The 71,661-nt window shown below is 43.9% G+C and overlaps 15 non-coding genes across 15 annotated transcripts; 10 read left to right on the top strand and 5 right to left on the bottom strand.

The window, feature by feature from the left end:
- Nucleotides 1-24,712: 24,712 nt before the first annotated feature.
- Nucleotides 24,713-24,784, bottom strand: trnag-ucc (transfer RNA glycine (anticodon UCC)). The gene has a single exon. It is a non-coding gene; the product is annotated as a tRNA-Gly (tRNA).
- A 2,246-nt stretch (nt 24,785-27,030) lies between these two features.
- Nucleotides 27,031-27,172, top strand: LOC148632382 (U4 spliceosomal RNA). The gene has a single exon (XR_015934310.1). It is a non-coding gene; the product is annotated as a U4 spliceosomal RNA (small nuclear RNA).
- Nucleotides 27,173-31,768: 4,596 nt separating this feature from the next.
- Nucleotides 31,769-31,839, top strand: trnag-gcc (transfer RNA glycine (anticodon GCC)). The gene has a single exon. It is a non-coding gene; the product is annotated as a tRNA-Gly (tRNA).
- Nucleotides 31,840-32,400: 561 nt separating this feature from the next.
- On the top strand, nt 32,401-32,474 carry trnai-aau (transfer RNA isoleucine (anticodon AAU)). Its single transcript has one exon. It is a non-coding gene; the product is annotated as a tRNA-Ile (tRNA).
- A 4,544-nt stretch (nt 32,475-37,018) lies between these two features.
- Nucleotides 37,019-37,100, top strand: trnas-uga (transfer RNA serine (anticodon UGA)). The gene has a single exon. It is a non-coding gene; the product is annotated as a tRNA-Ser (tRNA).
- A 1,546-nt stretch (nt 37,101-38,646) lies between these two features.
- On the bottom strand, nt 38,647-38,719 carry trnar-ucg (transfer RNA arginine (anticodon UCG)). The gene has a single exon. It is a non-coding gene; the product is annotated as a tRNA-Arg (tRNA).
- Nucleotides 38,720-39,845: 1,126 nt separating this feature from the next.
- On the top strand, nt 39,846-39,919 carry trnan-guu (transfer RNA asparagine (anticodon GUU)). Its single transcript has one exon. It is a non-coding gene; the product is annotated as a tRNA-Asn (tRNA).
- Nucleotides 39,920-46,348: 6,429 nt separating this feature from the next.
- On the bottom strand, nt 46,349-46,490 carry LOC148632376 (U4 spliceosomal RNA). The gene has a single exon (XR_015934306.1). It is a non-coding gene; the product is annotated as a U4 spliceosomal RNA (small nuclear RNA).
- A 5,822-nt stretch (nt 46,491-52,312) lies between these two features.
- Nucleotides 52,313-52,385, bottom strand: trnak-cuu (transfer RNA lysine (anticodon CUU)). The gene has a single exon. It is a non-coding gene; the product is annotated as a tRNA-Lys (tRNA).
- A 2,356-nt stretch (nt 52,386-54,741) lies between these two features.
- Nucleotides 54,742-54,813, top strand: trnae-uuc (transfer RNA glutamic acid (anticodon UUC)). Its single transcript has one exon. It is a non-coding gene; the product is annotated as a tRNA-Glu (tRNA).
- Nucleotides 54,814-56,902: 2,089 nt separating this feature from the next.
- On the top strand, nt 56,903-56,976 carry trnat-agu (transfer RNA threonine (anticodon AGU)). The gene has a single exon. It is a non-coding gene; the product is annotated as a tRNA-Thr (tRNA).
- Nucleotides 56,977-68,541: 11,565 nt separating this feature from the next.
- Nucleotides 68,542-68,658, top strand: LOC148632372 (U5 spliceosomal RNA). The gene has a single exon (XR_015934336.1). It is a non-coding gene; the product is annotated as a U5 spliceosomal RNA (small nuclear RNA).
- Nucleotides 68,659-68,888: 230 nt separating this feature from the next.
- Nucleotides 68,889-69,030, top strand: LOC148632371 (U4 spliceosomal RNA). Its single transcript, XR_015934345.1, has one exon. It is a non-coding gene; the product is annotated as a U4 spliceosomal RNA (small nuclear RNA).
- Nucleotides 69,031-70,357: 1,327 nt separating this feature from the next.
- Nucleotides 70,358-70,499, top strand: LOC148632370 (U4 spliceosomal RNA). The gene has a single exon (XR_015934353.1). It is a non-coding gene; the product is annotated as a U4 spliceosomal RNA (small nuclear RNA).
- Nucleotides 70,500-71,519: 1,020 nt separating this feature from the next.
- Nucleotides 71,520-71,592, bottom strand: trnar-acg (transfer RNA arginine (anticodon ACG)). The gene has a single exon. It is a non-coding gene; the product is annotated as a tRNA-Arg (tRNA).
- Nucleotides 71,593-71,661: the final 69 nt, after the last annotated feature.

The raw sequence follows: 71,661 nt of genomic DNA, 5'->3' as shown, positions 1-71,661 counted from the left end.
CCGACCATGCAGCATGAAGAAGCGCAACCTAACGTTTGCATTCCTAGCACTGTTGCAACCTAGCACTGTTGCATTCCACGCATCAGTAGCTAAGAGAATATCATTTAAGGCTCTTGTTAATGCTGTTTCAGAAACCAGACTGAAATTTCTCAAGTATATTATTTGAATCCAGATACGATTGACGTTGGGCAACAACTATTCTCTCAAAACTTTTAGATTGAAATGGGACCTTTGAGACAGGCCTGTAGTTGTTAAGAACTTGTGGATCCAAATTTGACTTCTTAAGGAGCGGTCTAACAACCGCTACCTTAAATTGATCAGGTACAACGCCTGACGCAAGCGATGCATTCATCATACTAATTATAGGTCCTGCCAGTCCTTCGAGGGAATCTTTGACTAGCTGAGTGGGTATGGGATCTAGCGAACAGGTGGTTGACTTTGTCTTACGTCTGTGTCCATGAGTCCACCATAAGAAGAAATCTGAACAGAAATCTGAGTGGTGATCATGCGAGGTCACCACGGAGGAAACCACTGCTCTCCCCCCAAAAAAAACCACCACTGCCCCTCTCAAGTTTGCTAAAGACCACATGGATGTTCCACAGCAACTCCTGGAACAATGTTCTGTGGACAGACGTGACAAAAGTTGAACTTGTTGGTAAATGTGCACAGCGTTATGTTTGGAGATAACAAAACACTGCATACCAACTCCAAAACCTCATCCCACCTGGGAAGCATGGCGGAGGCTGTACGGCTTGCAATCATCGAGGGACCGATGAATTCCAAGATGTATCAGGAAATTCTACAGCAGAATGTCAGGGTGTCTGCCTGTGATCTAAAACTCGAAAGACGCTGGGTCATGCAGCATGACAAAAACAAAGGAGTACATCAACAACAGAGTGGCTGAAACAGAAGAAATTCCATATTTTGGGATGGCCAAGTAAGAGTCCTGACCCCAATCCCATTGAAGTGCTGTGGCGTGATCTGAAGCAGGCCGTTCAGCGCAAGACATCCCAAAAATATACATGAACTGAAACAGTTTTGCATAGAGGAATAGGCCAAAATACTTCCTAACCGCTGCTCAGGTCTGACCAGCCGCTACAGAAAGTGGGGATTGAGGTTTTTGTCATAAAGGAGGTTCCACTAGCTCCTTAATATAAGGGTTCACATACTTTTTCCATCAATGACCTTGATTGTTTAAACCATTTGGTCAATAAAGAAACAGCAATGTCAAATGTTGGGCGTGTGTTGTTTGTGAAATCAGACTCTCTTTATTAATTATTATGACTTAGATAAAGATAAGATCACATGTTAGGAGCCATTCATGCAGAAATCCACATCATTCCGAAGGGCTGTTTACAAAAGTTTTTCTCCCAACTGTATGTGAGAGAAAAGCAGAGACGCTCACTGAGTAAGGTGGGGTTGTAGCTTTGCAAATCACAAGGCCATTTGTACGCTCAAAATGGGACAGGAGCACCCCAGATGGGACTCAAACCCACAATCGCTGTTTTAGGAGGCCAGTGTCTTAGCCATTAGGCCACTGGGGCACACTGGGGAGGGTCAATCACGCTGATGAGAGACAGTTTTTTTTTCCTTTGCTTTTTCAAAGGGATCCCCAAAATTAGGGAAGTTAGGCAGCAGAAGGTTTACTGTGACCTGAGAAGGACCGGCATCCAATCACGGTGGTACACACACACACGCTCTCACTCATCTGAGCTACACGGCTACCAAGATGATCTCAGGTGCGCCGAGCTGGTACGGAACATATTGAACTGATCGACGACGAATTGTCTCTCAGACAGGCTTTTCACCTCTGAGCTCCCTGACTGACAGTGATCAGCTAGGTAGTGAAACAGTCAGCTGCTTCTAAGCCTTAAACAGCTGCATCTCGGCGCTTCCACGGAGAGATGATTTGAAAGCCGAACATCGCCTATTGGGAACACCTTTCTATCACTAGTTTAAGAGACTCTTAAGGTCTTGCAGAGGTGCCTGTCTAATAGCATGTGCTTTGCAAGCTATAGGTGTTTAGGCTGAGGCAGAATGCCTGTTAACAAAATGTTTTTCTAAAGGGGCCTCGCACTCTTTTCCAAGCAATGGTCACCATCCCCACCGAGTGTCACAATGTAGTCATGTCCTAGGACATCACCTGTTAGTCTCCATTTGTCTGCCACCAACACTTTAGGTTACGGAGTCACAACCGCACCCCGGAGACCAGAGGAGCCATTGGCGTTCTGGCGGCGCAGATTGGGCTGAAGGTGGGACGCTTGAATCTCGCTGTTGGAGGCCGTCTGAAACTGACCCAAGCCTTTCCCTTGAATTAAATGTAAATAAGAAATGAACCCCAGATGCACATGGAATCAATCACGTGTTTCCTTTGAGCCGTTTCAGAGACTGCTCCAGAGTTTACCTTGCACAGATGCGCAAAGATTAATGATGGGGGTGCACGCTTCCAGGCGTCTTACAACTGTAGGGACTGTTTAGAGACAATTCGTAGATTGTTCTCATTTCCCTCTATTCCCCGTGTTGCAGTGGTAGGATGACGTAAATTCCTGCTTCGACACGTAACGGCATTATAATCAAGTGCAGGAGCTGAGGGCTTTAGTTTTGTTTCGTTTTCCATGGCGTTCGTAAGCGCGCAAATCAAAGGCAATTCCTGCGTCTAACACGAATGTAAATGCTTTGGAAAGTGCAGTGTGGTGCAGCTTGTAAAATCCTTTTCCACATTTGTGGTTTGTTGATGTTTTTTCTGTCTGCCAAAGTTGCATTTTGACATCCGGACTGGGGGACTTCATCATTTGAACGTGAAGCCAGCCTTAAACCCTCTGAGGCATGTCTGTCTGCCGGCACGAATCTTGTGAAAGGTATTTTTTTTTTTAACGGAGAGCGACTTTAAAAGGGTTTCCGCAGCGACTTCGCACTCCGTGTTAGATTATAGGAGGAATGCGGCGGCAGCGAGCTCGCTTTTGTCATGGCCGAGTGGTTAAGGCGATGGACTCGAAATGCGTTGGGGCTTCCCCGCGCAGGTTCGGAACTTGCCGACTCCGGCGTCTGCCGCACGTCGCCTTGTGCCTGCGCGGCAAAGGCAAAGTGCCGCTTCTCCTTTCCCGGTACTATAAAAATGCTAAATCGCTTGGACCCGCTGCCATGGAAAGCAGTTCTTCAGATTACCACACATTCTGCGTTCGCACCTCTGGTGCTCTACTTATGCCTTTGAAAACCTAATGAATAAAGCTGAAAGAACCGACACGATATGTAGGTGCTCGTAAAGCACGCATTAAAGATCTGTTAACAGCAAGGGTTTCAGTGGGTTAACTGAGGAGAAGGCGTGATCGCTAATTGTTGACTTTTTATTTGGTGTTAGAAACACTCTTACTGTGCATGATGTGCAACAAATGTAGCCACAGAAATTGCATCACGCTTTCATGTATGCTATTGCAGACACCAACGTTGCCTAGCTAGAAAACCGAAATAGCCGTGGGTTTGCTTGTTGGTCTGAAGGATCTCTCTTCGAATCTCTATCATTTGTCAATGGAAGTAAAAGGCGCTGCAATCTCATACGTTCAGAATCAAACCCGCAGCTGTTGTTCGACTTTATTTCTTGACTAATTACAACTGAGTGTCGCATGAGCAGTTACGTAAACTTGTCTGGTATATTTGAACACAAATGCCGTTCTTCAATTAAAACTAACAGTACATTGTCAGGGACATTCAGTTCTATACAAACAAGAGACAGACAAGAGAATATTTCTACCTTTCATGTGGACTACGTGTTGACTTACTGATCGGAATAATTGAAAAGTTCGGGTTCATAGCCGATGCAGTGCGTGCTAATTAGAACAACAGCAACGCTGAGCTCTCAGCACCGTACTGAGCCCAGGTGTTTTTCTAAAGCTGTCAGGTGCAGTTCATTTACATGAAGGAAATCTCTTACTGGGTACGATTACAATACAGTAAGTAGCACAGGCTACTTAGGGAGTAGCCTGATGCGTTTAAAAACGACCCGAGCCAGGCAGAAGTCGAACCTACAATCTCCTGATCCGTAGTCAGACGTGTTATCCATTGCACCACTGACCCTGGTGCAACACTCCAGGACTGCAACCCGGTGAGCTCAGCACTGCAACTAGTAAAATACCCCCGGTCCATTCTTTTCCAAAAGTGAGAAACACCTGTTTTCTACATTTTGTCTGTTTTAAAACCATATCTCTTTAAACCAAACCAAGAGTTTGTCTTTTGCTCTGATATTCTGATTCATTTCGATTTCAAAGAAAAAAAAAACTACCTTCCAAAGCATCATAAAATTGTCCCTTCTTCCAGACTCTACTTCTCTCTTGTAGTAGTACAGCAGACCTTTCCAGGTGAGCAGATCACAGAGTCCGAAATGAGCTTCCTCCATCAAGCAAAGTACCTGAACATGACTCTGTCATCATAAAAGCGCCCCTGTAATAAAGAAATTCAATCTGAAATCAAGAGGGCAGTTGCCTACTGAAATACAAGAAGTCATCAATTTTAACCTAGCAACACATTAAAGGCTGCATCTATACAAGTACGATTCTAGAAATGCTCACCAGATTACGTTTTAAGAAGGAACTGCGGTTCAGGTTCTGCCGAGATCTTAACTCGGATGGCAGGATTCAGAGTCCGGAGTGCGGACTGATTGCGCACGGAGGGTCCATATACTGTGGATCCCTCAGTGATCTTCCGCGTATTCAAACCGCCAGCGTGTGACTCCCCTGTCCCCGTGACCTCATTGCTCTGCTCTCTCCTCTGTGCAGCCGAGCCCGATTCACGGTAAAGTGAAAAAAAAATATGCCCTCAACGTGAGATTTACTCTGGAGCGAGGATAGATGTTACCTTTTTATCATTGAACAGGATGTATGTGATGTGGCGACTAGGTTCAATTTTGTATCCTCTTTAAAAGATTAAGGACTGGGGTGAGCGTGATTTACCACCCTTTCAGCTAAGAACCCGACGTGCGCATCGTTTAAGCTGCATAGACTCGGTCGTTTAACTCTTCTCCATTAGCAGGGTTAAGGTTAAAGAAAAAAAACATTGCTGACTTCTTTTTTTTTTGCCAGCTGCTAGCGCTGATTAGCAAGGTTTGTATTTCATGTTTTGCAAGTTGCATCCATTTTAAGAAAAACAAGTCGTGTTAAAGACAGGAAATGAATACTTGCATTTAATTAAGTCTAGCCATAGGCAGTTATCCACTGGGATTCAGACCCAGGGTCTCCTGTTTACTAGACAGGCACTTTAACCAACTAAGCCACAGCGCCCCGGGAGTGCTGTCCTTTTGCAGCCACTTGGACACACCACTCAGACACATCTGCATTCGGTGTGTGCTCCGCCTGCTCGCTGAGCAAGTTGCCACCTTTACATACAATAGCAACATCGACACCAAGAGAAAGGATGACAAATGGCTTTTATCTGGAACTTTTCATGTCCAAGGAGCTCAATGTGCTTTCTGTGTACAACAGGGCCACTGAACTCCACGCTGGCCACTGAACCACAGCAGTGGCTTGCTGGCTTGACATCTCCCAAGGAAAATGTTGAAATCGCATGTGGAACAGGAAAATGACCCTCGAGTACGAGGGAAAAAAAAGAAAAAGATCATCTGGAGCGCGCCAACCCAGTTGGGACAGCCCAGTTTTGTTGATGAGGTGGCCGAGTGGTTAAGGCGATGGATTGCTAGTCCATTGTGCTTTGCACGCATGGGTTCAAATCCCATCCTTGTTGGTTTCCATGTCTGTTTCCATTCTGTTTTTGATCCCTATTGCTCAATGCACAGTGAAAGCATTGCATACATGTGTCTGACAATGAGAAATGGGCCCCTGAGACAGTCATTTGCCTGTTTCACAAATGATCGTATTTTACTAGAGATTCTGTTTGGGATTCAGATGTGCATTCGGACAGCAATCCCTTTCAAGAAATGATACGTTCTGGATGAGGTCAAAGGTGCATCATTTGGACACTTTGTGGGCTTGAAATACAAAGAAAATCATGTTCTATGGTACAAGATAAATACAAAACTTAAGCTTTTATTATAATTAGATTTGTTTATAAAGCATAAGCAATCATTTATTACATTAATATATGTAAAAATAACATTTTAGCATCATACGTTTAGTATATTTAGTCCCTAATGCTGAAAGAAATGATCATAGAACATGACTTCTAACCTTACCTGCTGTGTTTTTGATCCCTATTGCTCAATGCACAGTGAAAGCATTGCATACATGTGTCTGACAATGAGAAATGGGCCCCTGAGACAGTCATTTGCCTGTTTCACAAATGATCGTATTTTACTAGAGATTCTGTTTGGGATTCAGATGTGCATTCGGACAGCAATCCCTTTCAAGAAATGATACGTTCTGGATGAGGTCAAAGGTGCTGGAACACTGTATTTAGGATGTGTTTGCAGTTATTCTGTGTTTCTAGCTTCAACCCAGTGATATATATATATATGCTCACTGATTTTTTGGTACATGCCCAGGGCAATAATCATTATGAGGATTTATTTCCATATGTGCTAGAGGTAGTGTTGTGAAATTCTTCAACACACTGGATCGCAGGTTTAAACCTGCACTCTTACTCCTTAAATACCAACAAATGCAGATATGTGGCAATCATATTGTAGCGGACACTCATTTGCCTGTTTCACAAATGATCATATTTTACTAGAGATTCTGTTTGGGATACGGATGTGCATTCTGACAACAATCTCTTTCAAAAAATGATTTTACCTTATCGCAGCTTTGCCCCTCTTGCCTCTTTGGAAAATATCTCCATCTTGTGGTCGTTGTTGGTAATGTTTAGACAATATCTCCATCTTGTGGTCGTTGTTGGTAATGTCTAGACAATATCTCCATCATGTGGTCGTTGTTGGTAATGTCTTCTTATGCCCTTTTTTATTTCAATTCTTTATTAGTTGATTCTAGAATCTCTACAATAGAGCTGAAAATATCAGTTTTGTAGCAGACAATATGACATTAGTTATAGTCCAAATAAGACTTTATTACCCTGTTTGTAACATAACAAATTAAAATTGATTAAAACTAAGTTTGGAACACCAGGGAACATAAAAAATGATTTTTAGGAAAACCATGAGGTTCTCTGTGTCCGATGCCTGCAAGGGGAGAAAGCTAGAATCCTTTGCTTTTTCAAAATTTGAAAATAAACATCATATAACAACAGCTTTCATTCCTAGGAGTGAAAAATAACCATTTTTGAAGACATATTAGTTTCTTAAACACTACAATAAAGTTAAAAACATCCGTTTTATATTACTTTTAGTATTTTTAGTGAAATTAGTCATTTATTGCACTATTTTTAATATAATCTCTAATTAAAAGTGAATAGAATTAAGTATGGAGCAACAAGGAACACAAAAAAAAAAGATTTTAAGGAAAAAAATGATGTCTTCTGTGCCAGGTGCCTGCAAGGGGAGAAAGCTAGAATCCTACCCAGGCTCCTGGAGTTCTGTCCTGGCTAAAGGAGGGTGAATCCATCCCCTTCAAAGCTCCATGAAAAAATGATCATTTAAAATTTGAAAAAAAAAACATCATATAACAACAGTTTTCATTCATAGGAGTGAAAAACAACCATTTTTGAAGACATATTAGTTTCTAAAACACTACAATAAAGTTGAAAACATCCGTTTTATATTACATTAATTTTTGTGAAATTAGTCATTTATTGCACTATTTTTAATAAAATCTCTAATTAAAAGTGATTAAAATTAAGTTTGGAACAACAAGGAACACACAAAAAAAAGATTTTAAGGAAAAAAATATTGTCTTCTGTGCCACGTGCCTGCAAGGGGAGAAAGCTAGAATCCTACCCAGGCTCCTGGAGCTCTGTCCTGGCTAAAGGAGGGTGAATCCATCCCATTCAAAGCTCCATGAAAAAATGATATTTTTAAATTTGAAAAAAAAAAAACATTATAGAACAACATCTCTTGGTCCACAGAGTGCAAAAATCCAACTTTGAAGAAAATCCATTGACTGATCCCCGAATCCTGAAGTTTCTTCGCATGATATCGGGCTTGCAACCACTTTCTGGAAAATTTTCAGCTCCATTGTAGAGATACTAGAATCAACTAATAGAGAATTAAAATAAAAAAGGGCATAAGAAGACATTACCAACAACGACCACAAGATGGAGATATTGTCTAGACATTACCAACAACGACCACAAGATGGAGATATTTTCCAAAGAGGCAAGAAGGGCAAAGCTGCGATAAGGTAAAATCATTTTTTGAAAGAGATTGTTGTCAGAATGCACATCCGTATCCCAAACAGAATCTCTAGTAAAATATGATCATTTGTGAAACAGGCAAATGAGTGTCCGCTACAATATGATTGCTACATATCTGCATTTGTTGGTATTTAAGGAGTAAGAGTGCAGGGGGTTTAAACCTGCGATCCAGTGTGTTGAAGAATTTCACAACACTACCTCTAGCACATATGGAAATAAATCCTCATAATGATTATTGCCCTGGGCATGTACCAAAAAATCAGTGAGCATATACATATATCGCTGTGTTGAAGCTAGAGACACAGAATAAGTGCAAACACATCCTAAATACAGTGTTCCCTCACCTTGACCTCATCCAGAATGTATCGTTTTTTGAAAGCGATTGCTGTCAGAATGCACAACTGAATCCCAAACAGAATCTCTAGTCAAATATGATCATTTGTGAAACAGGCAAATGAGTCTCTCAGGTGCCCATTGCTCATTTTCAGACACATTTATGCAATACTTTCACCATGCGTTGAGCAATAGGGATTAAAGATACCAGAGGTAAGGTTTAAAAGTGATTCTGAGGTGCAACACATCAGCGAAACAGCTAGGCATCTGAAATGCGGGGTTTGAGAGCCCTTCAGGGAACACCGTACCCTAAAGGTACCAGAAGTCCACTAGTATAAGCATTAAGTCACTGTCAGCCCTGTTGCAATGTAATTGCTACATATCTTCATTTCTTTGGTTTTTAAGGAGTAAGAGTGCAGGGGGTCTAAATCTGCGATCCAGTGTGTTGAAGTATTTCACAACACTACCTGTAGCCCGTCTGGAAATAAATCCTCATTCTGATTATTGACCTGGGCATGTACCAATAAATCACTGAGTATATATATATATCACTGTGTTGAAGCTAGAGACCTGTATGTAATAATATGATGCTAAAATGTTATTTTCACATGTAAGAAAACCGGCTCAGGGACGCCAAATATGTAATGTTGCCATAGCAAAATTAAATGTAGGGGGTCTCTGAAGGCACCAGTTCTGTAGGGTTTGGGCATTTACTGAGACAATTATTAATTGTAGCAGTAAATCACAAAGTTGATTCTTTTGATAGCTTTAGAATCCAACCATGTGACATAACTCAAACAACGCGCACACACAGGTACTAATACACGAGGATACATTTATTAATACATAAAATATGCATGTAAACCTAACAGATCTTATCAAGAGGGTTATCAGAATACAAAAGATATATATTCAGTCAGTTACGAAGTGTTACACATATCAAGAGGACATACGTTCAGTATATCATTCATTAAGACCGTTTCGTTAATGAACTTGGTTATAACTTCTACATTAGATACTCAAACAAGTACATAACTCTTAGGAATTAAATTGATATCAACTGGTTGGGATAACAATTGAATTCTCGAGCTGTAATGCATTGAAGTTGAATACTCATCCAATCTTTGGGGATTCAGATCTTCCTGCGGGCACAAAGAAACAGTTGCAGGCTGTTGCTGTCCAATCCGCGCTCTCTGGCTCCGTGCCAGGCTGTGCTGTGCGGCTTGCGACGCTGCACTGCTGATGCTCACTGTGGGCTTTAACTAGCAAAGTTTGTGCACAGGAGAAAAGATGACTGTGGGTCCCAGCAAGTCAGGAAGAGGACCGGTTCGTTTCTGATGAAGAGCTAGTTCTGAATAGTGATTCAGCTGTCCACAGTTCCGACCTGTTCACAAGGCCTGCTGCTGGTGCTAACCTCGGGTGGATCCTCTGGTTATTCTCTGGCAACCTCCGCTCTAGACTCTTAGAACAAAGGAAAGTTCTGGCACTCGTACACACTGGCCGTTCCGTGGTTGTCCGGGCTGAGTCTCAGGATGGTCAGGAGGCGCGCTGCGAGAATGTCCTGCCCTTGGGAGCCTTCTGCTCCTGGGCCGTCCTGCCCTGGAATTCTCCTTTGAATTCCCTTTAGAATTGTCCACAGAATCCTCTGAATCCTCCCTTCTGAATCTTACTGAATCTCACAGGCTCTCTGTGTTGCCTGTTTTTACCTGGAGGAACTTCAGCTCATTGATTGGCTGAAAGTTCCATGGGCATCAGAGTCCCACGTGGGTTACTCGGCCCTACCAGTCCCTGATTGATTGATCAAGGTGAGATATGAGTCACTTAGTCCTGACACTTAGTAATGCAGTCCAGATGTCCAACTGGCACTCCCTAGACAGATAGGCGCCAATGGATGACCATTGATCATGATAGCCAGGCTTAGCTAAGTGCATCCCCCTTTGGGAGCTGTCCTAGGACCTTAAATCACCCTGCAGAACAGTTTCTCTGTGGCTGCACCACAGAGATGAACAGAGAAATGGGGCCTCATTTGGGAAGGCTCAGAACACTTAATTCTGCCTTATTAATAAGCCTCGCCGCTACATATCCCCCCTTTTTGAAGGTCATGAGGTCCTGAGGCGTTGTTGCCTTCAAAACAAAACAGAGTTAAGTGATGTCCCTTGCCATTAGAACATTAATCTTAAATGTCCACATTACTCCTCGAGAATTCATACCGGAACCAGCGTTGGATACAAACAGGATGAATAACATCTGGAGTATGTATAAACACGGTAGGAGACATTATCTAAGTCTAGGAATTACACATCAGGAAGTTCACTGTCAATATCTGATACCTCTGTAGTACATATTTGGGGAGAAATCACTTCCTTTCTTTTGACATGCTACCTTTGACTCATTCATGCTACCCAGATTACATTTTGATGCAAGAGTACAGCATTCAGAGTACACTGTCAGTCATGATCCAGCTTCCCAGCAGCAGTGTTACAATAACAACAGTTCCTGTTCCCAGCCCCGCGATAAACCACAACACCTGTGTTGGGTATCTGCTTGGGTGGTTTGGAGGTTTGTTCCATTAAAGCAAACTAACTACCTGTACCTCTTCAGGGCTTACTGTTTCTTGGATTTCTATCCAATTCAATAGTGTGGCACCTGAAGGCATCCATGACCTCAAGTTTGGTCTTATGTTGTCTGGTTCCAGACCGTACAGTGTTAAGTTACCATGCTGTACTATGGCCTCCTCGGGAACTTGCAGGAAAACTGTTTGATTAGGTAGCTGCATTGTGGTAGCTGTATCATGCCTGTCACAAGTCATAGTGTCAGTTAAATGTGGTGTGCTGACCAGCCATTTACTTCCTACCTGCTCTTCATGGGGTTCATTAACCTCCCTCTGCTCGTTAGTAGCTTTACACCCTTCATTGGTGAATCGTTTAGACACAGCCAATGGATAGCTTTGGTGGCCATACCCATCTCAAGATTTGGAACCAAATTCAATCTTGGATTGCCTTCTGGGTGAGCTATGAGCGATGGGGTTAATGTCACATACTCCTCTACTGAGAAGAGTGGAATCAAGTGGGTTGGGAATCGTGCCGTGGTTAGACTAGCTACAGTGGCACTAAGCTCCCTTAATAGGTCTTGTGTCAACATTCTGGCCTGTTGCACACAAGCATAAACCCACTGTATAACACCAACAATCATGTCCACTGGTTGGGGAATAAGGTTTAACCCTGTTGCATAGGAAATTGCCTGTAGGGTTTTCCCTAAGCTTTCCAACTTTTGCTGCTGTCGATACAGTCTGTCACTACCCTCCGGCATCTCTGACCCCTGCCTTCTTGGGGCAGTCAGGGTGAGAGTGCCAGTAGCACACAAACCTACCAGAAAAAAGCAAACGTGCAACAGTGGCGGCAGCAATCAGTCCTCCCAAAAGTCTTTTCGGGTGGCTGATCCCAGTCATCTCCTTCTGAGTGACTGTCGCCTTTCTAAGCTGGCGCAGCGTGTACATGGTGTCTTTCTCAGTATGCCCTGTGGCATCTTGGGCACCAACATCCTGGAAATATGGGGAGATCTGACGCAGCTGCTGATGCTGCTCCTCCTTTTCCAGGGCATCTGCTTTTTCGATTTGTTCATGCCTGTGCTCTAGGAACCCTGCAGGGGGTGGTGCAGCGGTAGAGCATGCCTGACCCTCGGCTGAGTGGTCATCTGGAGCACCTGAGTGATCTGGGATTGTTACCCCATTCTCACTGTTCAGGTCCACCCTGCACACTTCCTGATTGAGGAATCCCTCTATCGGCATGTTTACAATCGTTCGCTGGGCGTGGGTGTAGGACACCTGCTCGCTCCCCCCTTCCCTTGCTAGGGGTTCAGGGAGCTGCCCCAGCACTGGGATAGCTAGTTCACTGTCTTTGAACTTACTATCACTCACCAGGCCCATGTCAGTGCAGGCGGGGATTCTGACACCCCTCTTTGCGATGTCCTGCACTGGCAGGCGGGTGACTTGACCATCCAGCTCCAGTCTGGCTGAACCACTGTTGGTCAGACTCAGACTGACAGACTGAGCTGGTGGCTGTAAGAAAACCGGCTCGGCTTTCATTCCCTGTCCCTTCTGGGGGACTGGGTGTGTTGGCAACCCTGCCGTTGAGGCAGGAACAATCAGGTCAGTCTCACTCACTACCTGGTAGTTGTGAGAAATAATGTTACCTGACTGCAGGTTCCCTGGGTCACAGCAGAGGGAATCGGCATCTGGGATCAGGTGTGTCCACAGCGCAGTAGTCTCAGCGTCCAGCTGGACCTCCTGTCTAACCTGTGAATGTTGCACCAGGGGCACCTGGCGGTGGCCCTGTGACAGCTGCTCAAGCAGATCCTTACTAATAGAGGACCTCTCAGGGCTAAGGGTGAGGGCTACATCACCAACCTGCTCTCCTGCCATCTGGATCCCTTCCACCACTGCAGGGTGGTGTTCCTGACCCCTCTTGGGTGCCAGGGTGCACAGGGAAAGCTCCTTTTCATCGCCAGGTGGGGAGATCTGCTCCTCTTTAGGGATGTAAAAGGTGTGTGCTTTACCTGGTGGATCAGGCGGCTGCTTGGAGCACCGCTCCTGTGGCATGGAGGCTGTTGGGACCTTGGCCGGGACACGACTTCCCTGTACAGTGCCTTGCGAAAGTATTCGGCCCCCTTGAACTTTTCAACCTTTTGCCACATTTCAGGCTTCAAACATAAAGATATAAATTTTTTATTTTATGTGAAGAATCACCAACAAGTGGGACACAATTGTGAAGTGGAACGAAATCTATTGGATTTTTGAAACTTTTTTAACTAATAAAAAAATGAAAAGTGGGGCGTGCAAAATTATTCGGCCCCCTTGCGTTAATACTTTGTAGAGCCACCTTTTGCTGCGATTACAGCTGCAAGTCGCTTGGGGTATGTCTCTATCAGTTTTGCACATCGAGAGACTGAAATTCTTGCCCATTCTTCCTTGCAAAACAGCTCGAGCTCAGTGAGGTTGGATGGAGAGCGTTTGTGAACAGCAGTTTTCAGCTCTTTCCACAGATTCTCGATTGGATTCAGGTCTGGACTTTGACTTGGCCATTCAAACACCTGGATACGTTTATTTGTGAACCATTCCTTTGTAGATTTTGCTGTATGTTTGGGATCATTGTCTTGTTGGAAGATAAATCTCCGTCCCAGTTTCAGGTCTTTTGCAGACTCCAACAGGTTTTCATCCAGAATGGTCCTGTATTTGGCTGCATCCATCTTCCCCTCAATTTTAACCATCTTCCCTGTCCCTGCTGAAGAAAAGCAGGCCCAAACCATGATGCTGCCACCACCATGTTTGACAGTGGGGATGGTGTGTTGAGGGTGATGAGCTGTGTTGCTTTTACGCCAAACATATCGTTTTGCATTGTGGGCAAAAAGTTCGATTTTGGTTTCATCTGACCAGAGCACCTTCTTCCACATGTTTGGGGTGTCTCCCAGGTGGCTTGTGGCAAACTTTAGACGAGACTTTTTATGGATATCTTTGAGAAATGGCTTTCTTCTTGCCACTCTTCCATAAAGGCCAGATTTGTGCAGTGTAAGACTGATTGTTGTCCTATGGACAGACTCTCCCACCTCAGCTGTAGTTCTCTGCAGTTCATCCAGAGTGATCATGGGCCTCTTGGCTGCATCTCTGATCAGTCTTCTCCTTGTCTGAGCTGAAAGTTTAGAGGGACGGCCAGGTCTTGGTAGATTTGCAGTGGTCTGATACTCCTTCCATTTCAAGATGATCGCTTGCACAGTGCTCCTTGGGATGTTTGAAGCTTGGGAAATCTTTTTGTATCCAAATCCGGCTTTAAACTTCTCCACAACAGTATTACGGACCTGCCTGGTGTGTTCCTTGGTCTTCATGATGCTCTCTGCGCTTTCAACAGAACCTTGAGACTATCACAGAGCAGGTGCATTTATACAGAGACTTGATTACACACAGGTGGATTCTATTTATCACCATCAGTCATTTAGGACAACATTGGATCATTCAGAGATCCTCGCTGAACTTCTGGAGTGAGTTTGCTGCACTGAAAGTAAAGGGGCCGAATAATTTTGCACGCCCCACTTTTCATTTTTTTATTAGTTAAAAAAGTTTCAAAAATCCAATAGATTTTGTTCCACTTCACAATTGTGTCCCACTTGTTGGTGATTCTTCACATAAAATAAAAAAATTATATCTTTATGTTTGAAGCCTGAAATGTGGCAAAAGGTTGAAAAGTTCAAGGGGGCCGAATACCTTCGCAAGGCACTGTATATCCGGGGAACAAGGAAATATTTTTATTTCTTGTCCAGAGGGAACAGAAGGAATCTCCACATAGGCTTCTGTGTTCGGTGGGCACTGTGTGAGCACAGTCTGCCTCTTGGCCCCCCTTTCCTTCTGTACAGAAGGCTTAGGAGCCTTGACCTGTTTCCACACTTTGCCTTTCTGGTGATCCACCAAAGGTTCCTCTCTGAGTCGCATGCCCTTTTCTTTTTCAACCCGTTTGAGCTTGCCGTGTGACATCAAACACCTTTCAACCTCAGTGTCAATCAGTGTCTCACAGTGTAAGACATCTCCCATGGCAGCCTTGAGGTAAAAGCTTCTTGCTTTTCCTCTGTGTTTTACTGCCTGCTCTGTGACTTCAGGGGTGGAGTCAGCACTCACTTGGGAGTGGCTGAATTCATCCAGGCAGGAACCCTTCTGCTCAATCAGATAGACTGAGGGAGGGAGAGGGGGCGGGTCTCCGCCTCCTCATGGAGAGTATCAGCTCATTCACGCTTCCGGCAGCCTTGGGGAGCGGTTGTCCCTGTCCTAATAAAGCTTGTTCAAGCCTGGCCAGGCGGGTGGCTACTGAATCCTTTTGTTCAGCTTTATCTAGCCCTTTCCCTCCCCCGGTGTTCTCATGGCACTTAGGACGCTGGGTGTGGTCCTGTGTGCATGCTTTGGAACGGGGCTTAGCCAGCTCAGGAGCCTGTGCTCCTTCGAGCAGGGGGGAATTAACCCTGCTGGCTCTGACGGCAAACACAGTCACTTTAACAGCTTTTTGCTCAGAGCGACTTTGGACATCATACTCCCAGGCTTTCTGCACGAATCTCTTAATATCAGTCATTTTCATGGTCTGTGCATCTGTATGCATTAAGATCATCTTTCTGACTGACGGGTGGAGATTCGCAATGAATAAACCCTTGAAATGTGTGTTCTCTTCGCAACCCTCATCATTTCGCCCTGCAAAATAAGTTCGTCTAAGTCTCTCGTAATATTCGCGAGGGGACTCTGCTCTCTTGTGCTTAATGTTAAGAGCGGCGGCTATCGCAGCAGTCGGGTCAATAAACGCACTGTTTTCTTCGATAAGTGCTTGACAAAGCTGCTCAAAATCATTACAGACTTCTTTCATCTGCCTAGCCATCCACTCATGTACAGCTCTGCTGGTAGTTTTCCTGACCAGAAACACTTTCTCCTGTTCTGTGGCGTTTGGCAGATACTGCAGGGTATACCTGAGGTCCTGAATATAACTCTCGATATTATTCTTTGACACTGCGGGGTCAAATCTCTCTATGTCCTTCGCTAGCTCTCTCAGAGAATGGAGATTTATCCTTCTAGCTTCTCCGCTGACGGAGATATGGAAGAGATCGTGGTCAGACCTGTCGCTGCTAGAGAGAGTGCTTAATAGCGACTCGAATTCAGACCTTTTAGCAACCATCGTTAAACTTAAAGAGTATTACTTTTAAGTACGAAATCACAGTTTTACCACAGAAAACCACAAGATCAAGTATGCAATCAACCCGGTAGATCGCAAAAGATCACAAAACAATCAAGCACTGCTTAAAGAGCAAGGGGAACTTTTTTTTCTTTCGGCTTTCAGCACACCGTATTGTTGTGTATGAAACCCGCGGCGTTTTATATTGAATTATTCCGCTTGGTTGACTCATTTCAGTCTTGCCACGCCCACCCAGGGACGCCAAATAATGTAAGAAAACCGGTTCAGGGACGCCAAATATGTAATGTTGCCATAGCAAAATTAAATGTAGGGGGTCTCTGAAGGCACCAGTTCTGTAGGGTTTGGGCATTTACTGAGACAATTATTAATTGTAGCAGTAAATCACAAAGTTGATTCTTTTGATAGCTTTAGAATCCAACCATGTGACATAACTCAAACAACGCGCACACACAGGTACTAATACACGAGGATACATTTATTAATACATAAAATATGCATGTAAACCTAACAGATCTTATCAAGAGGGTTATCAGAATACAAAAGATATATATTCAGTCAGTTACGAAGTGTTACACATATCAAGAGGACATACGTTCAGTATATCATTCATTAAGACCGTTTCGTTAATGAACTTGGTTATAACTTCTACATTAGATACTCAAACAAGTACATAACTCTTAGGAATTAAATTGATATCAACTGGTTGGGATAACAATTGAATTCTCGAGCTGTAATGCATTGAAGTTGAATACTCATCCAATCTTTGGGGATTCAGATCTTCCTGCGGGTACAAAGAAACAGTTGCAGGCTGTTGCTGTCCAATCCGCGCTCTCTGGCTCCGTGCCAGGCTGTGCTGTGCGGCTTGCGACGCTGCACTGCTGATGCTCACTGTGGGCTTTAACTAGCAAAGTTTGTGCACAGGAGAAAAGATGACTGTGGGTCCCAGCAAGTCAGGAAGAGGACCGGTTCGTTTCTGATGAAGAGCTAGTTCTGAATAGTGATTCAGCTGTCCACAGTTCCGACCTGTTCACAAGGCCTGCTGCTGGTGCTAACCTCGGGTGGATCCTCTGGTTATTCTCTGGCAACCTCCGCTCTAGACTCTTAGAACAAAGGAAAGTTCTGGCACTCGTACACACTGGCCGTTCCGTGGTTGTCCGGGCTGAGTCTCAGGATGGTCAGGAGGCGCGCTGCGAGAATGTCCTGCCCTTGGGAGCCTTCTGCTCCTGGGCCGTCCTGCCCTGGAATTCTCCTTTGAATTCCCTTTAGAATTGTCCACAGAATCCTCTGAATCCTCCCTTCTGAATCTTACTGAATCTCACAGGCTCTCTGTGTTGCCTGTTTTTACCTGGAGGAACTTCAGCTCATTGATTGGCTGAAAGTTCCATGGGCATCAGAGTCCCACGTGGGTTACTCGGCCCTACCAGTCCCTGATTGATTGATCAAGGTGAGATATGAGTCACTTAGTCCTGACACTTAGTAATGCAGTCCAGATGTCCAACTGGCACTCCCTAGACAGATAGGCGCCAATGGATGACCATTGATCATGATAGCCAGGCTTAGCTAAGTGCATCCCCCTTTGGGAGCTGTCCTAGGACCTTAAATCACCCTGCAGAACAGTTTCTCTGTGGCTGCACCACAGAGATGAACAGAGAAATGGGGCCTCATTTGGGAAGGCTCAGAACACTTAATTCTGCCTTATTAATAAGCCTCGCCGCTACACACATATATTAATGTAATAAATGATTGCTTATGCTTTATAAATAAATCTAATTAAAATAAAAGCTTAAGTTTTGTATTTATCTTGTACCGTAGAACATGATTTTCTTTGTATTTCAAGCCCACAAAGTGTCCAAATGTTCTATGATCATTTCTTTCATCATTAGGGACTAAATATACCAAACGTATGATGCTAAAATCCTGAAAAAAGGATAGGCTCCATTTCGTCAGTAGATTGGAGTCCAAAACTGATTTGGGTCAATATACATTACCTTTGAAGATAAGGTACAGTCTACTGTAGGGAACCATCAACTTAGAAAGCATTGGCCTTCCCTGGGGGTCAGGTAGGTGCAAAAGATAAACCTTTATCCTATCTTTATCTTAAGATAAGTGTCCAAGCAGTATTTTTCCAAGTTTCACCAAGCTCATCATGTTGCCATAGTAGACAAAGTTCTATAAAATGTTAAATAACTTTAGAAAAAAGCATCTTGGTCTTTCAGTACTGTACAAGGTGAATTAAACTGTCCCTGGTAATAAAAAGTAATTAGAAGCATCCCAGAAACATCCCAGCATCCCAGAAACATTCTAGAAACATTCTATCTCTAGAAACATTAGCTGTTTTATATCATGTAATTTAGTGTGATGTTGTCAGAATTCAAGGACATTATCACACACAGAAATTGGTTCAGTTAAATCTAAAAAACACAGCTAAACATGGGTTTAAATGTAAAATAGAAGTCTTACCTCTTGTCAAAAGATTTAATTCAAGAAGCGATGTAATAAATGATTGCTTATGCTTTATAAACAAATCTAATTAAAATAAAAGATTAAGTTTTGTATTTATCTTGTACCATATAACATGGTTTTCTTTGTATTTCAATCCCACAAAGTGTCCAAATGACGCACTACATGATATAAGGAAGATTATCACATGCATATCGGTATTATCTTTCTTATGAAAATGCATTCCTTTCATTACATTTTACTTTTTAAAATGAACTCAAATTGTGTATAATGTAATAATGTAAGTAGAATAGATTCTAATAATATAATGATCCAGTGTGTTGCACTACTTCACTGCTTCACCGCTCTATGCCGTCTGGAAATAAATCCTCAGACTGCTCACTGCCCTGGGCTTGTACCAATAAATTACAGGAGCACATCTATATATCACTGCGTTGAAGCAGGAGACACACAATCACTTCAAACACATCCTAAATACAGTGTTCCAGCACCTTTGACCTCATCCAGAGCGTATCATTTCTTGAAAGGGATTCCTGTCCGAATGCACATCTGAATCCCAAACAGAATCTCTAGTAAAATACGATCATTTGTGAAACAGGCAAATGACTGTCTCAGGGGCCCATTCCTCATTGTCAGACACATGTATGCAATGCTTTCACCGTGCATTGAGCAATAGGGATTAAAAACACCGCAGGTAAAGTTAGATGTCATGTTCTATGATCATTTCTTTCAGCATTAGGGACTAAATATACTAAACGTATGATGCTAAAATGTTATTTTCACATATATTAATGTAATAAATGATTGCTTATGCTTTATAAACAAATCTAATTAAAATAAAAGCTTAAGTTTTGTATTTATCTTGTACCATAGAACATGATTTTCTTTGTATTTCAAGCCCACAAAGTGTCCAAATGTTCTATGATCATTTCTTTCCAGCATTAGGGACTAAATATACCAAACGTATGATGCTAAAATCCTGAAAAAAGGATGTGCTCCATCTCGTCAGTAGACTGGATTCCAAAACTGATTTGGGTCAATATACATTACCTTTGAAATTAAAGTACAGTCTACTGTAGGGAACCATCAACTTAGAAAGCATTGGCCTTCCCTGGGGGTCAGGTAGGTGCAAAAGATAAACCTTTATCCTATCTTTATCTTAAGATAAGTGGCCAAGCAGTATTTTTCCAAGTTTCACCAAGCTCATCATGTTGCCATAGTAGACAAAGTTCTATAAAATGTTAAATAACTTTAAAAAAAAGCATCTTGGTCTTACAGTACTGTACAAGGTGAATTAAACTGTCCCTGGTAATAAAAAGTAATTAGAAGCATCTCAGAAACTTTATCTCTAGAAACATTAGTTGTTTTATATCATGTAATTTAGTGTGATGTTGTCAGAATTCAAGGACATTATCACACACAGAAATTGGTTCAGTTAAATCTAAAAAACACAGCTAAACATGGGTTTAAATGTAACAGAAGTCTTACCTCTTGTCAAAAGATTTAATTCAAGAAGCGATGTAATAAATGATTGCTTATGCTTTATAAAGAAATCGAATTAAAATAAAAGCTTAAGTTTTGTATTTATCTTGTACCATAGAACATGATTTTCTTTGTATTTCAAGCCCACAAAGTGTCCAAATGTTCTATGATCATTTCTTTCATCATTAGGGACTAAATATACCAAACGTATGATGCTAAAATCCTGAAAAAAGGATAGGCTCCATTTCGTCAGTAGATTGGAGTCCAAAACTGATTTGGGTCAATATACATTACCTTTGAAATTAAAGTACAGTCTACTGTAGGGAACCATCAACTTAGAAAGCATTGGCCTTCCCTGGGGGTCAGGTAGGTGCAAAAGATAAACCTTTATCCTATCTTTATCTTAAGATAAGTGTCCAAGCAGTATTTTTCCAAGTTTCACCAAGCTCATCATGTTGCCATAGTAGACAAAGTTCTATAAAATGTTAAATAACTTTAGAAAAAAGCATCTTGGTCTTTCAGTACTGTACAAGGTGAATTAAACTGTCCCTGGTAATAAAAAGTAATTAGAAGCATCCCAGAAACATCCCAGCATCCCAGAAACATTCTAGAAACATTCTATCTCTAGAAACATTAGCTGTTTTATATCATGTAATTTAGTGTGATGTTGTCAGAATTCAAGGACATTATCACACACAGAAATTGGTTCAGTTAAATCTAAAAAACACAGCTAAACATGGGTTTAAATGTAAAATAGAAGTCTTACCTCTTGTCAAAAGATTTAATTCAAGAAGCGATGTAATAAATGATTGCTTATGCTTTATAAACAAATCTAATTAAAATAAAAGCTTAAGTTTTGTATTTATCTTGTACCATATAACATGGTTTTCTTTGTATTTCAATCCCACAAAGTGTCCAAATGACACACTACATGATATAAGGAAGATTATCACATGCATATCGGTATTATCTTTCTTATGAAAATGCATTCCTTTCATTACATTTTACTTTTTAAAATGAACTCAAATTGTGTATAATGTAATAATGTAAGTAGAATAGATTCTAACAATATAATGATCCAGTGTGTTGCACTACTTCACTGCTTCACTGCTCTATGCCGTCTGGAAATAAATCCTCAGACTGCTCACTGCCCTGGGCTTGTACCAATAAATTACAGGAGCACGTCTATATATCACTGCGTTGAAGCAGAAGACACACAATCACTGCAAACACATCCTAAATACAGTGTTCCAACACCTTTGACCTCATCCAGAACGTATCATTTATTGAAAGGGATTGCTGTCAGAATGCACATCTGAATCCCAAACAGAATCTCTAGTAAAATACGATCATTTGTGAAACAGGCAAATGACTGTCTCAGGGGCCCATTCCTCATTGTCAGACATATGTATGCAATGCTTTCACCGTGCATTGAGCAATAGGGATTAAAAACACCGCAGGTAAGGTTAGATGTCATGTTCTATGATCATTTCTTTCAGCATTAGGAACTAAATATACTAAATGTATGATACTAAAATGTTATTTTCACATATATTAATGTAATAAATGATTGCTTATGCTTTATAAATAAATCTAATTAAAATAAAAGCTTAAGTTTTGTATTTATCTTGTACCATAGAACAAGATTTTCTTTGTATTTCAAGCCCACAAAGTGTCCTTTGATCTCTTATCTGTGGTAATCCACAATGACCCCGTTCTTCAGGTGATTCATCATGTCCTCCCTCGTCTGTTGAGAGGCCATCCCGATCTCTTCTGCCGTGGCATGCTTCATACACGCTCTCTTGAAGTGAGCAGGAAGCTGATCAAAAGTATTCAGGCACATCTTGCACACCAGGGGAATCCTCGCGGGTTTCCTTTGAAAATAAATAATACCATCTGTGTATAGAAACAAGCTAAGACTGATTTCTTAAATTATCCTTAAAATTCTCTCTCATAGTTTGAGCATAATGATTTTATTGCATTTATATAAGAATTGCTCATTGCTCCAAAATAAATAATGGTTTCATAAAAAAGTGAACACTTACTTGGTCTCAGTCACAGACTTTCCAATAGAAGCCATTGTGGAGTTCAGCAACTGCAGGTCCTAGAAGTGGGGAAGGAATTTTAAAAGAGAAATTGAATTACAATACAGAAGGAATGGCTGAGGGTTCACTGAAATATATAAATATACAAATTCCAAAGACTGAGTCCATATAGAAACAACTACTTTTCATTTTCAGTATAAGAAAAAAAAAACATTATCTTCCAAAGCATCATAAAATTGTCCCTTCTTCCAGACTCTACTTCTCTCTTGTAGTAGTACAGCAGACCTTTCCAGGTGAGCAGATCACAGAGTCCGAAATAAGCTTCCTCCATCAAACAAAGTACCTGAACATGACTCTGTCTTCATAAAAGCGCCCCTGTAATAAAGAGATTAAATCCAAAATCAAGAGGGCAGTTGCCTACTGAAATACAAGAAGTCATCAATTTTAACCTAGCAACACATTAAAGGCTGCATCTATACAAGTGCGATTCTAGAAATGCTCACCAGATTACGTTTTAAGAAGGAACTGCACCTCAGGTTCCGCTGAGATCTTAACTCGGATGGCAGGATTCAGAGTCCGGAGTGCGGACTGATGGCGAACGGAGGGTCCACATACTGTGGATCCCTCAGTGATCTTCCGCGTATTCAAACCGCCAGCGTGTGACTCCCCTGTCCCTGTGACCTCATTGGTCTGCTCTCTCCTCTGTGCAGCCGAGCCCGACTCACGGTAAAGTGAAAAAAAAGATGCCCTCAACGTGAGATTTACTCTGGAGCGAGGATAGATGTTACCTTTTTATCATTGAACAGGATGTATGTGATGTGGCGACTAGGTTCAATTTTGTATCCTCTTTAAAAGATTAAGGACTGGGGTGAGTGTGATTTACCACCCTTTCAGCTAAGAACCCGACTTGCGCATCGTTTAAGCTGCATTGACTCGGTCATTTAACTCTTCTCCATTAGCAGGGTTAAGGTTAAAGAAAAAAACATTGCTGACTTCTTTTTTTTTTGCCAGCCGCTAGCGCTGATTAGCAAGGCTTGTATTTCATGTTTTGCAAGTTGCATCCATTTTAAGAAAAACAAGTCGCGTTAAAGACAGGAAATGAATACTTGCATTTAATTAAGTCTAGCCGTAGGCGGTTGTCTGTAATGACCAGTTCTGTTCGAGAAGACACAACAAAGAAGGCACCGCTGGGATTCGAACCCAGGATATTCTGTTTACTAGGCAGGCGCTTTAACCAACTAAGCCACGGCGCCCCAGGAGTGCTGTTCTTTTGCAGCCACTTGGACACACCACTCAGACACATCTGCATTCGGTGTGTGCTCCGCCTGCTTGCTGAGCAAGTTGCCACCTTTACATACAATAGCAACATCGACACCAAGAGAAAGGATGACAAATGGCTCTTATCTGGAACTTTTCATGTCCAAGGAGCTCAATATGCTTTCTGTGTACAACAGGGCCACTGAACTCCACACTGGCCACTGAACCACAGCAGTGGCTTGCTGGCTTGACATCTCCCAAGGAAAATGTTGAAATCACATGTGGAACAGGAAAATGACCCTCGAGTACGAGGGAAAAAAAAGAAAAAGATCATCTGGAGCGCGCCAACCCATGTCCGGACAGCCCAGTTTCGTCGACAAGGTGGCTGAGTGGTTAAGGTGATGGACTGCTAATTCATTGTGCTCTGCAGTCATGGGTTCAAATCTCATTCTCGTCGCTCTCCATGTCTGACACATGTGCCTGTTTGACGTCGGCCCTCCTGTTGCTTGCTCCGGTGCTAGAGCCGTACATTTTCTAGCGGTGGCTGAACATGGTATAGTAGGCCAACGTCGGTATCGAGCAGTGACAGTAACAGTACTTACTGCGCCCCATAAGAAATCGTTTGTCCCTGTTCAAAAGAGATTGTGCGATGTCCTGCGGCGTTCGTAAAGCAAACCTTTGACAGTTTGAAAAGAGGAATTTATTCTGCTTCCTGTGCGTGCAGTAGTTACAAAGTTGAACGTCTTTACACGATCTGCTGCAGTTTTCAGTGGGCGGGCTTTGTCAGATGGCTTGAAAAAACGCACTGTGTTTCGGCTGAACTCCACACGCATGAGCAGTGTCCTGCATGTTTTCTGTGTATAGCTGTCTTTTAACGCATACAGAATTCATTTGAAATCATTGATTTCTCCAATTAACAAGGGTCCCTTTTTGAACCTGCGAGAAGCATTCTTTCAATGTAACAGATTTACTCCGGGGAAAGCCAGCATGACATTGAGAGTAGCTCAAGCTTTCAGCACCCATATTGGACTGCGTGTATGCAGACACCACTCAGAATCCCCTGTAAGATTCTCCCTCAATTCCGTTTTTCAGTGCTTTAGCTCTTTCAAAAGGCTTCGCTTTGCTAGTCACAATCCAAGGCTCATGATAGCATTTGAAAACATTCACCACTGCGTTGGCCGGGAATCGAACCCGGGTCAACTGCTTGGAAGGCAGCTATGCTCACCACTATACCACCAACGCATGCCCACAGGAAGTCTGCAGGACACCACCAGAGAATGCTTTTTTTAAAAAATTTTTTATTAAACATAGAATTTACAAATACAAATACAACAAGAGGATCAGAGTCATGTACAAGAGAAAAAAAATGCAGCAGAAAAAAGCATTTAACTACCAGAGGTAATTAAGTAATTATGTGATCAAATTGTATATTTTACATGTATCATATTTTCCTTGCTTTAATATTTCTCAATTATTTATAAACTTTAGTTTCAACATGCATGCGTTTCCTGTAAAAAATAAAACTCAGCACACAGTTTTTCTTTTAACAACATTTCGAGTACCTCTGGCATTCATGAAAAAGACATACACAAAAGCAAATAACTAACTCTAAGACTGTCTAAACTATTGAGTTTTTCAAAGAACCAGAACTATAACAGTCCTTAACACTTAACTACACCATTCCAAACTAACACTAAAGAAACACTAGTATATACTGGTATAACAAATAAAACCAAACATAATCATTAACTGAGCAGTCACTGGGAGCAAATCTCCTTCCCGTCCACAAAGGCCCTCGCTCCCACAAAGTAGGCTCTCCTCCCCTCTCTTCTGGCAGCTTCAACCTGGGGCCACAGCTGGTTCCTGGTACTCCTGTCCGCAGCAGACAGGTCCTCTGCAAACCTCAGTTTGTTCCCATTCAAATACTCATTCCCCCTCGCCGCTTGCCACAGCATGTCCCTCGCCGTCCTCTTGGTGAACTGTATTATAATCGATCTGGGGAGCACTTGCCCAGACATGTTCGCTCTCCCGAGCTTGTGAACAAAGTCAATGGCCGATATTACGTCCTCCTGGTCCGGCAGGGTCCTTTTACAGATACCCTTCACTGTTGCAACAAGGTCCTTATCACGTTCCTCTTTAACTCCAAATAATTTTAAATTCCATCATCGACGGTATCTATCTACATCGTTCACTTTCAATTCAAGTTCTTTAATATGCTTTTCTTGTTTGGTATTTACTTGTTTAAGAACTTTTACTTCACTCTTTAAGTCTTCAACCTCTTTAAACACACAGTCCATGGACTTTTTAAGACTTTCGATTGCGACTGTATTAGATCAAGTCATTTCCTTCAGCTCACCCATGCTCTGTGCCATCATGTTGAAGATGTTGGTCTGGAGCTCCTCCAGCGTCAGGTTGCCCCTTCCTCTCTTGGCTGCCGGGGTTTTCACAGGTGTGCTGGGCAGGGACTCCGGCTCTTCCTCTGGCAGCTGAGTCTCACTTGGGCTGCGAGCGCTCGCGTACGAGCGCATCTCCAGCACTCTTTCCACGTCCCCTCCAGCTGCTTCACTTTTCCCTTTAGTTGCCATCAATTTTCTTGTAGTGCTATACATATACGATTGAGGTATCTTAGAGTTCTCCTTCGAAGACCCAGCACTCTCTTTTCTTTTCCCAGTGTTACTCATATCGAAATTCTTAAACCTAAAAAAAATAGTTTTTTTTTCTTTCAATTATAACTGAAGTTTAAACAAGTAGTGTTAAGTCCTTATTTTTCTGTAGTCAAAAAAAGCAAAAATTAACATTCAGGTCATGAAAAACTCAAAAAAAATCCTCAACCACTAAACTTTACCTCCCACCTGAGCGCCATCTTGAACGCCCCTACCACCAGAGAATGCTCAAGATTTCGGAAGCTGTCTCCGGGACGTGCTGATTCCACACATCCTGAATAAATCATGATATTGTTAGTTGCTGTAGCTAGACGTTCAAATGAGTTTCATGGCCAGATGGACTGTTTCCTCCAGCGGTATAGTATTGCAGTGAGACAGCACGATGCCTGCAAGACTATGTCACGCTAAACGCCACAGATTGTGTTTGTCCGTTCGTGTCAGTCATCCTGCAGCCACGGGAAGTGGGACACAAACATGCCTCAATGCTTTCAAGACGTTAGGATTTGTTTGTGCAACATCCGAGAAGAGTACTTGTGGCTTGAATGTGAACTGTACGTGCCCACCCCCTTTCCTCTGTAGTGCATGAGTTCCTCCCGGCATGCCCTTCGTCATTGTTCTGTCATCTTGTATTTAAAGGGTTGTATTTCTGCTGCTGAAAAGAATCAACGGGTTTCTTTGTTCCCAACGGAGCCCTTGTCTGTCATGAAATTCTTCAAAACCTCAAGCTAGAAGAAGACGACAAATATGAAGCGTTACAGCAACGACATGCCATGAGACGATTGATAACGATTTCCATAGGATCCCCGCGGTTGCCTGGCAACCGTCAGCTTTGCGCAGTGGCAGTATCGTAGCCTGTGAGGTTTAGCCGAGGCGGGATTATTGCTAGTTGAAAACTTTTCCCAATACCCCGCTTCCGCCGGTTTGCAATACAATCAGCGAAAGCTATTTTTGACAGTCTCGTTAGAGACTGAGCAAGGTGTTTAAAGACAGATTTGGTCATGGTGACATCATGGTAGAAAGAAGCGAGCTTGTTCCCAGTGGGCATTGATTCGTCGAATATACGTATATTTACGGCGAAATTACGGCTATACGTATATATACGTCGCCTCGACGTATAATCAACGTCGAATTGCAACCGTAAAATTGACGACATTAACAAACGCATATATAACGTCGAAAACACATCTAACACAGTGCATGAGGCTTTTTACTGTATGTATCGTGTGTGCCGCAACTAGGAGTATACGGCACTCTGCACAGTGTACGAAGTAAATTATTTTCGCAGCAATTAATTTACATGTGTATAATAAATATAGTAAATATAATAAATTAATTACTGCGAAAATAATTTACTTCGTACACTGTGCAGAGTGCCGTATACTCCTAGTTGCGGCACACACGATACATACAGTAAAAAGCCTCAGGCACTGTGTTAGATGTGTTTTCGACGTTATATATGCGTTTATTCATGTCGTCGATTTTACGGTTGCAATTCGACGTTGATTATACGTCGAGGCGACGTATATATACGTATAGCCGTAATTTCGCCGTAAATATACGTATATTCGACGAATCAATGCCCACAGCTTAGCATACAAGGGTTTTGCTGAGGGGTCTTGCCACCTGCCTGAAAAAAAACAGTAAAATGTTTGAGTGCCTATAGAGTTTCTATTTTTATTTTCTTGACAAAAGTTGATACCATTTCCTGGACACCCCGTCCCCCATCAGTGTGCGGTGCCCGAGGAAAAATCTGTAGGGGGGCGTCTGAAATTCTGAGGGGGGAGTGATATTTCGGTTGAAACGGAGCTGTTCGGTGCAGCTACCCAAATGAAATCTCGCAGCTATGCCATTGATTAGTGCTTCATGATAGAAGATAACGACTAGCAATCTGGTATTTGCGATGAAGTTCAGTTTCACATTTTTCGTCACTCTCACGGTTTGTATTGCCTGGAGCAAAAAGTACCATAAGCGTTCATTTTTGCAGCTACATGGACGTTCTGAATCGTTAAGAAAAAAATGTTGTAAAACCAACAGAAAGCACAGACTGCTATAACTAGTCCTAGTTATATAACAATTTTAAGTATTAAATCGTTACTGCAAGGAACTACTGCAAGGAATCGGTCCACCTGAGCAAACAGGATCGTAATGTTGACACTCAATAATATGTGCAGTTCCTGGACGGATAGCCCTCCTGCCCATCAAACAGACTGAGTGACTGTTCGTGTCATTTAGTGTTGTCTGACCATTGACAAAGTACAACTATTTTTTTAGGGCGCAAATTAAGTTAGGTAAAACTTTTTGCCCAAAACTGAAGGGGCGACATTCCCCCCTCCCCCCGTGATGCCAGGCCTGTCCCCATCCTATTCCATAATGTAATTATATATAATACCATACAACAGTGACCGATCCTTACTAACTGCATGCGTTAAAATTGCACATCAGCTCATAGCAGGGGGCACATAGCCGCGATGTATTATCAATGTTAAATTTCAACCATAATATCGACAACATTAATAAACGCATACGTTGAGAAAATATCGAACCCAGCATATTTTCCGGTTATATACCACAATGCATTGCTAGTATTCGTTGGTCACCATTTTGGACACGTTTTTCAAACGTAGAAGTATATCCGCAAATATCTCAGCAATCCTCTTTTGACGAGTAAGTATGAACAATAATAATACTATCTGAATACATACAGATCTTTCTTAATATTATTTTGATTAAAATAGTATGTGAATAAGCAAAAAAATGGCACATAAAATAGTGTGAATGGGGAAGATGACACAAAATCGTTTTGCCATTTCTCTTATTCTTATTCTATGTTGTACTTTCAAACTTTGGGTACTCTTTAATTAGGATAGACTTTATTGCTCAACTGCTATGATGCAAGCCAAATTTTATACATTGATTTCAGCTTTGAGCTTAGTAAACCGTTCATTTTTTAGATTATACTAAAGAAGATATTAATCATCATTTATTTGGGAAGTAATATTATATAATTTTCTCCTAGCTGCGGTGCTGAAGTCCCACCCTACATCAACAGAAAAAGAAATAAAGGAGCACACAATGTGTTACTTGAAGAATGCATATGCAAGGCAGGGGGCCAGGAGATCTGGACTCTGAAAATAATAGGTTTTTGGTTCTAACAGGACAATTAGACAGGGTTTGCAAATAGTGGACAAAAATCGTCTTAACTTCCATTGTAATATTTTTTTTTCTTGGAAATATAGAAGTTGTACATTTTAAAATGTATATTTGAATCAAAATGTGGTTTTGAGTTAGTGTGTTAATGTAATTAGTTTTGTGTTTGTCATTACTATACTGTATATTGCCATGTTACCAGAATTTGTAGGTGAAGTTTAAGACTAGTTGTGTTTTTTATGATTATTGCCCATATGTTGATTGTTGATTGATTGTATACAATGTATAATTTGAAATACATATGTTTCAGGTGTGAATGTGTATTTTCAGAATAAATTTCTAAACCTAATCATTGGCTTGGTTTACTTGTTTCTACACCTATAAAATCTATCTTTGATGTATAATAGACCTCTACCCATATACGTATAATAGACCTCTAAAATTATCCGTATAAAAGACCTCTAACCATATACGTATAATAGACCTCTAAAGTTATGCGTATAATAGACCTCTAACCATATACGTATAATAGACCTCTAAAGTTATCCGTATAATAGACCTCTAACCATATACGTATAATAGACCTCTAAAGTTATACGTATAATAGACCTCTAACCATATACGTATAATAGACCTCTAAAGTTATACGTATAATAGACCTCTAACCATATACGTATAATAGTCCTCTAAAGTTATCCGTATAATAGACCTCTAAAGTTATCCGGAACTCCAACCATATATGTATAATAGTCCTCTAAATTTATCCGTATAATAGAACTCCAACCATTTATGTATAATGAACGTCTAAACATAGACGTATAACTTTAGACGTACATTAGAATTTCATTCTAGACGAATTGTAGACCACATTTAGACGTCTAAGGTATGCGTTTAATAGACGTATATTATACGTCTTTTGCCCACTGGGTTACGTCTCAACAGAAACGCTCTTTAGCTCTTTCAGCGTTATGCAGAGAACAGCGTCTGTCGAGATCACTTTTGAGTCAGCGCGAAACGTCGTGTGCTGTCAGTTTGATTTCATATTGCTCGTAGCGGCGCCCGGCTTTTGTCTGTCAAACGTTAGGTTGCGCTTCTTCATGCTGCATCGTCGGCATGAGTGGAGCTTTATAAACGTCTGTACTTACTGCGCCCCATAAGAAATCGTTTGTCCCCGTTCAAAAGAGATTGTGCGATGTCCTGCAGCAAACCTTTGACAGTTTGAAAAGAGGAATTGATTCTGCTTCCTGTGCGTGCAGTAGTTACAAAGTTGAACGCCTTTACACGATCTGCTGCAGTTTTCAGTGGGCGGGCTTTGTCAAATGGCTTGGAAAAACGCACTGTGTTTCGGCTCGGGAAACATCATGAGCAGTGTCCTGCATGTTTTCTGTGTATAGCTGTCTTTTAACGCATACAGAATTCATTCGAAATCATTGATTTCTCCAATTAACAAGGGTCCCTTAAAGGATGAGTCAAAGTAACGTCTAATCGGATTAGTTTCCTTAGAGCTGGTTCAGAGTTTGCGCAAGAGTTTACCTTTCACAGATGCGCAAAGAAGAACGTTGGGGGTGCACGCTTCAAGGCGCCTTACAGCTGTAGGGAGTGATTCGAGGCGATTCATGGCGTGTGCTCGTTCCCTTATACCGTACGCCCCGGGGTGCAGTGCTACGATGAAGTACAATACCGCTTGGGCACGTAACGGCGTTATATGCGAGTGCGGGACGTGAGGGTTTTCGTTTGTTCGTTTTGTTTTGCTCTGCTTTGCTTTGTTTTGCTTTCCATCGCGTTGGTAAGAGCGTAAATAAAAAGGCGATTCCTGCATCTACCACTAATGTAAGAGCTATTTCAAGTGCGACGTGGTGCGGCTTTCAAATGCTTGTGGGCATTTCTCTGTTGTTGATTCTTTTTTTGTGTGTAACAAAGTGGCATTTTCATGTCCGGACGGGGAGACTTTATCATTCCGACATGAAGCCACCCTTAAGTCCTCTGAGGCGTGTCTGTCTGCAAGGCTTGTATTGTGGAAATGTTTTTTTGAAACGGAGAACGACTTTGAAATAGGCTTCCGCCGGCGCCTCGCGATCCAGGTAAGATTGTAGCAAGAACGCAGCGGCAGCGGGGCTTGCTGTAGTCGTGGCCGAGTGGTTAAGGCGATGGACTAGAAATCCGTTGGGGTCTCCCCGCGCAAGCTCGAATCCTGCCGACTACGTTGTCCGCCTCCAGTTGGTGTGTTCCGGCGCAAGCAAAGAAGCGCGCCTCTTTGCTGTTTCTGGTGGTTTTAAAACACCCAATCGCTTGTACCCGCTGCCTTGGAAATAAATTCTTCAGCGTCCGTGAATGGCATTTTGCAGCTGGAAGCAGATGTCGACGCGTTTTGCACAGAGCAGCAAAAAAGCGTCTTTTTTGAAGTCCCAGGCACTAAGCATTGGTGGTTCAGTGGTAGAATTCTCGCCTGCCATGCGGGAGGCTCGGGTTCGATTCCCGGCCAATGCAGTGGCTTTTGCAGCAAGCGGCTCCATCACTTGCATCCCCTTGCAACTCGCAACTCAAAAAACCCACTGAAGCTAAGCAGGTGTGAGCCAGGTCAGTACCCGGATGAGGGTGAGCTACAGGAAAAAACAAAGCTTTCAGCTGGAAGCGGTGTTAATGGTGCCGGCGGGGGGGGGCGCTCACCCTGAGGTCTGTGCGGGTCCCAATGCCCCAGTATAGTGACGGAGATGCTGTGTTGTAAGAGGGCGCTGTCTTTTGGATGAGATGTAAAACCGAGATCACAGCGCTCTGTGGTCATTAAAAATGACCACCAAAACCTTTGACAAAAGCTTTTGGTAATTGATGGTCTTCAATAATGCTTCTCCTTTAGGTACATTTTAAATCAGCTGAAAAATGCTGTGAAATGGGGGGGCAATTCAGGCCAGTGTAGGATTTGGGTTACAAGAACCATGAAAATGCACGAGAAAGCCCGTACACTGAGTTACACGGCTTTCTATTCAAAGGAGGGCAAAAGAAATTCCCTGAGATCGATTTTTTGCAGCACAGAGAGGATTACTGTCGTGAGGCCGGTTAGCTCAGCTGGTTAGAGCGTGGTGCTAATAACGCCAAGGTCATGGGTTCGAGCCCCGTACGGGCCAGGTCCTTTTCTCCTCTCTTACCAAAGCTGTTAGGTTCCTTTCCGTGGTGAGATGGGTTGTCATGCAACGCTGCCACATAGTGCCGACAGACAAGAGTGTTGCGGGAGAAGAGAAAAGTGTTTGAAGATTTAAGAGTGTCTTAGGTGGAGCCAAAATCAAGTGTCACAAATGCAAGTGGTTGGATTTCCAATGTTTAATATGGTAAAAATAAGCAGAAGTTATCTGCCGGTCATGGCACAATCTGCCATGCTTTTGTCAGATACTGTAAAGTGGTGTCGAACTGGAGCCTCACCATTTGCATATGTGAGGCTCCAGTTATACATCGAGTGTCACATTAAATGACAAAAATGAAGAGAGTTAAAGCAGCTAGAGAGGTTTTCTTACAAATTTTGAGTTGACACAGTTTTGGAAAATGTTTCCTTCACGCTGCACTGTACAACATAGGCAGCCAAGAGTCTCCAAAACAAAACAGAATTGACAGATAGGAGAAAATTCCCACTCGTCCTGAAGTTCCCAAAATCCAGCAGGTGGATTTTGGGAATGGCATACAGACCCCTGGCACAAGTGGTCTGTGCCAGGGGTCTGTATGCCGTTAACCATGCCGCTTAACCCAGTAGCACCACCACAGTCTTAAAGGAAACCGGTGTAACAACATGTCCGGGTAACTTTTTCCATTCACCCGCAGCCCTTTGTGTAAGGATGTGCCACATATGTGGCGTTTTTATCATAGTTATCATAGTTTTCTGATTTTGACCATTTAGATTTAATTGATTGTTGTGTTGAAAAGTCTTTTATTTTTATCACAGTGTAGTTTTCTGATTTTGAGATATGGAGCATTGGCGTTATTCACACAGCAGCTGTATCGACGAGCGGTGAAAAAAGTGTGGTGGAAACGTCGGACCCTAAGGTGGTGACTGCATCGGAGACGGCTGTTAAGACGCTGATCAAAACCAAACGTGTCAAGCCTTCGGAGAGAAATAATAACACGCCTAAAGACTTGGTGTTTGGTGATGTGGGAGACTCAGTGCGGTATATTGCACAGTTAGTATCAAAGGTGGGCACTAATGAGGTGGATAAAAAGCGGGGTTTAGAGAATCTAAGAGCCGCTTTAGCAAGTGTACATTCAGTGTTTCCAAAACTGATCCAGGTTTACGCCGCTAGACTCTTAGACGTTTTTTTCTAAAGAAGATGCTGATCTAACCTCTGGATTTCGTTACCTGATAATGCTATTTCATGGTGCACTGGCGAAGACCCACCGGGATAAATGACTAAACATGTGCATGGTGCAGTCCAGAGAATATTGGATGAACTTTCTCCAAACATCGGGGCGAATGATTTTGTACAGCTGCGTTTGACTGCGGGTGGTTTTAACAAACCCTTGTTCTCACGCAGGAGACAACCCGGAGAATTAAATGCTGCTGATTTTTTAAGCCACATCTCAGACCTCTTACAGAGCCACACAGAAATTCTCACCGATGACAGCCTCCGATTAGTGGTGACGATAGTTAGGAATATGCAGGGGGGTGCCCGTCGAAGATTTAAATCCGTTCTGGGTAATTGCTCAGAAAAAAGCGCACCTTATCGACTTACATTACACGGGCGGTAATCTGTGTTTCACTGGGAGTGTGTACGGTTTGTTGAATGAAGGTTGTACCAATGGGGAAATGTTACAGGGCGCTAAACGAATGCACAAAGAGTTGGGTTTTTCAGAGAATCAGAAAATTAGTTTGTCAGACATTACTGCTTTTGAAAAACATTTAAAGGTGGTCATTAAAATTTTGTACCATGACCAGGGTGATTGGAAATATTTTACAACGGGGCCCACACCACCTAATTCTAAAATACTTTTTGTTCTACTGCATGAAGAGCATTTTTATGGGGTTTTAAATTTTAAAGCTTTTGTGGGGGCGGCATATTTTTGCACTAACTACCATGCGGCGTATAGCCACAAGAACGCACACGCCTGTGTTAAAACTTGTAAAACCTGTTTAGATCCCCAGTGTTGCGAAATTGATGCAGAAATTCAGAATTGTCCGGCCTGTAAGGTCTTTTGTCGTAGCTCTCAATGTTTGGCGAGACACTTTCGGAATGCAGCGACGGGTGTTAGTAAGTGTGAGCGCAGGGTCTTTTGTGAGAAATGTGAGGTTTATAACCTCTCTAGTCACAAATGTAAAGAGAAACTGTGCTCGCATTGTAACAACGTGATCGACACCCCTGACACACATTTGTGCTACATACTGCCTTTGGACAACCCCAAAATTTCAAACAAGTACATTTTTTTCGACTTTGAATGCATGCAAGAAACGGGGACACACATACCAAATTACATCCATGCCCTTCATATTAACAATAAACGAAGCTGGGAATTTTATGGTGAAACTTGTCTAAAGGATTTTGTGTGTAAATTTATCGATAGACGTTTCAAAAACCATACATTCATATCGCACAATGGCAAGGGATATGACAATTACCTAGTAATCAGACAGTTGTAAGATGAAAAGATGGACGTTGAGCTAATTAATCAGGGTGGTAAGATAATGTGTATGACCGTAAAAGCTCTGAACATCAGATTTATCGATTCTTTAAACTTTCTACCTATGAAATTAAGCAAACTGTCGGCCGCCATGGGGTTCCCCGGGGGTAAGGGTCATTTTCCACACTTGATGAACACTTCAGAAAACCAAAATTATGTCAGCCCGATGCCGCCGCCAGAACTTTACGGCGTTAACTACATGCTGCAGAGGGAGAAAGCCGAGTTTTTGGTTTGGTATGAAGAATGCAAGGGAAGTGTGTTTAACTTACAGAGAGAGTTGAAACGTTACTGCCAGTTGGATGTGGCAATTCTAAGAGAAGGCTGTGTCAGGTTTTGGGACAAGGTCATGAATATGACCAGACAGACACGCGTGACTGAGTCAGGGGCCGCCTGCGTTGTGTGCATCGACCCCTTTCAGTTTGTGACCATCGCTAGTGTCTGCATGGCCATGTTCAGACTTATGTTTTTACAGGAAGAGACGATAGCGTTGCTACCCCATGACAATTACCACCACCAGCAAAAACGATTTTCTACACCCAGCATTCAGTGGCTTATGTACATCGAACACACAGAGCCCGTTAAAATCCAACACGTGTTAACCACGGCCGGTGAGTTCAAGGTTGGACAAAGCTGAAAGCTCAAAGCTGAAATAAATGTATAAAATTTGGCTTGCATCATAGCAGTTGAGCAATAAAGTCTGTCCTAATTAAAGAGTACCTAAAGTTTGAAAGTACAACATAGAATAAGAATAGAGAAATGGCAAAACGATTTTGTGCCATCTTCCCCATTCACACTATTTTTATGTACCATTTTTTGCTTATTCACGTACTATTTTAATCAAAATAATATTAAGAAAGATCTGTGTGTATTCAGATAGTATTATTATTGTTCATACTTACTCGTCAAAAGAGGATTGCTGAGATATTTGCGGATATACTTCTACGTTTGAAAAACGTGTCCAAAATGGTGACCAACGAATACTAGCAATGCATTGTGGTATATAACCGGAAAATATGCTGGGTTCGATATTTTCTCAACGTATGCGTTTATTAATGTTGTCGATATTATGGTTGAAATTTAACATTGATAATACATCGCGGCTATGTGCCCCCTGCTATGTGCTGATGTGCAATTTTAACGCATGCAGTTAGTAAGGATCGTACTGTTGTATGGTATTATATATAATGACATTATGGAATAGGATAAACGAAGTAATACTAAGACATGTTCTTATGGATTTGTCTTACCTTGAGATATGTTATTGGATTTCAGGATTAACTTCCTCATTCAATGTAGTGGTGATTCTTTGCCTGGTCAGTACCTGGGTGGGAGACCTCCAGCGAACAATTAAGCTTGCTGCTGGAAGTGGTGTTAAGAGACTCTTAGGATCTTCCAGAGGTCTCTATCCAATAGCACTAGTTGCCTTAGAGCTGGCTCAAACATTGCTCAAGAGTCTACCTTTCACAGATGCGCAAAGATGAATGATGGGGGTGCACGCTTCAAGGAGCCTTCCAACTGTAGGGACCGATTAGAGACGATCCGTAGCATGTGTTCGTTTCCATATACGCCCCGTGTCTCAACGGTAGGACAGAGTCAAATACTGCCTCGACACGTAACAGCGTTATATTAAACCGCAGGACTTGAGGGCTGTTTTGTTTGAATGTTCAAGGCATTGGTAAGAGCGTAGGTCAAGGGCCATTGGTGCATCTCCTGTAACTGGAGCAAAAATGCTATTCAAAGTGCAGTGACTAAAATCGTCGTCCACATGTCTCCGTTGTTGATTGCTTTCTGTCTAAGAACGTTCTGTTTTCATGTCCGAACGGGGAGACTTTATCATTCCAACTTGAAGCCACCCTTAAGTCCTCTGAGGTGTGTGTGTGTGTGCTTGCACGTATGGCGTAAAAGGTTTCTTAAACGGAGAGCGAACTTGAAAAAAGTTGCCTCCGCTGCCGCCGCCGCCTCGCACTCCCTGTTCGATTGTAGCAAGAAGGCAGCGGCCACGGCGCTCGCTGTAGTCGTGGCCGAGTGGTTAAGGTGACGGACTTGAAATCTGTTGGGGTCTCCCCGCGCAGGTTCAAATCCTGCCGACTACAGCGTCCTTTGCATTTGGTTGCGTGCGTGCGTGTAAAAGGACCAGCGCCGTTTCGTTTTCGCTGGGACCTTTAACACTCTAAATCGCCTGGACCCGCAGCCTGTGAAATCGATTCTTCAGCACCCACGAAGGACGCTTTGCCGCTGGACACAGATACCGATGCTTTTCTGCAACGAGCTTTCCAGCTGAATTTTCTCGGCAGCTCCGTACTGAACCTGTTCTCCATTGCAACATAGCGGAGGCTCGTCACGTCTATAGCAAGGCTGTGTAGGACCGCATACGCCACAGTGACTTGTACACAGACCACATGAAAGGCAAGCAAAATACACTTTTAAAATTCCAAAGACTCACAAGGTCAGAGGAACAGCGATGACCTGAACAGATCTGTTACAGAAGTCTAGGTTGACCTTTTTAGAGCTGTAATTGCATTTTTGTTTAATAGAAGATCAAATCTACTCGCATGTACCAGCACCTTACAGTTTATTGATGTTAATTCTGTTTAAGTAATAAGATTGCTAACGATGTTGGACTTTAGCCGGTGTTTTTTAGAACAAATTGCTTACACTTCTGTAAGGAATACGCAGTACGTGCCTTTGTCAGTCATTGCTCACCATACCTGTAACTTTCTTATCTAACTCACTTCCTCAAATAGTGAAGGTCCACAAACATAAATGAAAAAAAACCCTTGTTGTAGATGAGGTGCACAAAAAAGCAGCCCCTGATAGTGTATAACACATTTGTACTATTGCAGAGACACATGTAACATATATATATACTGTATATATTTATATATGAAACAGAAATAGAAACAGAAACAGGAATCGCGTACTCACCTGGAGAATCTCTGTAGGAATATCTAGCATTTATCAATGGAAATAAAAGCTGCTTTAATACAGTGCATGTTCAAACTCAAACCCTCAGCTGCTGTTCTTGTTTGTTTTGGGACAAATTGCAACTGAGCATCGCATGAGCCGTTACGTACCCTTATCTGTTAGGGAATTTCAAGGGAGGAGTTAGGTCAGAATGGGTAGGCTGCAAAACAACAAGTAAAGATTTATTCCAAGATGAAACGTTGTGGCGGTTTTCTTATCTTTTTAGCATGGACTAAACTTTTACGTGTTCCTTATATGCTATATATGTATATATTAGCACCAATGTCGTTCTTAAAAACTAACATGAAATTGTCAGGGACATTCAGCTATATACAAAGACGAGACAGACAAAGTAATAATTCTGTATTAACGTGCCCTACATATTGACGCAATGATCGAACTAACTGACATGTTCTGATTCAGATCCCCTGCAGTTCATGCCAATTAGAACAATAGCAATGCTGAGTCCTCCCCACCCTACCGAGCACAAATTCAGCTGCTCTGCATGTTTTTTCATTGCAATTGAGCTCGGAGCTGGAGATGATCTCCATACAGTTCTGTGTTCACTAGCCCGCACTTGCGTGCTAATTTACGGGTTGTGGCAAATGCTTTTCTATAGTTCATATACATGACGGCAACCTGTTACCGAGGAACCTGAGAGGTTTAAAAGCCTCACGAGCCAGGCAGGACTCGAACCTACAATCTTCTGATCCGAAGTCAGACGCGTTATCCATTACGCCACTGGCCCATAGAACATGCGCTTGCACTCCACCACAGAGAGCTCTACACTGCTACTAGTAGTACACTTCCCCATCTAAATTTTCACAGCAAGAAACTTGTGTTTCCTACTATTTTTATCAGGTTTAAAATATCATCTCCTTAAAACAGAAAAAGTGTTGATGTGTCGTGCTGAAATTCCGATTGATTTTGAATTCAAAGAAAAAAGGTTTTCTTCCAAAACACCATGAAATTGTCACATCTTGCAGACAATAGGTGTATTCCATGTTGAAAAGAGAAGAAAGAAAACCATGGAGCCTTTTACAGGTGTGAGAAGACCTCACAGTCGAAACGCTGTTTCCGTTCTTCTCTTTTCAGCATGCAATAAACCCATTGCTTGTTCCTTTGCAGCCGAGGCATGCTGACGTAGCTACCCAGCTGAACATCTTGCAGACTCTACAGTACTTCTCTCCTGTAGAAGTAAAGCAGGGCTTGCTGGGTGAGCTTTTGCTCCGGTAAATTAGGTCACGTGTCATGTTAAATCACTTCTTCTAAACACAACATTTGCTGGTGCTAGCTTTCCCCATTAAAAAAAAGAGACATTTCCCTTACAGTACATGACATATCGTTTTTATTCTATCAATAAGTATAGAAATTAAACAAAAGAAAAAATGGTGTTGCCAAAGAATGCACAGCTTGGACATGAAAAGTGCCCGATAAATGCCATTTCTCATCATTTCTCTTGGCGTCAGTTCTGCTATTAAATGGGACGGAGGCAACGGGCTCAGAGAGCATGTTAAGTGCACACCGAACGCAGATGTGTCCAAGTGTCTGTAAAAGTGCGGTGCTCCCTAGTGGCTTAAAGTGCCCGCCTAGTAAGCAGGCGATCGTGGGTCTGAATACCAGTGGTGCCTCTCTCCGTGTCTTGTTGTGCCGAATGTCTCATTTCAGACAAACATGTACAGCTTGGTTCAGTTTAATGCAAGAATTCATTTCCTTTCTGGAATAACTTGTTTTTGAAGAAATCCATACAGCTTGTGAAAGATGAAATCCATTTCTTGGTTGTCAGTGGAAAAAGATTGCCGGCTGCAAGAAGCGCAAGTGATTGTTTTCTTTGACCATAAACCTGCAAATGTAGGGAGCACAAGCGGCCGTCAGTCTCTGTGGCGCAATCGGTTAGCGCGTTCGGCTGTTAACCGAAAGGTTGGTGGTTCAAGCCCACCCAGAGACGCATGTCTCAGTTTTTCCAATGTAAACATCATCACCGCTAAAGAAGATGGCGCAGAAGGCTCCACAGTCGAAACGTTGTGCTTCTTTTCTTCTCTTTTCAGCATGGAGTAAACCTTTGTTTGATCCTTTGCAGCCTAAGCATGCTGACGCAGCTACCTTTCTCTTAACGCGCCTCAATCATTATTCACCAAAACGATCAGCAGAATAAGTCACTTTGTGGTGATGTCACTCCTCTGCTTCACAAATGTCCTTAGTGACGGGCCATTTCTTTCTGCCATTTTTCCGGAGCGGTTATGGATTGCTCCATCATTTCCCTCTTACTTTCCATCACTAGATTGAAAAAAAAAACAGAAACAGGCTGACAGGACGACAATCAAATTGCAAAAACTCATCAAAGCACTCGATAAAGTATTTGAATCCACAAGTAGCTACAGATGTAGCCATTCAAAATGGGTGAGGTATTTCACGGCATACCGCGACACGCCCACCGGGGTATCACGCGGTATCACGTGTGTCACGTGACTAGCTATCCGGCGTCGCCTTGTAAAACCGCCAGGGGGAGCTTAACCTCTCATGTACAGCATTCGAGCCTTTAATTTTGAACTGTGTATCACAGCATGTTAATCATCAGTCATTCAAATGTTGGTATATTTTATGAAAGCAAGATTGCTCAGTTGGACAAAAGTACACAACCTACCTTTATCAGAAATATTTATGCATCAAAGCCTTTACTGAAGATATTACTAATAGTATTAATAATGGATGACTTTGGACAAGCTGTATACTCAAAGTATAATTTCTTTAGCACATTTGTACAAGCACTTGGAATCTGTCCAAGCCATACTTTGTCAGGCATTTTATTTTACTTCAACGGGGCATAAAAACTTCCTTGCTTTTAACAGGGCGTTTCATAATTTCTACTACGAGAATGATTTAAAATGCGACACCTATCATTCAACTAGAGCTTAAAATATCACAAGGAAAAATACACACCGGTATTCCATTTCTCCCTAAACATTGTAAGCTTCGAAGTCTTTAACTAACGTGATACCGGATACGTCAACAAGCATACTTTTAGAATTTGATTAAAAGGGAATATAATATGGAATCGCGTATCTCAAGAATTTAATAACGGTATGATTATATCCGTGTACTGCGGCAGAACTGTGTAGGGCTGTTTCGCCTGCCTGATCATGCGAGCTGTCTTGTAGCCTCCTGGTCTGGGTGCGTGACTACCAACTGGCAGGTTGTGTGTTCAAATCCAGCTGCTGCTGGACCTTCCAGTTTTATTTATTTATTTTTTAATCGCGTAACATAAACATATTACCGTATGCAAACTGTACTGTATACAATATGTATATGTATATTTAATGTCTTAACTGTGCCCGTTTAAGTATTGAATATTCATATCTAATTTTACCACTGAAGGGAAATCTTAACATAAACATACAGTATATGGCTGGTCTCGGTACTTTAAAGAAAAAAATACACACCAGTATTCCATTTCTCCCTAAACATTGTAAGCTTCGAATGAAACCACTAAATAAAGACATAAATATAGAAATCTTAAGATTTGTTTTATTTAATGTTGGTAGCAGGATGAACTGTCAGAGTGTATATTTTGTCGCAAAGTTGCTACAAGATGTTAACAGTGAAAAAGGTATTTAGAAATGAGTTATTTCAAGATGAAAAAGAAAACATACACGAAACATGGTTTCATTACGACCAGAATCGGTCTTGAGATATTTTTAACTTGATTTACAGTATTTGAGAGGTATGTCTTAACACCGATACTACAGTGCTTAAGTACTGCTCACGTATATGTTTCTAGGTTTATATTATGCATTTCATACGGTCAAATTACTTTTGAGCAACTAATAAGAAGCGCGAAACGGTATGCGTTTTAGTTTCGTTTTGTGCTGGAACCCGTGGATTGATTAGAGATATCAAGTACATACAAGTCATTTTTTAAATGTTGTAGTTCGTCTTGAAAAAATGTTATGAGTACATCATCTATCAACAATTACACAGGTTCTGTTTCCATATTGCGGATTTTGGTTAGGTACAGTATTATCAAATCCAGTGGCGCTGTGTGTTACTTTACTGAGTCCCAATCTGTGATTGAAACCTGTAAAACCGGTTTAATTCGTCACAGCCAGCACTCTTCAGGTGTAAGGGTCTTCTGCTCAGAATGAAACGCTAAAATGTTTGTGTATATTCTAATGGTAGTGGGGGCAGGGTGTGTGGGAACAGGTTTGTTCTTCACACCTGAAACATTTTCTCTGAAAGGATTTTCTTCGAAGTTTAACCGATCTTGTTACAGCATGTTACAGTTTACTATTATTAACCATATTAATTTTAAGTGCTTAATGTAAAATCTTGTAAAAATATATTTTCATTGTTCAAATATACATTAATATACATTAAGTCTGACTATCATATAATAAGTTAAATACAAAACTAAAGAAAAAATAGGGTTAAATATAATTCAAAATATTTTGCTAACAATGTTAACTGTTTATGAATAATAAAATGTATTAACTAAGGAGTAGGATGGCACAGTTGTTAGTATGTTTTTTGTTTTGTTTCTTTTTCATAAATACAACAGTAGTACCTGATGTCTCAGTGGCTTTCAAAATTAAATTATGCATGCAAACCTGTGAACTAGAAAGATAACTAAGATTTTAATACTAATTAAATGACCGCGGGCACTTCCCACCCCCTCTACATTCTCAGAGTAGAACAGACTAACCTTCTAATGAAAGACGGTCCACCCCCCACGGACAGGAAAAGTGCCCACAGGCACTTAAACTTAATATGGTCAGTAACGGTAAACAGTAACATGGTAAGAAGGAGCACGTACAAACGTTTTCGAAATAACCACATGTAAGACTCTGATCCTAAAAATGTTTAGGGAGAAAGTGGAATACTGGTGTGCTTCCAGAAGAATCAGTATGGCTCAGAGATTAAATAAAACTTCACAGACATTAACGAAGAGCATAACGCGTGTACTGTATACACTGCAAGTACTGTACAACCCAACTCTCTGCAGGAGTGCTGGCTGTGACGAATTGAACCGGTTTCACGGGTATTTTCAAAGTAAGAGGCGAGATTTCCAGCGAAAGACACCCCCTCAAAAACCCAGTAAATACAGTACTTACTAGTTAAAGGCTAGGCTCCCGACTACGGCGAAAGGAACCCTTCTTTCATTAGAAGACAATGAACATATTTTAGCCCTGAATGAATTAATAGCAAACATGGTTTACATAAAAGACATTTTTCCAAGAAAGTTTAGCCTTTGTCACTAATGAAACCACTAAATAAAGACATAAATAGAAAAATCTTAAGATTTTTAAAATACATGACTTTGCTAAAATTTATTTGAAAATAAAAACAATTACAACCGCCAGGGGAAAGAGAGAACAGGGGAGGGATGTTGGTTTTGCATAAGGGGCGGGGCTATGGAAAGTAGGTATGTTTGGGAATGTGTAGTTACATGTTCTGGCTGTTTGTGAATTATCGTTGTTGAGTATGGAGTGTTGAGGTATTGATTTTGTGTAATGTTTTATGTTGAAAATTGAGGTGGATTTTGTTTATGATAAACAGGATAAACTGGGATGGGAGGAAGGTTTGGTTTTGCATAAGGGGCGGGATTATGATAATTGGAGGACTTTGCGAGTGTAAAATGGTTTGATTATTTGATTTTGTATTGTGGTTGTTATCTATGTTTTTGGTTGGTATTATGTTTATATGGTTGTTTTTGTTGGTTGGTTGTTATTATGGTTATTAATAATACGATCTATAGTTGAAATCTGAGCCTAAATAAAAAGAAAAAGCAAGTGATTAGGTTTATGAGCAATCTAATTACTTATTCGTTTAAAAAGCTATATAAAATAAAGTTTATTATTAATTTGCTGGACAGAGCGGTGAACATTATTATGCATAAGACAAAGATAACGATCCTGATCAGTTTAGAAATCTGTGTACGCTGTAAGGTTTTTACTTCTTAAACTTTTAAAATACACGTTTTGAATAGAAAGAAATCCTCTTCCTGGTATAGCACACCAGCACGTCTTTTTTCTCCAATCAGAGGGGTCAGCCAATCACCATTCTGCGTTGGGTAGCAACGGGTGACTGTTCTCAGGCGGAAGATGTAAACAGCTTAATGTTCGTGTTAAATATTTTTTTTTAATTCAATTAAACGGGCACAGTTAAGACATTAAATATACATATACATACTGTATACAGTACAGTTTGCATACGGTAATATGTTTATGTTACGCGATTAAAAAATAAATAAATAAAAATGAAAAGTCCAGCAGCAGCTGGATTCGAACACACAACCTGCCAGTTGGTAGTCACGCACCTAGACCAGTAGGCTACAAGACAGCTCGCATGATCAGGCAGGCGAAACAGCCCTACATAGCTCTGCCGCAGTACACGGATATAATCATACCGTTATTAAATTCTTTAGATACGCGATTCCATATTATATTCCCTTTTAATCAAATTCTAAAAGTATGCTTGTTGACTCCGGTATCACGTTAGTTAAAGACTTCGAAGCTTACAATGTTTAGGGAGAAATGGAATACTGGTGTGTATTTTTTTCTTTAAAGTACCAAGACCAGCTATATACTGTATGTTTACGTTCCAAAATTAATATCGTTTATGGCCTTCACACGCGTTACAGTATGCTCCTATTCTTTTTATGCTCAGCTACTAAGATTTCCCTTCAGTGGTAAAATTCAATATCTACAACGGGCACAGTAAAGACGTTTACAGTAAGTCTTTCTACGACAGACCAACGGACCACGAGTGCCCCTGTCGGTCAACCAATCACGCACCCCGGTATCGCGTGTCATCTTACCTGCGGTACGTGTCTGTACCGCTTACTTTGAATGGCTGCATCTGTACGAGCAACTTTGTCCTGGCTTGCATGAAAGTTGGAAAATGTCAAAAAGAAAAAGATGGTGGCTTTTTCATATTCGTTCTTTTATTTTTAGTTCGTTGGCTCTTCTGTCCACTGTCCTCCTGCCTGGCTCTTGACCTGTGACTGTCTGAACGCACACAGTAAAATTTCATGTGGGGGATTTGTCCTGAGCCTCTGTGAAAGACCCACCCACCCCTATAAATAACTGCTCTAGAAACACATGAATGCAAAACTAAACCACAGCTTAAAGAGGAGCTTGTCATGACCGCCAGGCAGTTAAGACCAACTCATAAGCGATCTAATCAGCACCAGCAGTGGGTGATTATTAACAAACGCCGCCGCACGAGTTAACCCACCTGCACACACTCCACCGTGCGGTACGCAGTGCTATTTTTACCATCTTTACCTGCTTCCCGCTGCTCGGTATTGAGTCTACTCCTTGAGAGCTCTACCTGGCGTTTTTCCATTACCTCGTTTATTCTGGATATTGGACTCCCCTTCTGCCTTTTCGACTTTGGACCTCGCCTCTCACCTCGGACTGTTTGCCACCAGTGTTCTCCCTGGATTACGACTTACCTTACGCCTCTTGACCACGAAACAAAGCAAAGCAGAGCAAAACAAAACGAACAAACGAAAACCCTCACGTCCCGCACTTGCATATAACGCCGTTACGTGCCCAAGCGGTATTGTATGTCATCCTAGCACTGCACCCCGGGGCGTACGGTATATGGGAACGAGCACACGCCATGAATCGTCTCGAATCACTCCCTACAGCTGTAAGGCGCTTTGAAGCGTGCACCCCCAACATTCTTCTTTGCGCATCTGTGAAAGGTAAACTCTTGAGCAAACTCTGAACCAGCTCTAAGGAAACTAATCCGATTAGACGTTACTTTGACTCATCCTTTAAGGGACCCTTGTTAATTGGAGAAATCAATGATTTCGAATGAATTCTGTATGCGTTAAAAGACAGCTATACACAGAAAACATGCAGGACACTGCTCATGATGTTTCCCGAGCCGAAACACAGTGCGTTTTTCCAAGCCATTTGACAAAGCCCGCCCACTGAAAACTGCAGCAGATCGTGTAAAGGCGTTCAACTTTGTAACTACTGCACGCACAGGAAGCAGAATAAATTCCTCTTTTCAAACTGTCAAAGGTATGCTGCAGGACATCGCACAATCTCTTTTGAACGGGGACAAACGATTTCTTATGGGGCGCAGTAAGTACAGACGTTTATAAAGCTCCACTCATGCCGACGATGCAGCATGAAGAAGCGCAACCTAACGTTTGACAGACAAAAGCCGGGGGCCGCTACGAGCAATATGAAATCAAACTGACAGCACACGGCGTTTCGCGCTGACTCAAAAGTGATCTCGACAGACGCTGTTCTCTGCATAACGCTGAAAGAGCTAAAGAGCGTTTCTGTTGAAACGTAACAAGCTCGTTTCTTTCTATCATGATGTCACCATGACAAAATCTGTCTTTAAACACCTTGCTCAGTCTCTGACGAGACTGTCAAAAATTGCTTTCGCCGATTGTATTGCAAACCGGCGGAAGGGGGGTATTGGGAAAAGTTTTCAACTAGTAATAATCGCGCCTCGGCTAAACCTCACAGGCTACGATACTGCCACTGCGCAAAGCTGACGGTTGCCAGGAAACCGCGGGGATCCTACGGAAATCGTTATCAATCGTCTCATGGCATGTCGTTGCTGTAACGCTTCATATTTGTCGTCTTCTTCTTCTAGCTTGAGGTTTTGAAGAATTTCATGACAGACAAGGGCAACGTCGGAAACAAAGGCCGTTGTGAGAAAACCGTTGCTTATTTTCAGCAGCAGGAATACAACCCTTTAAATACAAGATGACAGAACAATGACGAAGGGCATGCCGGGAGGAACTCATGCACTACAGAGGAAAGGGGGCGGGCACGTACAGTTCACATTCAAGCCACAAGTACTCTTCTCGGATGTTGCATAAACAAATCCTAACGTCCTGAAAGCATTGCAGCATGTTTGTGTCCCACTTCCCGTGGTTGCACGACGACTGACACGAACGGACAAACACAATCTGTGGCGTTTAGAGTGACATAGTCTTGCAGGCATCGTGCTGTCTCACTGCAATACTATACCGCTGGAGGAAACAGCCCGGGTTCGATGAGCCTTGGAATGTGACTTGGAAAGTGAAGCCTTTTGAAAGAGGTAAAACACTGCTCAAAGGAACTGAGGGAGAATCTTACAGGGGATTCTGAGCAGTGTCTAAATAAATAAATTCTTCAGCGTCCGCGGATGGCATTTTGCAGCTGGAAACAGATGTCGACGCTTTTTGAACAGAGCACCAAAAAAGCGTCTTTTTTGAAGGTACAGGTATTGAGCATTGGTGGTTCAGTGGAAGAATTCTTGCCTGCCAAGTAAGAGGCTCGGGTTCGATTCCTGGCCAATGCAGTGGCTTTTGCATGCTCACCACTATACCACCAACACACGCCCACAGGATCCCAGCAGGACACCACCAGAGAATGATCACGATTTCGGAAGCTGTCTCCGGGACGTTCTGATTCCACACATCCTGAATAAATCATGATATTGTTAGTTGCTGTAGCTAGACGTTCAAATGAGTTTCATGGCCAGATGGACTGTTTCCTCCAGCGGTATAGTATTGCAGTGAGACAGCACGATGCCTGCAAGACTATGTCACGCTAAACGCCACAGATTGTGTTTGTCCGAATTTGAACTTTCACAAAATCATGCTAGCAGACAAATGCGCCTCAGAGGACTTAAGGCTGGCTTCAAGTTGGAATGATAAAGTCTCCCCGTCCGGTTAGGAAAAGGGAACTTTGTTAGACAGAAAGAAGGAAGTAACAATAACGGAGAATTGTGTGCAAGGATTTTAGAAGCTGCGCAGCCCTGCAGTTTCAATAGCCCTTTTATTCGTGTTAGATGCTGGAATTGCCTATTTTTGACGCTCTTACGAATGCGATGTCAACGAAAACAGAACAAAGCACAAAAAAACCCTCAAGCCCTGCAGTTGGATAGAATGCCGTTACACGTCCAAGCCGTATTTGACTTCATCCTACCATTGCAACACGGGGCGTATATGGAAACGAACACACGCTACGAATTGTCTCTAATCAGTCCCTACAGTTGTAAGGCGCCTGGAAGCATGCACCCCCATCATTAATCTTTGCGCATCTGTGCAAGGTAAACTCTGGAGCAGTCTTTGAAACGGCTCAAAGGAAACACGTGATTGATTCCATGTGCATCTGGTGTTCATTTCTTATTTACATTTAATTCAAGGGAAAGGCTTGGGTCAGTTTCAGACGGCCTCCAACAGCGAGATTCAAGCGCCCCACCTTCAGCCCAATCTGCGCCACCAGAACGCCAACGGCTCCTCTGCTCTCCGGGGTGCGGTTGTGACCCCGTAACCGAAAGTGTTGGTGGCAGACAAATGGAGACTAACAGGTGACGTCCTAGGACATGACTACATTGTGACACTCGGTGGGGATGGTGACCATTGCTTGGAAAAGAGTGCGAGGCCCCTTTAGAAAAACATTTTGTTAACAGGCATTCTGCCTCAGCCTAAACACCTATAGCTTGAAAAGCGCATGCTATTAGACAGGCACCTCTGCAAGACCTTAAGAGTCTCTTAAACTAGTGATAGTAAGGTGTTCCCAATGGGCGATGTTCGGCTTTCAAATCATCTCTCCTTGGAAGCGCCGAGATGCAGCTGTTTAAGGCTTAGAAGCAGCTGACTGTTTCACTACCTAGCTGATCACTGTCAGTCAGGGAGCTCAGAGGTGAAAAGCCTGTCTGAGAGACAATTCGCCGTCGATCAGTTCAATATGTTCCGTACCAGCTCGGCGCACCTGAGATCATCTTGGTAGCCGTGTAGCTCAGATGAGCGAGAGCGTGTGTGTGTGTACCACCGTGATTGGATGCCGGTCCTTCTCAGGTCACAGTAAACCTTCTGCTGCCTAACTTCCCTTATTTTTGGGGATCCCTTTGAAAAAGCAAAGGAAAAAAAAACTGGCTCTTCATCAGCGTGATCAACCTCACCCAGTGTGGCGCAGTGGCCTAATGGCTAAGGCACTGGCACTCTAAGCCAGGGATTGTGGGTTCGAGTCCCATCTGGGTTGCTCCTGTCCCCTTTTGAGAGTACAAATGTCCTTGCAATTTGCGAAGCTGCAACCCCACCTTACTCAGTGAGCGTCTCTGCTTTTCTCTCACATACAGTTGGGAGAAAAACTTTTGTAAACAGCCCTTCGGAATGATGTGGATTTCTGCATGAATGGCTCCTAACATGTGATCTTATCTTTATCTTAGTCATAATAATCAATAAAGAGAGTCTGATTTAACAAACAACACACGCCCAACATTTGACATTGCTGTTTTAACAAATGTTTTAAACAATCAAGGTCATTGATGGAAAAAGTACGTGAACCCTTATATTAAGGAGCTAGTGGAACCTCCTTTATTGACAAAAACCTCAACCCCCACTTTCTGTAGCGGCTGGTCAGACCTGAGCAGCGGTTAGGAGGTATTTTGGCCTATTCCTCTATGCAAAACTTTCAGTTCATGTATATTTTTGGGATGTCTTGCGCTGAACGGCCTGCTTCAGATCATGCCACAGCACTTCAATGGGATTGGGGTCAGGACTCTTACTTGGCCATCCCAAAATACGGAATTTCTTCTGTTTCAGCCACTCTGTTGTTGATGTACTCCTTTGTTTTTGTCATGCTGCATGACCCAGCGTCTTTCGAGTTTTAGATCACAGGCAGACACCCTGAAATTCTGCTGTAGAATTTCCTGATACATCTTGGAATTCATCGGTCCCTCGATGATTGCAAGCCCTACAGCCTCCGCCATGCTTCCCAGGTGGGATGAGGTTTTGGAGTTGGTATGCAGTGTTTTGTTATCTCCAAACATAACGCTGTGCACATTTACCAACAAGTTCAACTTTTGTCACGTCTGTCCACAGAACATTGTTCCAGGAGTTGCTGTGGAACATCCATGTGGTCTTTAGCAAACTTGAGAGGGGCAGTGGTGGTTTTTTTGTTGGGGAGATCAGTGGTTTCCTCCGTGGTGACCTCGGATGATCACCACTCCTGTTCAGATTTCTTCTTATGGTGGACTCATGAACACAGACGTAAGACAAAGTCAACCACCTGTTCGCTAGATCCCATCCCCACTCAGCTAGTCAAAGATTCCCTCGAAGGACTGGCAGGACCTATAATTAGTATGATGAATGCATCGCTTGCGTCAGGCGTTGTACCTGATCAATTTAAGGTAGCAGTTGTTAGACCGCTCCTTAAGAAGTCAAATTTGGATCCACAAGTTCTTAACAACTACAGGCCTGTCTCAAAGGTCCCATTTCAATCTAAAAGTCTTGAGAGAATAGTTGTTGCCCAACGTCAATCGTATCTGGATTCAAATAATATAATTGAGAAATTTCAGTCTGGTTTCTGAAACTGCATTAACGAGAGTCGTAAATGATATTCTCTTAGCTACTGATGCAGGGAATGCAACAGTGCTTGTGCTTCTAGATCTTAGAGCTGCCTTTGACACGGTTGACCCCTCTGTTTTGTTACACAGGCTTGAGTTTGAGGTTGGCTTATCTGGAACCGTCCTTCAGTGGTTTACTTCACATTTTACTCATCGTTTTCATTATGTTCAAATATCTAATAATTGTACTGCTTCATCAACGTCACCAGTTCAATTTGGGGTACCAGACGGATCAGTGCCGGGACCAATATTGCTCTCTCTCTCTACATGCTGCTGCTAGGTAGGATAATACGAAAAAATAATATGAACTTCCATTCATATGCTGATGACACTCAAATAAACATTTTGTTTACACCAAACGACAACTCTTAGACAACTCTATTATCACTTTAGTTAAATGCATTAATGAAGGAAAGACTTGGATGTGTGAAAACTTTTTGTTACTCAACTCTGAGAAAACTGAGGATCTGTTGATCGGAGGCAACAATACTGATAGGACTACTATAACTTCAGCACTTAACTCAGAGGATTTAAACATTTGCCTCAAAGAGACAGCACGTAACCTAGGCGGCATATTAGACACAAGGCTCTTAACAACTTGCATTGTTAAGTGCCTTGGGACAACCTTGTTGTGAAAGGCGCTATATAGAAATACATTGATTTGAACTGAATTGACAATGTAAAATGTTGTGTGTTGTTTGTTAAACAAGACTGTCTTTATTTATTATTATGCGTCAGATGAAGATCAGATCACATTTTAAGAGCCATTCATTTAGAAATCCAGATCATTCGTGTTTTAAAAGTCGCGGGAAAAGCGAAACGGGTGCTTTTCCTTTGTTGCGCAGACACACGACGACACCGTAGGCGGCAGGACTTGAAGCTTCGCGGGGAGACCCCGACGGCTTTCTAATCCATCGCCCTAACCACTCGGCCACGGCTGCAGCACGCGCTGCCTTCTTGATACAGTCTAACATAGAGTGCCGGGCGGCGGCGGAACCCTTTTTCAAAGTCGCTTTCGGTTTAACAACAACAAAAAAAAATTTCACAAAATGCATGCTAGCAGACAAATGCGCCTCGGAGAACTTAAGGCTGGCTTCAAGTTGGAATGATAGTCTCCCCGTCCGGTCAGGAAAAGGGAACTTTGTTAGACAGAAAGAAGGAAGTAACAATAACGGAGAATTGTGTGCAAGGATTTTAGAAGCTGCGCAGCCCTGCAGTTTCAATAGCCCTTTTATTCGTGTTAGATGCTGGAATTGCCTTTTTTTGACGCTCTTACGAATGCGATGTCAACGAAAACAGAACAAAGCACAAAAAACCCTCAAGTCCTGCAGTTGGATAGTTGGATAGAATGCCGTTACGCGTCCAAGCCGTATTTTCAAGACGTGATTCCCTGAGTCAAAAAAATTTGTAAGTTCTTTGGATGATCTGTGGACCGATCTTTCACGATGAAGAATTCCTTAAGAAGAATAGATCTCGGCCCACCATCCCAATGCCTCCATCTCAAAACAGCAACCTCCCACTGCCCTTAGTCTGCAAGGCAGTCCTTTCAAGTGCGATGATGACGCCGGGACCTTCGTTGCCTATTGTACGAGCTGAACTTTTGTGCTCATCAATTCAACGCTCTTTCCATCAACTCATCTTGTCTTTTGACGTTTCGTGTTTTGTGCTCCTTTGACTATCGGCATATCGGGTGACTGCAAACACTGAAGTTCTTGCTTACGGAGTGTGGAACAGTGTTTTCAAGTGATCGCTGTTCTGTCATGTTGACGCCGAGTGAATCTTTCTTTGGCAACATGGGCAGGCTGACAGCAAAAGTAATGGCAAATTTCTTGACTTATTTCTGAATGTGAATGTTCTTTAGAAAAGGGATGCGGCGTTGCTTCTCCCCCGTGTAAAGGTCACGCATTCCAGACGTGGTTATGAGCGAACAGTTGCCGCAAGTGTTTGAAAAGAGCAAGAGAGGAAGCAGCCCTGCCCCGTGTGAGGATCAAACTCAGGACCTTCAGATGAAGAGACTGACACGCTACCAACTACGCCAACGAGGCCAGCTGCAGTGCACAGCCGGAAAGTTTGCCTCATATGGATTTCAGTCGCCCGTTCCCTAATCTTTAGACGCCCTCTGCTGGATGTTGCATTTGCCTTTTGATCTCACCGATACTTTTTTGGTCTGTTTCTGTTGCGAGTCCGTTTTTCAGATCTCACCTAGCACAAGTCTCTCTGGCTGAAGTGGCCTCTCTGCTTCAGCATCGTGCCCTCACTCAGCCATTAAAAACGTCACTCGGACTTCTGACATGCTGACATGAAATGTCAAGAGAGAGTGGCGGAGACGCTTAAGGCAGAGAGAAGATGAAGAGGGGGCGTGGCTGCGAAATGATTGACAGCTGCATGACGCTCTCCATGCAAGGTGTGACCACAGGCTAAAGGACACCTTTCGGCACATCAAGCTCTAAGCACACACCTGGAGGACGTGGGAAACGATCCCGCTACCTCTCGCATGCAAAGCGAGCGCTGTACCATGCAAGCTAACCCCCCTTGCTGGGGCTCATGCCTCAGTGTCGCCTAGTGCCGCTTGTTCCCCTCTTACCGGGTGCAGTTCACTGCCCTTCGTCTGCAAGGCAGTCGTGTAATTGCGGCTTTCTTGACTTATTGATGAAGGTCTGACTGGACGAGCGAATGACGCCTCTCCCCCATCCTCAAGCTCGCTGACAGGATAAAATAGAAAGTGCTGCTGTGGCTCATTGGTTTAGGGGTATGATTCTCGCTTAGGGTGTGGGAGGTCCCGGGTTCAACTCCCGGCTGAGCCCTTGTGTGCTCTTTCTGTCCTCGTCCACAAGACTGGGAACTGATATCCACATCACCTTGCAGCATCTGCTTATGGCAAACAATGGAATGTGACTAATGACTGAACGAGCCTGGTGAATACTCATCACGTGGCACAATGAGAGCGTGCAGTCAGCTGTCCAAGGCAGCAACCTCATTGCTCGTTCAAAAGAACACGTACTGAAAACTCATCACCACTATGTCGTAAATGAGCACCGCGATCGCTTGTTGTCATGCGTCCTTACTTGGGAAATGCAGAAGCAAAAACTGCCCTCTCTCAGCCACCGAAACGTGTGCGGCTCGCCTTGCACTCTCTGCGCCTCGCATATTTATGGAGCTGTCTGCTCTTCTTTCTGTTGAAGTACGCAAGTTACGGGGCGTACTGCAGACTATGATGTGCTCAATGACAGCTTTCAAGATTTGAAAACTATGAGCTTGATGGCTCAAGTCGAACGAATGTGGTTGTTACGCAATTGATGATCAAACGCACATATTCTAACGATTCGTGAGAGTATGTTCTAAAGGTCCTTGGCTCGATCCCGGGTTTCGGCATTTTGTTTCATCGCTCCCTTTGTTCCTCTCTCCAGCGCCCCCTGCCTAAAATGACGCGTCCCTTTCTCAGCCCGAAACGCAAGCGATACACCAGCAACAAACCCTACAGGTTTCCGTAGTGTAGTGGTTATCACGTTTGCCTAACATGTGAAAGGTCCCAGGTTCGAGACCGGGTGCAAACAGCCTCTTCTTGCACGCTCCTGCACTTCACAGAGGTCTTGAACCACCAGTCATTTGTTCCCAATGTATTTCCGGTGCCTTCATGCACTCTTGTACCAAACGCACGTTTTTTCTGTACCTGGAGCCGATCATTTGCAATTGGGCTGTCCCGACAGACCAAGACGAGCTCTGTCGGCTCAAAAGCAGCGCAACACCTGCGAGAACAACAGAAAGATTAGTACCCAGCGGGGGCCTCTTAGTGAGCCCAAGATCTAATCAAGAATCGACTCCAGCAACAGGGCTGGGCGCATTGTTCCATACTCCGACCACTCTTGGTGTAAACAGGTCCCTCCTGGTCTCTGCATGAAATGCACTTTCCTGCGTTTGCTATGGTGTAACTGGCTTCCCCTGCATGGGCGAATGTGAAGAAGATCCTTAGTAAGTCATTGAAGAAACCCCGAGAAGAGGTCGGAGTGGCCTCTGTCGTTCATCAACGATCCAGTCAGGCAGTACTCCTCTGTAAAGCGCCGTTCGTTCACATCGATTGGCTTTTTTTTGCCTTCATTCATGCAAGTAGTAAAAGCAAACACCCCTATTCTGCCGTGACCCAGATTTGAACCAGGGTTGTTGCGGCCACAACGCAAAGTACTGACCACTATACGATCACGTCGAGTTACCGATACACACGTGGCAGGGCGGAAAAGGCTGTGCTCTCTTCGTGTGACATAAACGGAAAAGTCCTGACGTTGCATTTCAACTGAGTCCCAGTATACATCGACCCTTCGACACTCTGAGTGACAACTCTCTTGCGTGTTTTCTCATATTTATGTAGTTTGCTTGCATGATGCCGGGAACAGCAGGGTTGTTCGCTGCCATATGGTCTAGTGGTTAGGATTCCTGGTTTTCACCCAGGCGGCCCTGGTTCGACTCCTGGTATGGGAACGTGTCAGTTTTGCCTCCTGCTTTCCAAAAGATCAGCACCGTGTACGAAGGAGCCGCATTAAAACTACTCGAACGTGCAAAACGTGCGAGAAGAGGGGGCGCTTGTTTCCAGCCGAAACTTCTCGCGTGTGAGACCAGCTGACCATCGCTGCAGGAGGTGGGAGGGTTACTCTGGTAGACAGGGCTGACCTTCGGCAATAGGATTTATACTCTCCAAGATGATATTTGCACTTTCTGGAGAGGCGATTTTCTCCACGTCAGTAGCCCGATTTCGTCGATTGCGTGGAGAGGGCTGTAGAATGTGACGCCGCCTTTCCTGCTCCGTCCATGAGAGGCGTGCTGGTCTCTGGAGAGAGAGCACGGTCCATCAGCGCACTCCAATAAAGGCACTGGAAGCAGCTGAATCGCATTGGCGAAGCTCAGCACTGGGCCGCTGGGCATGTCTTACCACAGTTTCCGTAGTGTAGTGGTTATCACGTTCGCCTCACACGCGAAAGGTCCCCAGTTCGAAACCGGGCGAAAAACAAACAGATTTCTTTTGTCGCCACGCACAAAAGGGGATTGGGGATTCGCCTAGCGCTGTGATCGAACAGACCCACTCACCTCTTAGTGTGGCAGGATCTGCACAGTGCATGTCGCAGCGCATCCTGCTTTCACTTCAATGCGCGTCCTGATGTACCCCTTGCTCCCGCGTGACAGGTGGGGACAGGTGACAGGTCCTATACTAACGAGGAAGACATCGCTCTCTCCGACCCCCCGGCATCGTGTCCTGACCCACCGTGCTGGAAGCCGACGCGTGCTGTGATTCCTTTACGGAGCAGAAATGACAACCGAGGAGCCGAGAGATCATTTCAGCATTTCGCGTCTGAACGGAAAACACAAACGACCAACTCAGAATGACTTGCCTTTGACGCTTTTCAAAGCGTTCTTTGTGCACGACGACTGCGCCGCCTAGCAGATACAAATGGGTTGTACAACTTTGAAGTAGCAAATGGAAGAGGGCTAAGCCCCCTCTCTTTTAGCCCAGGTTCGATCTGTCTCCCAGAATCACCAGGGCGCACACACACACACCCGTGCCGTTGAAGTGCTTTGCTTCATTTCTAAGGGCAACTCAACATTCACTCCTACCCCGAGTGCAGAAAAGACAGCGTCCGCAGCAACAACAGCTCAGGTCTCTGCACAGGAGCTAAGCTGCCCCCATCTCCTCTGCTCTGCGGCTCCTGCAGAGCGGAGTCCTGCCTGGAGCCGTGTTTGCAGGCGGCAGCTCCCCACGCTCTGTCTGTGCGTCGTGAAATTAATTAATAACGTTAATAAATTTATAAAGTTAATAAAGTTATAAATTTGAAATTAATAACGATATAATTATATTCATGTACCACAACACAAGAATAGTACACGCTGTACATTGTCTGTCGATAATGTTTCTGTAGTGCTTTAGTGGGTTAGGTTCCTGACTTCCATGTCACACGGTCTATGATTGAATCCCATGGAACTATGACTTTATTTTTTAACAAACATTTCTTTGAAAAAATGAAACGTTTCCCTTGGTCAGAGATTAAATAAAACCTCACTTTTTTAGGTTTTACTGTGCAGAGTGAGGTTTTACCTCACTTTTTTTGAGCAGAAGGTTTACTGTGACCTGAGAAGGGCCGGCATCCAATCACGGTGGTAAATACACACAAGCTCTCACTCATCTGAGCTACACGGCTACCAAGATGATCTCGGGTGCGCCGAGCTGGTACGGAACATATTGAACTGATCGACGGCGAATTGTCTCTCAGACAGGCTTTTCACCTCTAAGCTCCCTGACTGACAGTGATCAGCTAGGTAGTGAAACAGTCAGCTGCTTCTAAGCCTTAAACAGCTGCATCTCGGCGCTTCCACGGAGAGATGATTTGAAAGCCGAACATCACCCATTGGGAACACCTTACTATCACTAGTTTAAGAGACTCTTAAGGTCTTGCAGAGGTGCCTGTCTAATAGCATGCGCTTTGCAAGCTATAGGTGTTTAGGCTGAGGCAGAATGCCTGTTAACAAAATGTTTTTCTAAAGGTGTGTCCAAGTGGCTGCAAAAGGACAACACTCCTGGGGTGCTGTGGCTTAGTTGGTTAAAGTGCCTGTCTAGTAAACAGGAGATCCTGGGTTCGAATCCCAGCGGTGCCTTCCTTGTTCTGTCTTCTTGAACAGTACTGGTCATTATGGACAACCGCCTACAGCTAGACTTAATTAAATGCAAGTATTCATTTCCTGTCTTTAACGCGACTTGTTTTTCTTAAAATGGATGCAACTTGCAAAACATGAAATACAAACCTTGCTAATCAGCGCTAGCGGCTGGCAAAAAAAAAAATAAGTCAGCAATGTTTTTTTCTTTAACCTTAACCCTACTAATGGAGAAGAGTTAAACGACCGAGTCTATGCAGCTTAAACGGTGCGCACGTCGGGTTCTTAGCTGGTAAATCACGCTCACCCCAGTCCTTAATCTTTTAAAGAGGATACAAAATTGAACCTAATCGCCACATCACATACATCCTGTTCAATGATAAAAAGGTAACATCTATCCTCGCTCCAGACTAAATCTCACGTTGAGGGCATATTTTTTTTCACTTTACCATGAGCCGGGCTCGGCTGCACAGAGGAGAGAGCAGAGCAATGAGGTCACGGGGACAGGGGAGTCACACGCTGGCGGTTTGAATACGCGGAAGATCACTGAGGGATCCACAGTATATGGACCCTCCGTGCGCCATCAGTCCGCACTCCGGACTCTGAATCCTGCCATCCGAGTTAAGATCTCGGCGGAACCTGAGGCACAGTTCCTTCTTAAAACGTAATCTGGTGAGCATTTCTAGAATCGTACTTGTATAGATGCAGCCTTTAATGTGTTGCTAGGTTAAAATTGATGACTTCTTGTATTTCAGTAGGCAACTGCCCTCTTGATTTCGGATTTAATTTCTTTATTACAGGGGCGCTTTTATGATGACAGAGTCATGTTCAGGTACTTTGCTTGATGGAGGAAGCTCATTTCGGACTCTGTGATCTGCTCACCTGGAAAGGTCTGCTGTACTACTACAAGAGAGAAGTAGAGTCTGGAAGAAGGGACAATTTTATGATGCTTTGGAAGGTAATGTTTTTTTTTTCTTTGAAATCGAAATGAATCAGAATAGCAGTGCAAAAGACAAACTCTTGGTTTGGTTTAAAGAGATATGGTTTTAAAACAGACAACATGTAGAAAACAGGTGTTTCTCACTTTTGGAAAAGAATGGACCGGGGGTAATATTTTACTAGTTGCAGGGCTGAGCTCACTGGGTTACAGTCCTGCAGTGTCACACCAGGTCCAGTGGTGCAATGGATAACGCGTCTGATTACGAATCAGGAGATTGTAGGTTCGACTCCTGTCTGGCTCAGGTCATTTTTAAACGCACCGGGCTGCTCCCTAAGTAGTCTGTGCTACTTACTGCATTGTAATTGCACCCAGTAAGAGATTTCCTTCATGTAAATGAACTGCACCTGACAGCTTTAGAAAAACACCTGGGCTCAGTACGGTGCTGAGAACTCAGCGTTGCTGTTCTAATTAGCACGCACTGCATCGGCTATGAACCCGAACTTTTCAATTATTCCGACCAGTAAGTCAACACGTAGTCCACATGAAAGGAAGAAATATTCTCTTGTCTGTCTCTTGTTTTTATAGAACTGAATGTCCCTGACAATGTACTGTTAGTTTTAATTGAAGAACGGCATTTGTTTTCAAATATACCAGACAAGTTTACGTAACTGCTCGTGCGACACTCAGTTGTAATTAGTCAAGAAATAAAGTCAAACAACAGCTGCGGGTTTGATTCTGAACGTACAGATGCAGCCATTCAAAATGGGTGAGGTATTTCGCGGCATACCGCGACACGCCCACCGGGGTATCACGCGGTTCACGTGTGTCACGTGACTAACTATCCGGCGTCGCCTTGTAAAACCGCCAGGGGGAGCTTAACCTCTCATGTACAGCATTTGAGCCTTTAATTTTGAACTGTGTATTACAGCATGTTAATCATCAGTCATTAAAATGTTGGTATATTTTATGAAAGCAAGATTGCTCAGTTGGACAAAACCAACTGAGCTGTGCATCACACAGCTGCCAGCGCACCTCACCGTACCAGGCCACCACTGCGTCATATAGCTGCAAGCGCACCTCACCGTGCCAGGCCACCACTGCATCATACAGCTGCCAGGGCACCTCACCGTGCCAGGCCACCACTGCGTCACAACACACAGCTGCCAGTGCACCTCTACATACCCGACCACCACTGCATCACACAGCTGCCAGCGCACCTCACCGTGCCAGGCCACCACTGTGTCACAACACACAGCTGCCAGTGCACCTCTACATACCCGACCACCACTGCATCACACAGCTGCCAGCGCACCTCACCGTGCCAGGCCACCACTGCGTCACAACACACAGCTGCCAGTGCACCTCTACATACCCGACCACCACTGCATCACACAGCTGCCAGCGCACCTCACCGTGCCAGGCCACCACTGTGTCACAACACACAGCTGCCAGTGCACCTCTACATACCCGACCACCACTGCATCACACAGCTGCCAGCGCACCTCACCGTGCCAGGCCACCACTGCGTCACAACACACAGCTGCCAGTGCACCTCTACATACCCGACCACCACTGCATCACACAGCTGCCAGCGCACCTCACCGTGCCAGGCCACCACTGCGTCACAACACACAGCTGCCAGTGCACCTCTACATACCCGACCACCACTGCATCACACAGCTCCAGCGCACCTCACCGTGCCAGGCCACCACTGCGTCACAACACACAGCTGCCAGTGCACCTCTACATACCCGACCACCACTGCATCACACAGCTCCAGCGCACCTCACCGTGCCAGGCCACCACTGCGTCACAACACACAGCTGCCAGTGCACCTCTACATACCCGACCACCACTGCATCACACAGCTCCAGCGCACCTCACCGTGCCAGGCCACCACTGCGTCACAACACACAGCTGCCAGTGCACCTCTACATACCCGACCACCACTGCATCACACAGCTCCAGCGCACCTCACCGTGCCAGGCCACCACTGCGTCACAACACACAGCTGCCAGTGCACCTCTACATACCCGACCACCACTGCATCACACAGCTGCCAGCGCACCTCACCGTGCCAGGCCACCACTGCGTCACAACACACAGCTGCCAGTGCACCTCTACATACCCGACCACCACTGCATCACACAGCTGCCAGCGCACCTCACCGTGCCAGGCCACCACTGCGTCACAACACACAGCTGCCAGTGCACCTCTACATACCCGACCACCACTGCATCACACAGCTGCCAGGGCACCTCACCGTGTCAGGCCACCACTGCGTCACACATATTTCAGCGCCATATATTTCATGGATATTATGGAATATAATGGATGGATATCTTAGTTATCTTTCAAGTTCACAGGTTTGCATGCATAATTTAATTTTGAAAGCCACTGAGACATCAGGTACTACTGTTGTATTTATGAAAAAGAAACAAAACAAAAAACATACTAACAACTGTGCCATCCTACTCCTTAGTTAATACATTTTATTATTCATAAACAGTTAACATTGTTAGCAAAATATTTTGAATTATATTTAACCCTATTTTATCTTTAGTTTTGTATTTAACTTATTATATGATAGTCAGACTTAATGTATATTTGAACAATGAAAATATATTTTTACAAGATTTTACATTCACTTTAATGCACTTAAAATTAATATGGTTAATAATAGTAAACTGTAACATGCTGTAACAAGATCGGTTAAACTGCGAAGAAAATGCTTTCAGAGAAAATGTTTCAGGTGTGAAGAACATAGATGTCCAATGCAATTTCAACCAAACCTGTTCCCACACACCCTGCCCCCACTACCATTAGAATAAACACAAACATTTTAGCGTTTCATTCTGAGCAGAAGACCCTCACACCTGAAGAGTGCTGGCTGTGACGAATTAAACCGGTTTTACAGGTTTCAATCACAGACCATGTGACATGGGACTCAGTAAACTAACACACAGCGCCACTGGATTTGATAATACCTAACCAAAATCCGCAATATGGAAACAGAACCTGTGTAATTGTTGATAGATGATGTACTCGTAACATTTTTTCAAGACGAACTACAACATTTAAAAAATGACTTGTATGTACTTGATATCTCTAATCAATCCACGGGTCCCAGCACAAAACGAAACTAAAACGCATACCGTTTCGCGCTTCTTATTAGTTGCTCAAAAGTAATTTGACCGTATGAAATGCATAATATAAACCTAGAAACATATACGTGAGCAGTACTTAAGCACTGTAGTATCGGTGTTAAGACATACCTCTCAAATACTGTAAATCAAGTTAAAAATATCTCAAGACCGATTCTGGTCGTTATGAAACCATGTTTCGTGTATGTTTTCTTTTTCATCTTGAAATAACTCATTTCTAAATACCTTTTTCACTGTTAACATCTTGCAGCAACTTTGTGACAAAATATACACTCTGACAGTTCATCCTGCTACCAACATTAAATAAAACAAATCTTAAGATTTCTATATTTATGTCTTTATTTAGTGGTTTCATTAGTGACAAAGGCTAAACTTTCTTGGAAAAATGTATTTTATGTGTTGCGGAAAAAACTGACTTGCTTTAACAAAATATGTTTACAAATCCTTTCACCTGGCATTTTCGTAGTTAGAAATTATGGAACACTCTGTTAAAAGCAAGGGAGTTTTTATGTCCGTTGCAGTTCTTTTGCAACATGAATATAATTATATCGTTATTAATTTCTTGAGATACGTGATTCCATATTATATTCCCTTTTAATCAAATTCTAAAAGTATGCTTGTTGACTCCGGTATCACGTTAGTTAAAGACTTCGAAGCTTACAATGGTTAGGGAGAAATGGAATACTGGTGTGTATTTTTTTCTTTAAAGTACCAAGACCAGCTATATACTGTATGTTTACGTTCCAAAATTAATATCGTTTATGGCCTTCACACGCGTTACAGTATGCTCCTATTCTTTTTATGCTCAGGTACTAAGATTTCCCTTCAGTGGCAAAATTCAATATCTACAACGGGCACAGTAAAGACGTTTACAGTAAGTCTTTCTACGACAGACCAATGGACCACGAGTGCCCCTGTCGGTCAACCAATCACGCACCGCCTACCGGTCAAAGGCCTTTTCTAGGTCTACACTTAAAATGCACAGAGGGAGGGAGCGATCCTCTGAGTACAGACAGACATCCCTCAACAAGGCCAGGTTGTCGCTCATCAGGCGTCCTGCTATCCCACAAGTCTGTTCTTTCCCTACCAGTGAGGCCACTACATTTTGTAGGCGCAGGAAAAGGGCTTTGGAGAGGATCTTAGTGTCCACGCCTAACAGGCTGAGGGGTCTCCAGTTCTTTATGTTATTCTTTGCTCCTTTCTTAAACAAGAGAGAGATAGTGCCTTCTCTTAAGGAGTCAGGCAGCAATTCTGTCTTATAGCTTTCCACGAATAGGAGCAGTAGCGGATCCTGAAGCAGATCCCAAAAGGTGCAATAAAATTCTTTAGGGAGCCCGTCAGCACCCGGAGTTTTCCCCTGCTGTAAGCTCTCCATAGCCTGTCTCAGCTCTTCTACTGTCAAATCCCTCTCAAGTACTTCCCTATCTTCTTCACTCAAAACGTTTTCTAGCTTTGAGGTAAAAAAATGAATTTCTTCATCCTTTACCTCTGTAGAGCTGTACAGTCTTGAGTAGAAGGCCTCGGTGCAGGAGAGAATAGCACTCGGCTCTGTTCTCTCTCGTCCCTCCTCATCAACTACACTTTCCATGACAGACTTGGAGCCTACCACTTTCCTGAAAAAGAAGCGAGTACACTTCTCATTTTCTTCCAAGAACTGCACTCTGCTTCTTAACAGCACTCCTCGACTACTTTCTTCGGCTATGCTCCGGATGTCCTTTTTTAAAAGGGCGATATCCTCGAGCACATCGAAGCCACTGTGCAGCATCGTGTAGAGACGCTGCAGCTGCCTCTGTTTCCTGACTAGCACTCCTCTCCGTCTGGCAGCAGCCTTCCTTCCCTCAGCCATGAAAAAGGCCTTTGTCCTCACCTTCACCTCCTCCCACCACTCTCCTACTGACCCGTACAGACACTGCAAGGACAGCCACTGTGATAGTTTCTCCTTGTAGCGGGATACTACCCCCTCGTTCTCTAGCAGCTTTGTGTTGAGTTTCCAGAGGCCTGGGCCAAAAACAGTCCCGCCCTGGAGTTCCACTCTACACCCTAAAGCCTGATGATCTGAGAAGAAGACAGGCTGAAGAGTGACCCCAACAACTTTCACTCTCTCTGAGACAAAGCAATAGTCAATTCTGGAGCTGCTATTCCTCCCTGACCATGTATATCCTGCTGTTGTGGGATATATACATCTATATGTGTCTGAGAGTTTAAAGTCTTTTCTGTCTCACTAGTTACCTTCTTCTTTTTCTTTTTCTTCTTACCAATTTCCTGCCAGCCATCCTCTGAATGAGCCTTCATCAGGGTGGCAGCAGTAAAAGCATTCACGGAGTCCATTTCAAGGAAGGGGGTAGAGGGAGGGGTGGAGGGGTTCCAGCTGTCCCCATCGCCATGCTCTCCTTCCTCCTCGCTCGGGGAGAAAACAGAGTCATTTTTCCTTTTCCTCAAGTCCAGCTCCTGGGAGCACTGAGGGGAAAGGGGTGCAGCCAATGCACCAGTCTCCTCTTCCCCCTCACCCACCAGCTGCTGCAGATCCTCCGTGATGGACTGGATGGAGGAGAGGAGGGCATCTGTAGCACTTGCAGAGTCTGAGAAAAGCAGCTCCGCTGAATCCTGGGTCTCCTCGCTGGACCCGCTCCACCGGGGGGCCCCACACTGGCCCTCGTTCTGAGGAGCAGGAATGGGGGAGGGGTCCTCGCTGTTCTCGGGGGTTTTCAAACCCTCGTGCTTGTCTGGTGCAGTCTGCGGTTGTGGGGGCGTAGTGGATTTCTCTTCCACCGGCCCCAGCGCCACAGCAGGACTGATCCTGGCTGGAGCCTGAGACTCTTTGTCCAACAAGGGTTCTTTGTTTGACTTGTTGTTTGCTTTGGCTTTTCGGGCCGGTTTGGCTGAAACAAGCACTGCCTCATCCTTTCTCATTTTGAGTTTATTGGCGTAGGCGTGAGGGCAGTTCTTAAAAACGTGTCCTTCCGAGCCACATAAATTGCACTTTGGCAGCATTGAACAGTCAGAGGCTAAATGTCCCTGTTTGCCACAGGTCTTGCAGCATTTCACAGTGCAGGACGATGCCAGGTGTCCCACAGCACCACAGCGCCGACACACCTTTGGTTGTCCCACATAAAAAACATAGCCATTGCAGGCGCCCAGCCGGATTGTAGAGGGCAGGTGCCTTAAGCCTCCATTTACATTGTCCGGTAGCAAGCAAACCTCGAATTTCCTTGCTCCTGTTTTTATACCGTCAACATCTCTAACCTCAGTTCCATGGTGGACGATGCAGTACTGGTTAAGCCAGGTGTGAATGTCCTCCGTCTTTGCCAGTTCCGAGAACACAACAACATGCACCGTTTTCCTCTCTCTCCGTGTCAGAGGCTGCAAGATGATCTTCTCAAGGGCAGGAACTTTCCCTCTTTTTGCCTCAAACACATCCACACATTGTTCAAACAGAGAATAGGTAGCAAAAACAACCTCAGATGCTTTCTGACCTGGGAGAGCGAAGATGAAATCCAAGTGCCGAGGTTCAAAGCCAAGTTCCTTCTGTAACACTTTTCTGCTGAACTGCATACGATCCAATTACTGCATACGCCAGTAATTCAAGATGGCGCCATGTTAGTGGCAGCCTGCTACAGCAGCTCCGTGTCTTTTTGTTGTCTTTTTGTTTCTTTCAGTTAGTAAATGCTAGTGTGTTAGTGTTTTTTCTTCATACCTTTGCCGGCAACTAGATTTGCGATCACAACATGATGGATACTAGGAAGCTGAGAAACTTTTTCTTGTTTTTTCTGATACTCGGACCTCTGTGGCTATCGAGTTGCAATGCCGATAGCCACAGAGGCATTGTCTACACGCGGGACCAGCTGATCGCGCTAGCGCGTCCGCCTCTACTCACTGGAGAGAAGCCATCGGTGCCAGAGGAGCTGAGGAGGAGAAGCCGAGGCTGTAGGGCTGGTGCGACGCGAAAGGCGAAGAGAAGGAGATTTAAACCCTACCTTCCTTCGATCATCATGGGAAATGTGCGGTCCTTAGCGAACAAGATGGACGAACTGGGAGCATTGGTGAGAAGCCAGAGGGAGTATCGTGAATGCAGTATCATGTGTTTCACCGAGACGTGGCTGCAGGAACTTATTCCGGACTCGAACGTTACCATCGGCGGCTTTCAGACGGTGCGGGCGGACAGAAATACCGAAAGCGGTAAGAGGAAAGGAGGGGGGCTCGCGGTGCTTGTAAACAACAGATGGTGTAATCCTGGACATATTCATGTTAAGGAGCGCGTCTGTAACCCGGACATTGAACTGGTAGCCGTAGGACTGCGTCCGTACTATCTGCCGCGGGAGTTTACATGCGCCATCTTTGTTGTTGTTTACATTCCACCTACGGCAAATGCAGAGGTAGCGTGTGACGTCATAAACACAGTCACAGCCAGGCTACAAACAAAGCACCCAAGCGCTTTTATAGCTATTTCAGGAGACTTTAACCACGTATCTATTTCCACCACTCTGCCTACTTTCCACCAGTTTGTTAAGTGCCCGACCAGGGAAAACAAAACACTGGACTTATTATATGCCAATGCTAAGGATGCATATAGTTCCACAGCCCTTCCCCCCCTTGGCAGATCAGATCACAACCTTGTCTTGCTTACACCACTATACAAGCCTATTGTCCAGCGCCAACCTGTGACCATGAGGACCGTGAGGAGATGGTCTCAGGAGGCTATGGAGGATCTACGTGGTGCTTTGGAGGCCACCAACTGGGATGTGCTGTGCGAACCACATGGGGAGGACATAGACAGCATGGTGGACTGTGTCACTGACTATATTAACTTCTGCGTAGACAACACCATCCCCACCAAAGACGTACACTGCTTTTCAAATAACAAACCCTGGATCACCAGCGACCTGAAGGCTCTTCTGAATGACAAGAAGAGAGCCTTTAGGAGGGGAGATAAGGAAGAGGTCAAGCGTGTACAGAGGGAGCTAAAGCAGAAGTTAAGAGAGAGCAAGGATGCCTACAGGAGGAAGGTAGAGGACAAGCTGCAAAGGAATAGGGTGAGAGATGTATGGAGCAGCATGAGAGAGATCACTGGCTTCAAACAGGCTGGGGTTGCAACAGAAGGGAACCTGGAGATGGCCAACAAGTTGAACCAGTTCTTTAACAGGTTTGATTCTGGGTCCTCTGTGGCGCAACACCCATCCCCCCACAGCCACACGCTCCCTAACCCTTCACAGCTGCAACTGCCCAACACCTCCTCCATCCCCCCACAAACATGGCCGCCTACAGCTACAACCCCCGACGGCTGCTCACCCACCCATCCCCCACAGCTGCCACTCTCCAACACCTCTGCCATTAACACCTCCGGCACTGAAAGCACTATGAGCATCATCCCCCGGGCCAGGCTGACCATCACAGCTGACCAGGTGAAGAAGGAGCTGAAGAGGCTGCACGGGGGTAAGGCCACAGGACCAGATAACATCTGTCCCAGAGTTCTGAGGGCCTGTGCTGATCAGCTGAGCGGAGTGCTCCAGCGACTGTTCAACCTGAGCCTGCGCTTGGAGAGAGTCCCGGTGCTCTGGAAGACATCATGCCTGGTCCCGGTACCAAAGAAAGGGCGCCCCTCTGTCCTCAACGACTACAGACCAGTTGCACTGACTTCTCACATCATGAAGACACTGGAGAGACTGGTCTTATCCCACCTGAGACCCATGGTCAGCTCATCACTGGACACCCTACAGTTTGCCTACCAGCCCAGTGTTGGTGTGGAGGATGCGATCATCTACATGCTGCAAAGGGCCTACTCACACCTGGACAGGGCTGGCAACACTGTAAGGATCATGTTTTTCGACTTCTCCAGTGCCTTCAATACCATCCAGCCCTTACTTCTAAGGAGGAAGCTGGAGGAGATGCAAGTCGATGCCTCCATGACCTCGTGGATCACTGACTACCTGACGGGCAGACCACAGTCTGTGAGACTTCAGAACTGCGTGTCTGAACTGGTAGTGAGTAACACAGGGGCACCTCAAGGGACAGTTCTTTCTCCATTCCTCTTCACCCTCTATACTTCGGACTTTAAGTACAACTCAAAGTCATGCCACCTGCAAAAGTTCTCAGATGACTCTGCGATTGTGGGGTGTATCAAGGGTGAGCAGGAGGAGGAGTACAGAGGACTGGTCAGCAGCTTTGTGGAGTGGTGTGGGGTGAACCACTTGGAACTGAATGTTACAAAGACAAAGGAACTGGTGGTAGATTTCAGGAGGAAAAAGGTCAAACCTACTCCTGTCTACATCCATGGGAGTGGCGTGGAGATGGTGGACTCGTACAAGTACCTGGGAGTGCACATCGACGATAGACTGGAATGGTCTAAGAACATCGAGGCCATCTATAAGAACGGACAGAGCCGACTTTACTTCTTGAGGAGGCTCAGGTCCTTCAATGTGTGTAGTAAGATGCTACACATGTTTTATCAGTCGGTGGTAGCGAGTGCCATTTTCTACGCAGTGGTGTGCTGGGGCTCTGGGATTAGAGCAGTAGATTCCAAAAGGCTGAACAAGCTCATCAGGAGAGCGAGCTCTGTCATTGGGTCTGACCTGGACCCCTTGGAGGTAGTGGCTGAGAGGAGAATGATGTCCAAACTGGAGGCCATCATGGACAACTTCTCCCATCCCCTCTATGACAGGCTTGCAGGAATGAAGAGCATGTTCAGCAATAGACTGATTCACCCACGGTGCGACAGGGAGCGCTACAGGAGGTCATTCTTGCCGTCTGCCATAAGACTGTACAACGCATCCACCTTGCGTCTTGGCAGAGGCAACAGCGACAGTGACCTGTTTCTGGACTAAACGCATATACACATATACTGCTACATCTGTTCTCTTTCTTTTTCTTTTTCTTTTTCCCGTTTACAACCACTTTTGTGCAATATATGCCAGGGACCTGTGCAATACATTTATATTTATATTTATATCTATGGTTACATCTATATTTATATTCATACGTGTGATACGATTTTCTGTGTACTGTTCTGTTCTAGTTTCCTCTTGTGTGTCCGGACTGTGAGTAACTCTTGTATTGTATTGTATGTATTGTACTATTAGTATATAATTCGTTACACTGTGGCTGTGTTGTGTGTGTTAAGCTGCTGTTGCACTGCAATTTCCCTCACGGGATCAATAAAGTATCTATCTATCTATCTATGAAGAGGTCACCCAAAAGCTCAAAACGTACAGCATTCTTGCGGGATCCAAAGGTTGCCATCTCAAACTGCAAAACAAACACTGCTTCCACAAAACAAGAAAACAATCCAACTACTCCAACTACAGGCTGATCAAGGTATCTCCCCTGCCAGGTAAGCCGAGAGCCACAGGCGATGAGCCCGGAGCTGAACGGGCCCCACTGGCTCGTTTGTAAGGCCAGGTGCATTACCAACCACGACCGGCAGGGCAGAGGCCTTGAAGGCGGCCTGGGCTCCTGCAGCTGTCCAGCCACGCACTCTGGTTTCTCTTCATCTCGTACAAATCTTTTGCCTTTTACTAAAGATTTCCATGGAGAGGAGCATGAATGAGTTCCATACAATTTTTGTGCTTCCCTGCCTTCGGGTGGGGCGCAGCTGGGCTGGTCAAAGAGAGAAAACAAAACCGCTCACAATCGCTCTTATTACGGCGACTGTGGCCGTCTGCTCTGCGAGTCCTCGGTCTCCGCCTGTCTGATTGGCGCTCTTTTCTTTGGGAGGCGGGAAGTGTCCGGCCGCAAATATGAAGCGTTACAGCAACGACATGCCATGAGACGATTGACAACGATTTCCATAGGATCCCCGCGGTTGCCTGGCAACCGTCAGCTTTGCGCAGTGGCAGTATCGTAGCCTGTGAGGTTTAGCCGAGGCGCGATTATTGCTAGTTGAAAACTTTTCCCAATACCCCGCTTCCGCCGGTTTGCAATACAATCGGCGAAAGCAATTTTTGACAGTCTCGTCAGAGACTGAGCAAGGTGTTTAAAGACAGATTTTGTCATGGTAACATCATGGTAGAAAGAAACAAGCTTGTTACGTCTCAACAGAAACGCTCTTTAGCTCTTTCAGCGTTATGCAGAGAACAGCGTCTGTCGAGATCACTTTTGAGTCAGCGCGAAACGCCGTGTGCTGTCAGTTTGATTTCATATTGCTCATAGCGGCGCCCGGCCTTTGTCTGTCAAACGTTAGGTTGCGCTTCTTCATGCTGCATCGTCGGCATGAGTGGAGCTTTTTAAACGTCTGTACTTACTGCGCCCCATAAGAAATTGTTTGTCCCCGTTCAAAAGAGATTGTGCGATGTCCTGCAGCGTTCGCAAAGCAAACCTTTGACAGTTTGAAAAGAGGAATTTATTCTGCTTCCTGTGCGTGCAGTAGTTACAAAGTTGAACGTCTTTACACGATCTGCTGCAGTTTTCAGTGGGCGGGCTTTGTCAGATGGCTTGGAAAAACGCACTGTGTTTCGGCTCGGGAAACATCATGAGCAGTGTCCTGCATGTTTTCTGTGTATAGCTGTCTTTTAACGCATACAGAATTCATTCGAAATCATTGATTTCTCCAATTAACAAAGGTCCCTTTTTGAACCTGCCAGAAGCATTCTTTCAATGTAACAGATTTACTCCGAGGAAAGGCAGCATGACATTGAGAGTAGCTCAAGCTTTCAGCACCCGTATCGGACTGCGTGTATGCAGACACCGCTCAGAATCCCCTGTAAGATTCTCCCTCAGTTCCGTTGTGCAGTGCTTTACCTCTTTCAAAAGGCTTCACTTTCCTAGTCACATTCCAATGCTCATCGAACCCGGGCTGTTTCCTCCAGCGGTATAGTATTGCAGTGAGACAGCACGATGCCTGCAAGACTATGTCACGCTAAACGCCACAGATTGTGTTTGTCCCTTCGTGTCAGTCGTCCTGCAGCCACGGGAAGTGGGACACAAACATGCTGCAATGCTTTCAGGACGTTAGGATTTGTTTGTGCAACATCCGAGAAGAGTACTTGTGGCTTGAATGTGAACTGTACGTGCCCACCCCCTTTCCTCTGTAGTGCATGAGTTCCTCCCGGCATGCCCTTCGTCATTGTTCTGTCATCTTGTATTTAAAGGGTTGTATTTCTGCTGCTGAAAATAAGCAACGGTTTTCTCACAACGCCCTTTGTTCCCGACGGAGCCCTTGTCTGTCATGACATTCTTCAAAACCTCAAGCTAGAAGAAGACGACAAATATGAAGCGTTACAGCAACGACATGCCATGAGACGATTGATGACGATTTCCATAGGATCCCCGCGGTTGCCTGGCAACCGTCAGCTTTGCGCATTGGCAGTATCGTAGCCTGTGAGGTTTAGCCGAGGCGCGATTATTGCTAGTTGAAAACTTTTCCCAATACCCCGCTTCCGCCGGTTTGCAATACAATCGGCGAAAGCAATTTTTGACAGTCTCGTCAGAGCGTGACATAGTCTTGCAGGCATCGTGCTGTCTAACTGCAATACTATACCGCTGGAGGAAACAGCCCGGGTTCAATGAGCCTTGTAATGTGACTAGGAAAGTGAAGCCTTTTGAAAGAGGTAATGTCGACGCTTTTTTAACAGAGCACCAAAAAAGCGTCTTTTTTGAAGGCCTGGGTACTGAGCATTGGTGGTTCAGTGGTAGAATTCTCGCTTACCATGTGGGAGGCTCTGGTTCGATTCCCAGCCAAAGCAGTAGCTTTTGCAGCGAGCGGCTCCATCACTTGCATCCCCTTGCAACTCGCAACTGAAAACCCACTGAAGCAAAGCATTTGTTAGCCAGGTCAGTACCCGGATGAGGGTGAGCTACAGGGAAAAACAAAGTTTCCAGCTGGAAGCGGTGTTAATGGTGCCGGTGGGGGGGCGCTCACCCTGCATCACGCTTTCATGTATGCTATTGCAGACACCAACGTTGCCTAGATAGAAAACCGAAATAGCCGTGGGTTTGCTTGCTGGTCTGAAGGATCTCTCTTCGAATATCTATCATTTGTCAATGGAAGTAAAAAGCGCTGCAATCTCATACGTTCACAATCAAACTCGCAGCTGTTGTTCGACTTTATTTCTTGACTAATTACAACTGAGTGTCGCATGAGCAGTTACATAAACTTGTCTGGTATATTTGAACACAAATGCCGTTCTTCAATTAAAACTAACAGTACATTGTCAGGGACATTCAGTTCTATACAAACAAGAGACAGACAAGAGAATATTTCTACCGTTCATGTGGACTACGTGTTGACTTACTGATCGGAATAATTGAAAAGTTCGGGCTCATAGTCGATGCAGTGCGTGCTAATTAGAACAGCAACGCTGAGCTCTCAGCACCGTACTGAGCCCAGGTGTTTTTCTAAAGCTGTCAGGTGCAGTTCATTTACATGAAGGAAATCTCTTACTGGGTTCGATTACAATGCAGTAAGTAGCACAGACTACTTAGGGAGTAGCCCGATGCGTTTAAAAACGACCCGAGCCAGGCAGGAGTCGAACCTGCAATCTCCTGAGCCGTAGTCAGACGCGTTATCCATTGCGCCACTGGCCCTGGTGTGACACTGCAGGACTGTAACCCAGTGAGATCAGCACTGCAACTAGTAAAATATTACCCCCGGTC

The sequence above is a fragment of the Lepisosteus platostomus genome, unplaced genomic scaffold, assembly GCF_059453375.1.
Source record: "Lepisosteus platostomus isolate fLepPlt1 unplaced genomic scaffold, fLepPlt1.hap1 Scaffold_61_H1, whole genome shotgun sequence".
Classification (NCBI taxonomy): Eukaryota; Metazoa; Chordata; class Actinopteri; order Semionotiformes; family Lepisosteidae; genus Lepisosteus; species Lepisosteus platostomus.
Note: the sequence above shows the minus strand (reverse complement) of the source record. Positions and strands in the feature narration are given on the sequence as shown.